The sequence below is a fragment of the Cannabis sativa genome, chromosome 1 (genome assembly GCF_029168945.1).
Source record: "Cannabis sativa cultivar Pink pepper isolate KNU-18-1 chromosome 1, ASM2916894v1, whole genome shotgun sequence".
In the NCBI taxonomy this organism is placed as follows: domain Eukaryota; kingdom Viridiplantae; phylum Streptophyta; class Magnoliopsida; order Rosales; family Cannabaceae; genus Cannabis; species Cannabis sativa.
The window spans coordinates 2,719,247-2,781,515 of NC_083601.1; the positions used below are offsets into that span (position 1 = coordinate 2,719,247).

At 35.4% G+C, this 62,269-nt stretch overlaps 4 protein-coding genes across 4 annotated transcripts; 2 read left to right on the top strand and 2 right to left on the bottom strand.

Annotated features, from left to right (window-relative positions):
* The first annotated feature begins 5,454 nt into the window (after positions 1-5,454).
* Positions 5,455-7,627, top strand: LOC115704034 (F-box protein At5g07670). Its single transcript, XM_030631257.2, has 2 exons — positions 5,455-6,971; positions 7,062-7,627. Exons 1-2 carry the CDS (start codon positions 5,695-5,697, stop codon positions 7,372-7,374), a joined length of 1,590 nt encoding a protein of 529 aa, XP_030487117.2. The 5' UTR covers positions 5,455-5,694; the 3' UTR covers positions 7,375-7,627.
* A 5,705-nt stretch (positions 7,628-13,332) lies between these two features.
* On the top strand, positions 13,333-19,745 carry LOC115707225 (uncharacterized). The gene is made up of 16 exons (XM_061102505.1): positions 13,333-13,768; positions 13,874-13,957; positions 14,308-14,381; positions 14,477-14,510; positions 14,601-14,659; positions 14,901-15,015; positions 15,102-15,139; positions 15,295-15,392; positions 15,529-15,584; positions 16,167-16,443; positions 16,659-16,774; positions 18,034-18,090; positions 18,304-18,369; positions 18,506-18,580; positions 18,793-18,885; positions 19,336-19,745. The coding sequence occupies exons 1-15, from the start codon at positions 13,619-13,621 to the stop codon at positions 18,853-18,855; spliced, it is 1,362 nt and encodes a 453-aa protein (XP_060958488.1). The 5' UTR covers positions 13,333-13,618; the 3' UTR covers positions 18,856-18,885; positions 19,336-19,745.
* A 2,381-nt stretch (positions 19,746-22,126) lies between these two features.
* On the bottom strand, positions 22,127-23,005 carry LOC115708353 (small ribosomal subunit protein eS27y). Its single transcript, XM_030636605.2, has 4 exons — positions 22,848-23,005; positions 22,659-22,760; positions 22,539-22,567; positions 22,127-22,430 (listed from the first exon to the last, which is right to left on the bottom strand). Exons 1-4 carry the CDS (start codon positions 22,848-22,850, stop codon positions 22,304-22,306), a joined length of 261 nt encoding a protein of 86 aa, XP_030492465.1. The 5' UTR covers positions 22,851-23,005; the 3' UTR covers positions 22,127-22,303.
* An 18,463-nt stretch (positions 23,006-41,468) lies between these two features.
* On the bottom strand, positions 41,469-44,899 carry LOC115705099 (NADPH-dependent aldo-keto reductase, chloroplastic). Its single transcript, XM_030632337.2, has 5 exons — positions 44,613-44,899; positions 44,232-44,407; positions 43,453-43,696; positions 42,077-42,256; positions 41,469-41,990 (listed from the first exon to the last, which is right to left on the bottom strand). Exons 1-5 carry the CDS (start codon positions 44,730-44,732, stop codon positions 41,763-41,765), a joined length of 948 nt encoding a protein of 315 aa, XP_030488197.2. The 5' UTR covers positions 44,733-44,899; the 3' UTR covers positions 41,469-41,762.
* Positions 44,900-62,269: the final 17,370 nt, after the last annotated feature.

The window sequence follows — 62,269 nt, forward strand, 5'->3', positions numbered from 1 at the left end:
GCCGTCACCTGAAGTGCCTGGGGACAATGCATCCAAAGCTGTGAAAGAAAAGTATGAGCGTTGGCAGAAAGCAAATGACGAAGCTCTATACTTTATGCTTTCTAGCATGGTTGACACCCTCAAAACTCGGTTTTCTAAAACTGAGAAGGCTGCTGAAGTTATGACGAAGTTAAATGAGCTATTCGGTAAGACATCGCTTCAGTCACGCTTTGACGCGACTAAGAAGTATATTAACGCACGGATGGAACCTCATCAAAACGTGCGTGACCATGTTCTCCTCATGTCCAGTTATTTTCAAGAAGCCCAGGATCATGGTGCTGAAATGGACAGTGCTACTCAAGTAAGTCTTATCTTGAATAGCCTGACTCCAGCATTTCTACCATACACATCAAATTATGTCATGAATAAGAAGGAAATTGACTTTCATAAATTAGTCAATGACCTTCAAACTTATGAAAATTTGATTGGAGGACCCAAGAAGAAAGGGAGTAAACCTCATAATCCTGGTAATGGTAATGGGACGATAAAACCTGAAGCAAATGTTGCCTCTGCTTCAAAGCCCAAATCGAAGAAGAAGTGGAAGAACACCAAGAAACGAACAAAAGCCATGAAAAAGGCTGCTCCTTCTGGTGATGCTACACTTAAAGGAAAGTGTTTCCACTGCAATGAAAAAGGTCATTGGAAACCCCAATGTCCTAAACTTCTTGCAAAGAAACAAGGTATTTCCATTAATAAACTTTAAGAGTTTTATTGAATTATTATCCAATTGGATTTATGATTCTGGACTAGCTTTGTTTATTTGTTTTCTTCTTCTAGGCCAAGCTACTTGAACTCAAATGAGTTGGATCAGAAAGCTGGACCAAGGGTGAAATCGTCCAGATGAAGATGAAGCTCTTCAATTTTTGAATTAATTGTTTTAGTTTAAGACAATTTGGATTTCAAATTTTAGTCAGGGATATTTATCCCTGTTTATTCTCATATTGTTGCAATTTTTTTTAAATAAAGTTTTATTTTTTTTTTCGAAATTCCCTATTGCAAATTATGAGATTGAGCTTCATTTAATTTATCTTCATCAATTATTACCACATTATATTTGTATGTTTGTATGTGTAAGTGTTTTTATTATTGATGCAAATTCTATAATATTTACAACTCTTCATAGAGTTATATTATATAAACACTAGAAATTATTTCTATGTTTATCAATAATTGTTAATTCTCATACAATTATTAAGAATTTGTTTAATAAAAGGATCTTATGATCTGATAGGGGTGGAGAAAAGTTAAGAAAACTATGCAGTTCAACGATCTTTTATATCTAATGAACTCTGGATAGTATTCAACTCCACATAAACTCTATCACACTAAGAGAATCATGATCTTTACAACCTTTAGGGGTGGATCATAATCTCTATATACTTAGGGGTGGAGGTTATCCATAGTACCCTATATGTATATTCTTAGGGGTGGAATCTATTCCACAATTCCCTATGAAACACATATCTTGTTTAAACATAGAAGTAATATAATGAGTCAGCTATTGTCAATATAAATTCTTGATCTTGATTGTATGTTCCATTTCGATTTTACTGTTGTAAGTAAAAGTCTGATACCTTTGAAAGTTCTTTGTTAAAGTTTCACACTACCTTAATTGAGTGGGAGAATTTTAAAATTCTATACCCATCTTCATTAGGTTGATACTTGTGATAGATACTTAAGAACACTACTGAAAAGCAAATCTAACCATTCACATGGATAGGTATAGCTTATCAGAATTATGAGAATAAGATAAAGAACTCTAGTTCAGTCCATTCGAATGACTTGAACCAAGAATTCTTAATCCTCATAAAATTTTGATGGTATCTTAATTTTGATTACTTTATCTCTGGCATGTATTTTTCACTTCAAATACTAGTCTGCTATGTTGATGACTTAGTCTAAACTTAAAGTTTCAGACTAACACAAAAGTCACAACTAGGTAACTCTCTAAACAATCAGAGGTTAAAAGTATTATTTAACCAGACATCTGCTATTGAGTAGGAGCTATCTGAGATGTAATCAAATAGGGAACATTAGAAGATATTCAAGAAGGATTTATGAAAGTGATCTATATGTCAGATATTAAGGAACTGTGTATCAGTTGTCTTTGTATCTCACCATCTAATTTCGAAATTCTATAAGATGGTGCTTACTTTGGGGGTGGAGGAATTATTGTATAATAATTCAAGCTCTACCAGAGAAGAATTGTAACTTGGTCTATTCGAAAATACCAGAAAGTTATCACTGAAGAAAAGTCTACACTGTATTATCTCAATTACATATTTTAAAATATGAGAGATATGTCTTCTGTTTATCCAGATGTACTTTTAAAACAGTAAAGATTTCAGTATCCCTTGATGAGTAAAACATATAGTAAAGGATGTTTCATAAGAGTTTTTATGAACTAGTTTCCAGATGTTTGGGTGGATTCAAATATACTACACTTGATCTGAAGATTAAGACATCAGATTGACCTATTTGCACAGTTTGTTTTATATTAGTGCAAGTGGGAGTTTGTTGGGTTTTATGCCTTAAATAAAACTCTTTACAATCTGATTAGTTATCAATATAAGAAATTTGAAGTGATTGATGTTTGCATGAATTCTACATGCTAATGGTTTAATATGTTAAATATGTTTATTACATTCATACACACAGAATCAGTTAAATCCAGATCATATGTTTATTCACAATTACAGTATCGTCAACACAATGGAATGTGATTGTGATCATATGAATCAAAAGTTTTGGTCCCTGTTTCATCAGTTTTATTGGATTTACACTAATGTGATAATCAGCGATGATGTGTACTTACACTTGGAGTAAGTGTTATGTTCTTTCCAGGACATTAGTAAAGTATACTAGTTTCGAATGTATGGAGTATACATTGGACTGGACCGATATTGCAACTAAGTTAAGATATTACAAACTTACCGTTATACATATCTTTCCAAGTCAATATCAGTAGTTGATCTTAAGATTAAAAGAATCTAAATCCTGATATGCTTAGGCTCAACTCAGGAGTGCTATTCATGTTCTTAGATTTATTAGTTAAGCCTACTTTCGGGTCAGGGTGATACGTATATTTCGAGAACATGATAGTATGATTGAGTGGGAGTGCTAAACATAAATATGGAATCTATAGCTTCTACTGGTGTATAGAAGTTAAGTGATGATTCCCTTCGAGCTTAGCAAATAGAAGTAAATGGATGAGCTCTTGTTTAACTGACTAATTATTAGATCACTAAACACCATTTACAGGTAGCTAAGTGTTTTAAGGGGAAAAATACATTGAGGGGTGAGAACGGTAAAGAAATCCCATCTCGATGTAAATCATCTATATAGAGGATCTTTAAATCACAATAAGATTATAACAATGGTTAAATGAGATAGTATATTGGTATCGTGAAACATACAATATGCTCTATATAAGTTTGAGAGTGCAATTCTAAGTTCTAAGAGTGGATTCAACGAAGAATTAATAAGTAGGAATTTACTTGGTAAATTTGGTTCACTTATTGGAAGCTCAGCATATAGATCCATGGTCCCCATTCTAGTTGAGAACATTCTGCTTGTAAGACTCATTAATTGATTCGTGATTGGTCAATTATAATTCTAAAGTTAGACTATGTCTAATTTTATGAATTTTCACTAAGTAGGGGTGCAATTGTAAGGAAAAGAGTTTTCTAGGTTTATTTATTTATTAATAGACTTTTTATGTCTAATTAATAATTAAATTAAATGACAATATTATTTAATAATCTATTTTAGTTATTAAATAATTAGTTTTGGCATTTAAAAGGTTAGAATTGGAAAATTGGCATTTTTGAGAAAATAGAGATAAAATTTGATAAAATTGCAAAATTAAGTGAGGCCCAATAACACCATATGGCCGGCCACTTAAATAGATTTTTCAAATTAATATTTTCATTATTTTAATGCCAAATAAATCCTAACCTAAACCTAGTAGTTGCCTATAAATAGAAAGTGATGGCTCAGTCAAAACACAAGTTTTTAACAAGCCTTTCTGACAGAAATTTCTCTCTTCAGAAAACTGAGCCTTCCCACTTATCCTTGGCCGAAATACCTTTCTCTCTTTTCCCTTCATCTTTTTCGTGACCCTAGTGAAAGAGTAAGTGCCCACACACAGCAAGCAGTAACTCAATCATAGATTGGAAGACTGTGAAGGATCAAAGCTTGAAGAAGAAGGACATTCGGGCTTAGATCTTGATTATACTCTGCTACAGAAAGGAATCAAGGGTTAGAGATCTGAGTGGAAGGAGACATTAATTCCGCTGCATCAATGTAAGGTTTTCTTAACTTTATATGTGTTTATTTTATCGTTTTAGAAAGTTCATATTTAGGATGTTAATAAACATACTTGTGAGTAGATCTAAGATCCTGGTAAAATAATTCCCAACAATAATATTATATTGAATTGTAATTTATGCAATATGTGATATTGACTTTTATGGCATTTAGATATAAATTTAATATAATTTTATATAAAAATATGATATAAATATATATCAAATCAATATAATACAATACGACAAATAAATCCTTAATGAGTTATGGTGTAATTTTTTTTTTTTTGTATTTTTAATATTTAAATAGTTATAAAATTTAAAGTAATAGTTGTTTTTTTTTTTTTTTTTATAATAATAACATATTATAATTATTTAAGATATTTTGTAAAATTTAGAATTTTTTTTTTGTATAATTTCATAAGCATAAATAAAAAAGAAAGTAATAAATTGTTTGAACTTTATTTTGAGATATATTATTTTAAATTTTTTAAAAAATTTATGAAATGTTATTGAAAAATATATATATAAGAAATTAAAATATAGTTTTATATAAAACTATGATATATAATTAAATTTAATATAATAGAATACAATAAGATTTAATACAGAAAATGAGCTTTTACTAAGTTATTGTGTACTTTTTTGTATTTTTAATATTTAAATAGCTATAAAATTTAAAATAATAATTATTTTTGATGATATATATTGTAAAAATTTAAAACATTTTGTGAAGTTGAAATTTTTTTGTTTAATTTACAATAAAAATAATAATATATTGTTTGAAGTATATATTATTTTAAATTTTTTAAAAATTTATGAAATGTTATTAAAAAAATGTGTACATCATATAAAATATTAAATTAAAATTATTTAGATATCAAACGTAGAAAAAGGTGCATCAGCACTCAGTAGTATTTCCAAAAATTATTTTCAACTTTAATGAACCTAAACTGGAATGGCCAAAATGATATTTTTTTTAAGAGTAAATTCAAATTAAAGGGGTAATGTGAGAAAATAGTATAATTTAGAGGCAAAACTATAATTAAAACTAAATTAAAGAAACAAAAGTAAATTATCGTTTTTAACCTCTCTAACGGCTGAAAAAAGGTCCGAATTCAAAAAAAAAAAAAAAAAAAAAAAAAAAAAGCTTAGAAAGAAAACAAAAAGCGACTCAACGGCTTCTTTTACTGATTAGAAAATGTTCAAATTCTCAGAGCTAATATCCAAATGCCGTTAAGCCACAAACTCACTGTATATTCTTAGAGAATTAATCTTCAGATACCATAGAGAGAGAGAGAAGAAGAAGAAAAAACCATGTGTTAACCTTAACCATCGCCATGTGAAAATGCAGAGAAGAAGAAACTCTTGGAAAATGGGTTGCAGAGTAGTAGCTCCTGCAGAAGAAGATGATGAAGAAACAGCATCATTGCCTGAAACGATGTCGTATACGGCGGAGAAAGAGAAACCAAACACTCCATCCTCACCTTTTAGAAAGAGACCACCAAGATGGTCAGACCTCTGGCTCAGAAACTCCAATCCACTCAAACATGTAGTCTCCGCCATGAAACTCCACTCCCTCTCTTCCCCCAAAAACCCCAAAACCAAAACTTTAATCCCTAATTTCTCTGAACTCGACCGTACCCTCCTTTTCTCCGACGAAATCCTACTCACTATTCTCGCCAAGCTTCCCCTGTCTCATCGCAACACCAACTCACTCGTCTGCAAAAGATGGCTCAGTCTTCAAGATCGTCTGGTACGGTCTCTCAAGCTTCTCGATTGGGGCTTTCTTCAGTCGGGTAGGCTGACTCTTAGGTTCCCAAATCTGACCCATGTTGATTTGCTTTCTGGGTCTTTGATTTCGACCCTGAATTCTGATATTTTGTTGAACCACAAAATGTTTTCTGTTCAAATTGGTTCTCATTTTTCGCCGGATGCTCAAGCTTTCCAGGCCCATTTGCTTCCTCCCGAGGTTATTGATAGAGGGCTTCAAGAACTAGCCAATGGTTGCCCAAATCTTCGCAAAGTGGCATTGGTTGGTGCTACTGAACTGGGCCTGTTAAGTTTAGCCGAAGAATGCTCGACTTTGCAAGATTTAGAATTGCACAAGTGCAACGACAATGTCTTGCGTGGTATAGCAGCATGTGAGAATTTGCAGGTACTGAAGTTGGTAGGCAATGTGAACGGGTTTTATAGCTCAACGGTCTCTGATCTTGGGTTGACTATTTTGGCACAAGGGTGTAAAAGATTAGTTAAGCTTGAGCTCAGTGGCTGCAAAGGAAGCTTCGATGGGATCAAAGCTATTGGGCAATGTTGTCAGATGTTGGAGGAATTGAGTATTTGTGATCATAGGATGGAAAATGGGTGGTTAGGTGCTCTTTCTTATTGTGAGAATTTGAAGACTCTGAAGTTTGTGTCTTGTAAAAAGATTGACTCTAGTCCTGAACCAGATGAGTATTTGGGAATATGTCCAGCTCTGGAGCGTTTACACTTGCATAAGTGTCAGCTAAGGGATAAGAAGACAGTAAAAGCTTTGTTCATCTTATGTGAGGCTGTTAGGGAGATTGTTTTTCAGGATTGTTGGGGATTGGAGAATGATGTGTTCAGCTTGGCAAGTATTTGCAGGTAAAGGTTTCTAAACTCCTCTGTCTAAACAAATTACTTATTACTTTGGTTGTATAAAACTGATAGAGTAGTTATGTATTGTTATTACAGGAGGGTGAATTTTCTGTCCTTAGAAGGGTGCTCATTGCTAACAACAAATTGTTTAGAGTCAGTGATCCTTTCATGGAAGGAGATTGAGAGTCTGAGGGTAGTAGGGTGCAAAAGCCTTAAGGATGGGGAAATCTCTCCTGCATTGTCTAGCTTATTCTCCATGCTTAAAGAGTTGAAATGGAGACCTGACACCAAATCTCTTCTTGCATCAAGTGTTGCTGGAACTAACATTGGGAAGAGAGGTGGTAGATTTATCAAGAGGATATTAGACCATAAATTGTTACATTTCGATCAAAGCCTGCTACACATTTGATCTTGTCATGAATACCTGATAAAAGCAAGAGTTTAGGATAATGTTGTTTGTTGTCCATTTAGGATGGTTTTGACAGAGGAAGATCATTCTTCATTATCTTCTTCATGTAATGTAATTTAATGACATTCTTCGTACTACTTAACTCTTGTTAATTTTTCATATTAAGTAGCATTAATTTCTACAATGTATAAATGTGGCTGTAGAATTGCAGATGTTGCAGAGCAATATATATGTCAGTCAATTTTGTAGTTAAGTATATGATGAATTCCAATGTGTTGAGCTGTCAAATTATATGTATATGGTGAATTCAATTATTTGGATAAAAATAATAAAAAGTTTAGTAATTTATAAAGAATTTGATGTATATTGTATAATAAAATTTTGATGTAAAATGACATATAAAAACAAAAATACAGTTTAGTGATATATTTTGAAAATTAAAAGAAAAATACTCTAAAATCAAATAATGATTTTTATTTAAAGTTCTGTTTATTCTACTTTTAAACAAAACACATATACAATAGGTATTATTGATGTGGAAAAGTATGAGTTGTGTATAGTAAATAGGTTGAGTCCACAATTCTTTAATTATTTGAAATATATATATTAAAAAAAAGTTATTATACTTTCTCTATTTTAATGATTTCATTTCTGATGTATAATAACAATCTTAATCACCTCCTGCTTAATGGATTTTAATGGCGGTTTTATTGTATTTAGTCCACTACACATTCATTTTCATTCTTCCTATATTTATTTTTCTCCTTCACTTACACACTATTTTCTACAAACCGACACATATATTTTTGACTGAGCTTGTTGTTGGTGATAAATCTATTTAAGATTGGCATCACTCAAGCTTTTCTTTTTCATTGTCAACCTTTGATCGCCCATAAAAATTCATGAAATTAGATAATCAATATCTACTTTGAAAGAGTCTTATTCAAGAAAATGATGTTTAGTTATTACATAAAGTTAGAAGTTTGAGCATTTCTAAGGGATGACCTAGTGTGAGCTAAGTTGGCTTCACTTTTGCTGATGTCCAACCATTAGTAAAGCCTCCATTTCAGCAACAGAGTAAGAGTCTTTTCTTGTAGTAACAGATGTAACAAAGGCATCATATTCAGATGATAAGCCACTAAAGATGGCTTCAATGTGATCTTCAGGAGATTGCTTATAGCCAATCGTAGCGAAAAGATCAATGATCCCCTTGATTTTCAACAGATAATCATTTAAAGAATCTGTCATTTTTGTGTTTCTGAGTTGAGTCTTGTACAAGCCTATGTTGGCAGAGTTGAGAGCAGTGTAGTACTCATTCAAAGCTTTCCGTATCTGAGCTGTCGTCTCACATCTGATCATACGATTTGTGGTTTTCTCAAACATTGACGATAGGAGCCAAGAAGCCAGTAAGTTGTCCTATTGTTCTCAGTCTTCGAAGGCAGGATTGATGACATTGTTAGCTTCATCAGTTGCATTAAGAAATTTAGGAAGAATTCGAGTAGCATCCAAGAAAGACGACTTTCTTTGATTGATGCAAGAACCTGGTGTTTTCAGAGTAAGAAATTGTGCTCATCGAGCTTAATGTGTTAGACTTTTTATTTGGGCTTACATTAAATTTTATTGGTTTTATTAAAACTTGGGTTGATTGAATAGTTTTTTGCTGTGTTAGCCCATATTGTTGGTGATCAATAGTTAATGGACTTAGCATCTGTGTGTAAAGTCTAGGTGGAGTAGAAGTGTGAGCTTTTCTAGTTAACTGAAGCCTTTAATGAGCAGGCCCAGTCCAACTGCTTCTGATTTAGAGATCTAGGGAGAAAGATTTAGTTGATAGTATTGTACTATCAAATATGTGGTAATTGCTATGGATCAATCGAGTACCCATACCTAATTATTATACATATTATTATTGTGTTTCATGTTATATACAAATTGATCTTACGTTTATTATTAATTCTTCTAACATAATGGAGAAAGAATGAGTAAACAAAACAGGGTAGGAACGAGGGAGAAGAGCAGGGTTCGATCTTGATGCTCCACCATTGCCACTTGCAGCAAACTCTATTGAAACCAACGATCAAAGCTTTGATACCATGTTAGGTTGAGAGAGAAGAGAAGAAGAGAGAGAGAAGATGAACAAATGAGTGTCTTATTAATTGAGATGAAAGAGTGATACAATTTATACAGTTTAAGTCTAACTGACTTGAAATGAACTAGGACAGTTAGCAACTATAACAACCTATAACTAACCAGCCAATGAACAACTAACTACCATCTTCCTTAACACTTCAAAACTATGATCACAATTATTCAATCTATTTCAATATAAATAATATTTATAATCTAAATATGCAATTTGTATCTATATAAATAACAAATGTAACTGGCTATTTATTCGAGATGCTTCTTTCGACAATTTTTTCATTCTGTTAGCAAGTCGGGATTACTTGACATTGCACAACAAATTTATGTAGGTGTGTTGAGGTTGCAAACTTATCTTATTTTCGTTGAATCATGCATCCTATTATGTCTTACAAGATTTTATTTACAGGTGCATTTGGCTCCTGGAAGTAAATTTTACTTTCAAAAGTATGTTAAGAGTGTTCCTTGGATAATTGTTGGAGTAAGGTAATGTTCTATTTATGGGTGTGGTTAGTGCTTTTTGACACGACACCAAATCAACATGAGTACGACTCAAAAAAATATCTTCTTAGACACGAAAAAATATAGACTTAAACGCGATATGATATAAAAAATATAGACTTACACAATACGATACGATAAGCCTGAAAGCACTACATGTAAAACTAAATAAATTAACTCGAAAGCTTAACACATTAAAAACCTTTATCCATTCAAATAATAGTAATATTTAAATTATTATAATTATAATTATTTTCTATATATTATTATGTGTAACTATTATTAAAAAAAATATAAAAATAATTAAAATTATAAAATACTTATATATTTTAGTATTTAGCTTATTGATTGTAATAAAAATACAAAAATATAGAGCACAAATTTGATCACGTATAAAAGAAATAAGTTGTCAAAAAACGGTCTGAAACAAATAAAGCAAGATACGAATTCGAACACGACACAAAATTACTGAATTTGCGGGTCGTATCATGTCTACCTTATAAAATTGTTGCATGACACAACATGACATGATCCATAAACTTTTATGGACTAGCACGACACGACTCGTATTTTAAAAAACTCAAAAAATAAGAGTCGAACTAGCACGACATGCACATATTTAGATTGTGGTTGTTAAGTTGTGGCTTCAAAGTTTGATTGTGATTATTTTCTTCTTCAATATTGTTAGCAGTACTAACTTATGCCCATCGTTTGTAATTTTCTTGGTGCTCACATTGCAAGTAAGCCTTCGATTATTCTTTTGAATTATATAATATTATGTACCTCTATTTTTAAATTATGAAAGCTCTGACTGAATGATTTTTCTTTTTAATTTTTTTCAGAACGACAAACATTTTTTTGGGCTTCTCCTCTGAATCTTCTTATTGGATTTAGTTCTAACCCATTTTTATTATACAGTTTATATTACATTATTACATTATAAAGGTGCGTGCTCACAAATAATTCAAAGAAGGGGAACTTATATTAAATGGCATATGTTTGCAGGTGCTCAACATTCGTTAAATATGGTTTTCAACCTTTTGAAATATCATTTTTCTGTTTTGAGTTCCAACTTTTTTATTTTCCTCAACATAAATTATGTTTCATGTTTGTAATGTGTAGAATGACTGATCATTGATTGGTTTGTAGCTTTTACTTTGGTTGTATTGGCTCAATTGAACTTTAAATTGGGTTATTGGAAGAGAACTCTCTAGCTTAGGCTTACTGGGGTTGATGTCGTTGCTTGATAAGAAATTGGTTTCTAAATATTGTTATAGTCTACTTTGTTCCTCTTCTTGTTGTGTGCATTGTCATGTTATGCCAAAGCATCAAATGTAAATGTTAATATTTAAATTTTACTTCACTATAAATGTTGCACTTTCATAATGCAAGTTATTCTTTGAAATTAAATTTAATCTAAAATAATTAGCACCCTTTAACTAGTATCTAAATATATATGTACTAATATTTAATGTTTGATCAAATTACCATATAAAAATGTTTAAACATAAAAAAAAAAAAAATTGCATCAGGAAAATATTTGTGTTTGCTATCTTAGCTGTGAGGAGTCGACTATCCATCTGTTCAAAGATTGTACTATTGCTCGTGCAACTTGGTTTCAATCAAAATGGGGTATTAAAATTGATCTTTCAAACTTGCAGCACCATTTTCAGTTTGTTGACTGGTATGTTAGAAATCAGATGGTTTTTGAAGCAAAGACGGTGGATATTGATAGAGTCACCTCGACTGCTTTTGAGCGTTCAAGGGAGTAGTAATGTCTTATGTGGAAATCATGTTGTGGTGCTTGGTACTAATCATGTTATAAGAATGGGGGTTTGTTGAAAGTGGCTACTGATGCTTTCTTGGCCCTCAGTGCTTTGGAAACAGAGGCAGTGGCAAGTTTAAATGCTTGCCTATTTGGTTGAGTTTCTTCAAGGTCTCAATACTTTCCGCATTGGTCAATCTCCAGATTTATTACTGACATTTCTCAAGGTTTTTCGGCGTGTAATTTGTAGGGCTGTACATCGGTCGGTTTGGGCGGTTTATCCTATATATTTTCTAACCCAATCTAAAGTTCGGGTTGCTAAAATTTAAGTGCAACCCGCCCAATTTAAAAAAAAAAATTCTATAAACCGACCAACGGTTTGGGCGGTTTGGTCGGGTTAACCCGCCCAAACCGGCCAATTTTTTTTTTTTTTTAGTTTTAAAGTCAAAATTAACAAAAATTTTAAAAATAAATTAAAAATATCACATTCCACCAAAGTACAATACCATATATATGACTTTAAAACTAATAATTAAGTATATAACTTTATATTATTATATATTTAATCATTTATATTATATATAATAAAAACTAAAAAGTTTAAAAAAAAAATAAAAGTGCAAAATCGGGTTGGTCGGGTTGGTCGGTTTAATTGGGCGGGTTGGACCTATTTTCAACCCGCCCAATTAACAGATTGGGCGGTTTGTAATTTTTTCGGGTTATTTCGGTTTGTAATTTTTATCGGTTTTTTCGGTTCGGTTTGGGCGGGTTATTCGGTTTAGGCGGTTTACAAATTTTTTTGTACAGCCCTAGTAATTTGTAATGGTTTAGCAAACTCAATTGCCAGCTGCACTCTTTGTGGTAGCTTAGGACCTTAGGTGATGTTTTGTTCACCGTAATACTAATTGTAATGGTAATGAATAGGTTCATTACACTTTTTTCTTCATTACAATATAATAATTATTACATTGAGTATTGTAATAATAATTATACACTAAAACTAATGTAATCCCATTACAATTACACTCCATTACAAAGAAAAAAAATAATATTTAATAAAAATATAGTAAAAAATATCAAAAGTCTATATTATCCTTTTTTTTTTTTTTGAATATTTTATAATTTTAAAATAAAACTAATAAAGTTATTTTGGTCAATACAAATTTTATTCCATTACATTCTCATACAAAACTAAACACAATAATTCTAATTACAATGTTCATTCTAACTATAAACCAAACATTATAATCAATATCTATTACTATTCTTATTCCACACCAAACCAAATACCATCTTTCCTTAATGAGTTATGACTTTGCCGAAGAAAAAAATGTATTTAAGGGTACCATTATTTACCATTAGTACTACTCATATTTTAGAAAAAGATATGATTTTTTATATATACAAAGTTGTGGTTGGAGATGACATTGACAGCCTCAAAACAATTCAGGTGCATGTCATTACTCAATCAATAATTTTGTGAAATTATTAAAAAAAATATGACAGAAATTTATAAAACAAATAATAGTTTATTTTTTTTCCTGAATTAGAACAAAGACATGTCACATGTACAAGGTATCTAATATCTATCTCCACAAAATTGTTTAATTTATGAAGAAAAAGAAATTGGGGAGAGAAATGAGCGCCACTAGTACGGCCCAAGTGATGACGTGGCGAGAGTAGAACGAGTTGGGACTTGGGAATGAAAACAGAGACAGAGAGAAAAGAGAATCAAGTACTTTCTTTTCTTCGGTCTCATCATGGGTCGCGCCTTATGCTTCTCTGCTTGGTCCAAACACAGAATCGGAGTTTGAAGAGAGACAAACTAAATATATATAAATGAAGAAAGACAAGGGCATCGCACTGTTTCCCCACCAAGACGATGAACACCACAACCAAAACTACCATGCCGCCAACAAAGACAATACCTCCTTTCCTTCCGTTAGATTCTCTTCTCGTAATGCTTCTTCCAAATACGACTTCGTCAAGGTCCTTGCTTTCTTTTCTATCACTTTTTATATGCCAATGTCAATGTGATTGCGTTTGTTTTGTTTCGTTACCCAGAAAATTACACTTTTTTTTTTAATCTTACAGGTGAAGGTGTGGTTGGGTGATAATGCGGATCACTACTACGTGCTTTCCAGGTTTTTGCTCAGTAGAATGCTGACTGTTACTAAGGTTTTAAATTTCGTATCCGCCTTCTTTTACAAATTTTTTAAATTCATAACTTAATCTACGTTTTTATGCTTGATTGAAATTTCAAATTAATGGATCAAAGTTTGCATTAACCGATTACTTTGATTGAATCGATGTTTAGTGCATTTGATTGCATAGAATATATTTAGACGCAAGAATTATTGTTCTATTGAGTTTCGTCAGCTTTGTAGTTTTGGGTATTGTATATGGGTTTGTGCTGTTTCCCCTCTTTATTAGTTCTCTTCATTGTTTTTATTCACCTAAACTTAGTTAGAATAGATTACAACTTAATGGTATGTGTCGTTTGATGGGATGACTTGTGCTGATTTCAGATCCCAAATCACGTAGCAATAAAAATCGCACTTGAGCTCAAGAAGCTGCTTATAGACAACAGCCTTCTAGATGTGTATGTCCTACGTCACATCTTCTTTTTCTCATTTGTCGAATGATCATTTTTCATTTTGTTTTTGACTTAAAAAATTCTTTCTGTTTCTTTTTCAGCTCTCAGTCTGATTTGGAAGCTAATCTGTTTAAGGTATGTGCTGCTTAAGTATAAGAGTCCTGATTTCTTTTGCTTTTCCAATATGTTAAATTTGACAAGAGTTTAACTGGGAGATATTTGCAGCTTATGGAGCGGAGGGGTTATGGAGAGGAGTACATAAATCGTTACAAGATGATGACCAGGTCAGTGTTCCATTCTTATCTAGGATATCATCAAATTCTCATTGGTTTCCAATGTAGATGATGTTCATGTGAAGTTTATATTTATGGTCATTCTGAAATAATCTTACGTATGTCTAAAGACAGGTAATCCCAAGATTGACATCGTTAATTTTAAACTGGATATTAGGGAATAAGGGTACTAAAAGTAAATGAAATGGTAATTTCTTCATGAGATGTGGTATTGCTGTATTTTATGTCACAGGTTTCATCATCAAAGAGTGCCACTAGTCATTCTTGTTTGTGGAACTGCATGTGTTGGGAAGTCCACTATTGCTACCCAACTTGCACAGAGGCTAAATTTGCCAAATGTCTTGCAGGTACTTATGCATACTTATAGATGCTCTCCTACTCTTTGACTTGAGTTTGATGTCTTTGACATTTGTTTCCTATTTTTCATTTTCAGACAGATATGGTTTATGAATTGCTGCGCACATCAACAGAGTATGTCTTAAATTTATCCAATTTCTTAAGCTTAGTCTATACTTATCTACGAACAATTTCTGATTCTATCAGTGTTTTCGGCCTTGTAATGCGAGTTTGTTTGTCTTATGGGCTGATGGGATATCATATTTATAATTTTCTGGTTGCATTGCCAGTGCCCCATTGGCATCAACTCCAGTATGGGCGCGAGACTTCAGCTCCTCTGAGGAGTTAATTACTGAATTTTGCCGCGAATGCAGAATTGTTCGTAAAGGTAGCATCTTTTTCTTTTGCGCTATTAAGTCAATGATTCTTCACCATTACCATTGCTTATTCACAGAAAATTTAAGCATGTGATGCTTTCAAAGTTACTGGTCAGTAACATGTCTTCTGTGTTTCATGCCTCACAGGTTTGGCTGGTGATCTGAAGAAAGCAATGAAAGATGGAAAACCAATAATAATAGAGGTATGGTTATCCTTTCTATTTTATGGTAATGGGAAGATAAAACTTTTTGCTGGATTGATGATGAATTCTTCCAATGTTTTCTATAATCTCCTTTACGATTTGGTGGGGAAGACAAGAAACTATAAGCACTTGATGAAGTGAGGTGCTGTTATTATTATTAATATATGTTTGTACATATATAAAAGGGTTGACTACTTACAAAAAATGTACCTTTATGAGTTCTTTGCACCCAGTTCTGTGTATTGCATTTGTGTTGAGTTAGTTCTCGTACTCATAATTTTATTTACTTCTCTTCACATTTGTTAGAATACCATAACAATGAGCATTTCTTATGTTCTTGTCCATCTCACTTGAAAGGGTTGACTACTTATGAAAAATGTACCTTTATACGACTTAATTGTGAGTTATTTGCACCCTGCTCTGTGTATTGCATTTGTGTTGGAGTTAGTTCTCGTACTCATAATTTTAGTTACTTCTCTTCACATTTGTTAGAAAACCATAACGATGAGCATTTCTTATGTTCTTGTGCATCTCACTTAAAAATAGCATGATTCCATTTTCTTTTCAATTTTTTGATTGCAGGGTATACATTTGGATCCAAGCATATATCTAATGGATGATGAAAGCAAACTAACATCTAACTTGCAAGAAAAAGATAAGCAGACAAGTTCAGTATCTGTTGCATCAAATGATAGTAAAACACAAGCGGAAAATAATATTTCAAATGCTTCTAGAAGCCATGATGAAGTTAGTGAGCAGCATATTCATTCACAAGAAGAATTTTCAGCTAATGAGGTGAATAAAGTCTCTGATCATCTGGAAGCTATTGATATAACAGGAAATACTCAAGAGAATACAGGTTAATACTGCTCTCAATTCTGCTCAAAAGTACAGTTTTACTTCAGGCACTTCTTTTCTTTCCTCAAAACATAATAATATATGCATGCATGTGTTTGTATAGATTTATATACCAATCTAGGCGTGTGCATGTTGTTAATTTGTGTGTACCATTATATTTGTGAAGAGCGTAACCTGGAGGATGCCACTTCTGTAACTATCATTGTCATTGTGCAGATGGTGCTACTAAAGATCCAGTAACGAATAAAAATTCCCCTGCAAAGAAAGAAAAGTCTGGTCCTGAAGCTATAATTGTACCATTAGTATTGAAGATGGCTGAATTTGACCATAAGGTGGTTCCTCTATCACTTCATTATTTTTTTCAACGACTTGTTCTTTGCATATACTTTTGTTACATGTGCATTCTATATCTTTGTAACACCAATTAGGTAATCATGTGAGTTCTTACCCTGGTTCCTTCAGATTCTTTTTTCAAGTGTCATGTTCATGCTTGAGTTTACATAGTGCAAATAATTTTCTAAAGGTAGGAAGGAGAGTATTTAGTACTAATCCACATTAATTTTGCTTTTGGATGTTTTTTATGTTTTCCAACTCGTAAAATGGTCTTAGAAGCTTGTTTATCACTTGATTCTCTTTATCAACCAATGTAGAGCCAGACTGCTTTGAAACTTCTCAAATATTGTGAAAAAACTAGAGACACGGACACCTAGTCAGCTGAGGAATCTTAGGTCACTATAGAGGAATTCAGTCAACTACTGATGGATCTTATGACACTGTTGAAGGATCCAGTCAGCTACAGAGTACAGATGAAATTGATTTAGGCTATGCTTGGAAGTTGGATTTTGGTGAGGAAAGAAAAAAGTAGGAAAAAAAAGTGGAAAATAAAAAATAATAAATTCTCATATTTGATATGGAAAGAAAATTTATATAGAAAAACACTCGATGTTTGGTTTACCGTAATATTAATCATAATGGTAATGAATAGGTCCATTACATTGTTTGCTTTTCCATTTTAACTTTTGTAATCCATTACAATATAACGGTTATTACATTGAGTAATGTAATGATGATTACATACCAAAACCAATGTAATTCTCATTACGATTACACAATTACAAAGGAAAAATAATATTTAGTAGAAAAAGTCAAAAGTCTAAATTGCCCTTTTTTTAGTATTTTATAATTATAAAGTAAAAATAATAGGGTTATTTTGGTCAATACAAATTTTATTCAATTACATTCTCATACCAAACCAAACACAATAATTTTGTAATCAATATTCTTATTCCTTTTCATTACCATTACTATTACCATTCCATTACACCAAACCAAAACACCACTCAATTCAACAAAATTTTCCATATCAAACTTGAAAAATTGATTTATTTTTTTGTTCTACACTTTTTTTTCCTACATTTTCCCTACCCTTTTCTTTCCTTGCCAAAATCCAACTTCCAAACATAGCCTTAATGTTTTGGAGACAGAAACTGCATGGCATGCTGATTGCTTTGTTTTTACTGATTTTTGTATAGCTAGTCCACCATTATTTTATCCTCCCCCCACAGTTATAACTAAGTTGTTCTTGTGACAGGCATTACTTGAGGAGTGGATATCAACTCGTACATTTAGGGATACCAGTCTAGTCCAGGTATATCTATCATTGGTATTATTGTGCATGAAGAATTTTGAAGTTAAGGAGTATATTAAATTGTTTTTATCATTATATATTATCAAAGTAAACAGGAAACTGCGTGTTATTACTTGAAAATTTGTATGAAGATAAGTTGATGTGTTTGCTTTACTATAACAAGTTTGAAATTTTATTTAACTTTCTCAGTTATTCCACCTTTATATTGTCCAGGATAAAGATAAACTAGTAGCCAATTTGAAAACCATTCAGGACTATCTGTGCTCATTTAAATCACAGGTATGTGGTTTCATTTTCTTACAGTATCACATTTCAGCAATTTCGGAATATTTTTCTTTCATTTTGAGAAGCACAGATTTTCATGTGTAATTTTGTCTGAGGAAAAAAGGTATTTTTGTCGTTTACCCCCAAGCAGGGTTTATCAGTGGTCAATGTATCAGCTACTACATTTCCACAAACTTTGGATTGGTTGCATGGTTATCTATTGCAGGTATGCTTTCCATCATCAATAGTTTAAAATGTGAATATACTTCTTCCATCTTTATAGTTTTGTGTTATGTTTCCCATTAATAACCACCGTGGCTGGAAACTTGCCTGCTTTTTTGTGATCACAATATTCTCATATTCTTAGCGAGTCTATCTATACACTAGCTTAAAAGTATCTACTATTGTTATATTAATAATTAGTGCTCTCCATTCCAGAGCATTGAACAAGGTATTTCATCATCGTCCAATGGAAATGAGAAGAAGGTTGGAGCTACTTAAGCTGAATACAGATGCTAGCTCAAGGCAGAGGTACGAGACTAAAGCTCTATGTACTTTCGTAACAATAAATAGAAAGAAAGAAAATGAAAATCTACATGTCCTGCAGTATAGTATTACAGAAAATAAACTTTCTCGATCAACATATTGCTTGTTATGCTAAACCTTTGGGTCATCAAACTTTCCCCGTAAGAAGAGAAACTGACATATCCATGGGGTCTTTATTGTTTGCGAATATTATTTTATAAAGTAATCACGTTGCATAGATTAAACTTAATGTTGATAGTTGTTGGAAATAGAAAATTAGTATCCTAATATTAGTGTTGTTCCTTTGGTTATAAGATTTAACAATGAGAAAAGTGGAGTGTAAAATAAAGTGAGATAAAGAGTGTTACTAGCACCCTCAGTTGAAGATAATAGGCAGCTTAAAACTAGAAAATTACATCACCATGATGTTGTTGATCATTTTCCTCTCTTATATAGGTACCCATGTATGAATAGAACAACGGTCCACACAAAGGTGGATATAAATAAGTCTATCAGGGTACTGAAAGCAGCCTACACAAGTCAGCTGGATGCATAAAACCTAATATATTTGAAGAGAAGAAAAACAAAAAGAAATAAGGGGAACCATATCTTTGACGGCATTGCAGTGACCTATTGTAAGATTTAAAATAATATAGCATTTGTATAATTTCTGAATAATGTCAAATTATTGAGTGTATGACCAGTTTCAAGCATCTGGATATTACTTTATTAGTGGTTTATAGACGCTAATGAGTTGGGACACAAAAGTAGATTTAGGTAAATTGTTGTTGTTGCTGTTTTTTTATTTTGTAATAGATACGACGAATACATTTGTTAAATTATATTACATAACAAGCTCCATATCATCCTCTTGTCATGTTTATATGTTCTCATAGTTATCCTTGGTGATATTAATACTACTATTCTGCACGTTATTACCATTTTCAAATTTTATTTACAGAATACTAAATATCTCCATTTCTAGACTACTTTAACAATAACTACAAAATAAATAAATAAAAATAATTTCTAGCAATTTTATATTTTTTTAAAAAAATAAATAATCCACCTAAGCTTTTGCACTTGTTCATGAAGCAAAGACAAGCAGTGTTCAGATCTTGATGGCTGATTGAGAGTATTAAAGCTGGGTTCTTTGGTTTTAAGTACGAGTTTATAACAGTCAATAGTCTAGCTCATTGTTAAGCAAATGCTTCTTTGAACACCAAAGTTGGTGGTGACTGGTATGGGGTTATTCCTTTTGTTGACAGCCAATAGTCTAGCTCATCTCTCATCTTTGAATGCTTTTTCAAACGATCTTATTTTTCAAACAATCTTTTCTTGATCGGTGTAGTATAATCTTTAAACACTTGGATGGGGAGGGACAATGTTTAGTTGCTATTGTATGTTGAGCGATTTGGGGAGCTCGTAATGAGCTGGTTTGGAATAAGGAGAGTGACTGTTTAGACATTATTGCATCTGTTGAGGAGTATCTTAATCAATGGAAAAATGCTCAAAACTCATAAAGAGTTGTCTTGGCTTTGTTTCCAAGCGGGAATTGTGCAGAGCATTGAAAGTTACCAACTGTTAATGAAGTTAAGATCAATGTTGATGCAGCTTTATTTAATGAGGGGCATATATGGGTTTGGAATAGTAGCGAGGGATGAGCATGGACTATTGTTAGAAGGTCACACAGTTCACGATCTCAATTGCGTCAAACCGGTCCTTGTCATGGAAACATGTTACTTTGAGACTGATTATCTCTCGAGATCCAAGCTTTATGGAGTACAACGGTTATGATTTCTTTGTTTGGTAATATTATTCAAGATTTCTTTGTTTGGTATTATTATTCAAGATTGTAAAGCTTCACTTAATGATTTGAAGGATATTTTAATTTGTTTTGTTAAACAATCAGGGAATGTGTGATTGTTCATGAGTTTGTGCAAGCTTCCCATTCATGTTACCTAATTTGGTTGCAGAAGTTAAAATTAATAAAGTTGATTTTCTATTCAAACAATCTTATTAATTTGACCAAAGGGTATAGCGTTTCTAGTGTAAAATGACATATCATTAAATATTAAACCACTTGTTCTTTGGAGTTATTCATACAACAAATCAATTTTGGCTAATTATAACCCTTTATTGTACAGATTAGCTATTATAACTTAGAACACCTTCTCGATATGTCACGTTACAATTGGTTAGCGATACTCCCTAAAAAGTATTATATTAAACTATATGGGACCCGATACTTAGTTAGACCTATAGCGATACTGACATAGGAGAGTGCTAAACACCACTAGTACCCTTTAGGATTTTTCTATAACTTAATAGTAGTAACCAAAAGCCATTGTAAAATTGTGTGCATTAAACACGAATAACCCATATATGAGAAGATGCTATGGTCAGTTGTGCTCAACACCGGCAAGAAAATTTAAATAGGTTTAACCCAAGATAACACAATGTATGTCACAAATGATAGCGTTTGATTATGCTAACAATGACCACGAAGAAATAAAATTAATAGAAGAACATTTACTTTTGTTTAAAGGACTAATATTCATCTTTATCCAAGTAACTAAAACATCAAATGATTTAAATCTTGTTTAGTCTTAAATCTCTTAGATATAAAATGTTTAAACTATAAATAGCAAAGATCATGCCTAAACTAAGTCTTGGTAGTAATGATGAAAAGCCACAACCACTTTCTTGAAACTAATATTCACTAGTAGAATAAAACCGAACCACCTAGCAGGCTAGCAGTCTGTTTCTTGCTTTTACTTCAGTTATGTAAATGTTAACATTATATTATTCACCATTGTGAGCTTAAGTAACTGGACCATATACAATAAGAGGAAACGTGGTCACATTATTTCTCTTCTTCCATGTAATTTGGTCAAACTGTATATTACATGTAACAGTGTTAACTTATCTAATCCCTAAACTGAGCAGAGAACTGATCTTAATAAAAACGAGGGACCAAGACATACTTTCACTCTTCAACATCAATCTATGTTTAAAACAGAAACCAATAATCTACTACTAAGAAGCAAAAATTGTAATTGATCTACTTCACATTAAAAATTACTGCAAGTAACTAATTTGGTAAATCAATTACATTGGTATTGACATGTTAAAGTTTCAAATTCAAGCACATTGCTCAAATAGTTTCAGTTCAACATTAAACATGCAATGTAAATATCTTATATCTTAATAGCATCAACAATCCACCAAGTGAAGAAGAAAAAAGTTCCCAAAAAAAAAAGTAGCAATTCTTCATAATTTAAAAAGTAGAATCAAAATCAACATATCTTAGGGGAAAACAAAACCATTCTTCATTTGAATCCCTTCAAAAAGTCATGACTAACTACTAAACATTTCTCTCACCCTAATCAAGCAAGCAAAAAACATGAGCTAACCATAATATCTAATCTCCCTTTCTCCTAAAGGAGCAGCCTTCAGTGAGTCTAGCACGCCCACCTGTAGGCTGGCACAACACAGTCTGGCAATTCCCACACACCACCACAGTTTGTGAATGGCTAAAAACAGTAGTTCTGCATATTTCAATAACACAAAAATCACAAATCAAAAATCTATCACTGACCCACTAAAGGAATCATATTGAAATATACAGAAATAGCATAAATTTTTTTAGAACTTACATATTGAAGCAGCCTTGACATTTCACATCCTTAAAGGGAAAAACAAGAAAAAACAAATTAGCGAAATTTCAAAGACCCAGATAGTAATGTCGATTCACATGTATTGCTGGAAATAATTACCATGAAAAAGGAATTGGGAGACTGAACAAGACGCTTGAGCTTGTGCTTCTTCTTCTCAAGCTCAGCTGGTGGGTTTAGCAGATCAATGTCGTTTTGAAGAACCTAAAACATTAACCATGAATATAAGATAAAATAAACATAACCCACAATAACAAACTTCTGAAGGAGAAGAAGGAAAACGTGTTTTACCATGTTGCCGTTGAAAGAAGACGCTTTTGGGTTTTGCAGAACACGAAAGAGAAAAACCTAAAACGGCAGGGAAGTGGAGGAATACGGAGAAAAGTGATGCTATATAGCAACTCTTAGCTAGCTATTGTGAGCCTTTGGATCTTAGATTTTGAATCTACACCCTTCGTAAATATGTGAGGGTTTTATGATCACAATTTCCATTTTTAGTCCTTTGACTATTATTTTGTGACGATTTCATCCCTAATTTTTTTTGTTTTGACAATCTAATCCATGAATTATGTGAACTTTTAGTTATTTTTCTTTTAATGGTAAATTTCATTCAACTAGACCAACTTACCCTCAACCATATTAGTAATATCTAAGTGTTTGCAGTGTAGGTGGTGCGTTTTTGATTATTTCTTCAAACAAATTCGTACATGTAGTTTTTCTAATTTCCCAAATCGGACTCGCACCGCGAAACTAAAAAATCGCAGAAACCGCCCCGCAAAAAATAGTGTTGTGCGATGCGATTTTTACAGTTTGAACTATCACCAATAAATAAATTATCACAAATACAACAAAAACTTGAATTATGTTGATCCTTTGACTATTATTTTGTGACAATTTCATCCCTAATTTTTTAGTTTTGACAATTTAATCCATGAATTATGTAAATTTTTAGTTGTTTTTTTTAATTGTAAATTCATTTAATTAGACTAATTCAATCTATGTCAGAAACCTATAAAAGAAAATTAGACTTCAAAAAAATATGATCAACATATAATTGAGATACTCTAACAATAAGATGAGCAACTCAATTATTTGCAAATGTTAAGAAACATCAAACTAAAAAAGATAAAAATAAATTGTTAGTTGTTTAAGTTTTATATCATATTAAAACAATTAATTTTTTTCACAAAGGAATATAGAGGATAGTTGTAACATTTTTAAATATTTTTATTTTATAATTTTGGTTAAAATTAGTAGTGATTATAGGGAGTTTCTGTGGTGCACAAAAAAAATTATTTTGATATTTAGGAAAAAAAACTAGTTTAGTTTTTTTATGATTGTGTACATTATAGTTATTTGAGGCATCCTGCAAAATTTTGAGAAATTTAAAATAATTTACTATCAAAAGCAGTGTTCAAACTGTTTTTGTCACACACGTATAAAATAAAAGAGGAACGCGTGCAACAAACTGTTTGAACATTATTTCAGCGTGTTAAATTTTTTTAAATTTTTTAAAATTTTACAGGATGTCTATAATAATTGCAACGTACACAACTATAACAAAAATTTGGACTAAACAATTCTTTTGAATACCAAAATAGATAAGGATGTATCAGTACACCATAGAATTCCACAAGTATATTTTAGAAAAATTCTAAAGGTAAATCGAGACATTTCTTTCGCATCTAGAATAATTTTCTAGTCAATTTTTTTAATAATCGTGTACATTCAAATAGTCTATTTCAAACTGTTTATTACACGTATGCTTTTTTTTTTTCTACAAGTGTGAAATATACTATTTAATAATATTTTCTATACTGTAAATAATTCTAAATTTTTCAAAATTTACATAATATCTTAAAATCCTACATGATATGACAAAAAAAATAAACTAAAAAATTTTCGTAGATATTAAAACCAATAAAGATACCTTATAATTTCCAATATTTTATTAGATCTAATACATAAAATATATTTACCAAGTATTTATATGTTTACATGGTTCTTATAGACTTATAGTATATGTAATTTTATATATTGTGTGACATGTGTTAAATGCTACTTGAGATAAAAACTGTTTCATATATAGGTAATTTGTGGTCAAACTCTCTATATTTTTATATTTGTTACGGTTTAATCCTCTTACTCAAAAAATACAATCATTTTGCTCTGTAGTCCTTCCGTCCATTTTGGTCTGTTAAGTGCCAAAGTGGACTACCACGGTATACACATGACAAATTTTTATTAGTCCACATAATATTAATAATTTATATATTAAAAAAATAATTTAAAATATTTAAAAATCAGAAAAAAAAAAAATTAAAATAATTAATATTTTTTTTCTTTCTTCTTCATCTTCCTTCTTCTTCTTCTTCATTCCCAGAAATCAAACCCCCCCCCCCCCCTCTCACGAACCCCAACCCAAAAATCTAATCCCAACCCCAACCCCAACCCAAATTTTGAACCCCAACACCACTACCATTGCGACCACGAACACCACCACCCCCACCCCCACCACCCCTCCTCACCTATCTTTTGAAGCCTCTGTCGATGCCCCCTTCCATCAAATCCAAGTCCCTAAGCTTTGACCCAATACTTTTCTTAGTTTTTCTCATCTTCTCTGAGATATTTTCATAACAAGTCTTGATGTTGTCTCTACCATCCAATTAGGATTTATAAAACACTTAAGAAATATATATATCACAGATATAATCATATTCCTAAAAGTGCTTTAATATAGAAAACCCTAAATCATAGATCTATATAGCCTTTGCTAAATTAAAGAAGATGATGATGATAAAAGATGAGCGGAAGCACTAACCTAAAGCCATTGCTGGTGTGACAGTCAGTATTCTCGTGATCCGTAAGGGGAAATACCGGGTAAGCTGTGCAATCCCACACTACCTGGGGAAGGTCAAGTGGGATGATTCTGAGACTGTGTAGGTATGGGACAACACAGTTTAAATGGATTTATTGGTACTACCTATATCAACAAGGTGCATCTTGTTTTTTGGTAGCCCATCTCGAAAGAACTCCACAGTTAAGCGTGCTTGACCTGAGGAAATTTCAAGATGGGTGACATCCTGGGAAGTTTTCTCAAGAAGCGTGTGAGTGAGGATAAAGCACGCTGGAAATACTTGTGTTGGTCTGTAGGGTCAGTTGTCAGTCCATAAAGCAGCCAGAATGACGTACTCGTGTATAAGAGTCAGTCATTCCATGGGTGTAAGGGCCCAATGGAGGCTTGAAGCGGGGACGTTACAAATGGTATCAGAGCCTTGACCCAGCCGAAAGTGTGGTCGACGAGGACGTTGGACCTCGTAAGGGGAGGTGATTGTGACAGTCAGTATTCCCGTGATTCGTAAGGGAAAATACCGAGTAAGCTGTGTAATCCCACACCGCTTGGGGAAGGTCAAGTGGGATGATTCTGAGGCTGTGTAGGTATGGGACTACACAGTTGAAGAGGGCCTAAATGGATTTATTGGTACTACCTATATCAACAAGGTGCATCTTGTTTTTCGGTAGCCCATATTGAAAGAACTCCACAGTTAAGCGTGCTTGACCTGGGACAATTTCAGGATGGGTGACCTCTTGGGAAGTTTTCTCAGGAAGCGTGTGAGTGAGGACAAAGCACGCTGGAAACACTTGTGTTGGTCTGTAGGGTCAGTTGTCAGTCCATAAAGTAGCCAGAGTGGCGTACTCGTGTATAAGAGCCATTCATTCCGTGGGTGTAAGAGCACAATGGAGGGTTGAAGCGGGGACGTTACAGCTGGAGATTGCAGAGAAGGTTTAATCTTCCAAGAATACACTATTTCTTAGTGTTGCCCCTGAATTCGCCCAAAATACGTGGACCAGTCGAAAAGGGACACGTGGATCAGATAACTTGTAAATATTTGATAAGTCTTTGTGCGCCACAAGGAAGCACCCTGGGTATGGGTCCCGGAGGAGGCACCCGGAGTACAAGGTACTCCCGGAAGCTCGCATAGCATGAAGCCTCTCCGGGATGTGTCAGGCCTCTCCTGAGTAATCAAGTCGCATTTAATGCCGCATGGGAGGAAGCGTGTGGGGACTGTAACACGCAATAAAGTCTGACGACACAACCCCCAAACAGCAGTGCTACAGTAATGATCATTTAAGTCTAGCGACAGCTACTCTGCGAAGAGTCACGTCAATCACAAGGCAAAAAGGACATTCCTCATAAAAACCCTACAACGCCTAGGGATTTGACCATGCACCACCCATGGTATATTCATTGGGAATACCCAACTTTATGGATACTTACAGATACATTTGTAAGAACAATCCTAGGGATCACCCCACCAAAACACTATAAATACCCCCTCAAAGCTCATTTAATGGGGTCGAGAATCTTGGGTTGCATAAGAGCAAGAAGAGAAAATACTCACCAAGAACATTCTCTGTATTTATGAGAAGAACATTCTCTCAAGTGTGGAATCTGTATTAAATACATCCATTAATAACAAAGACTCGTGGACTAAGGCTCATTAACGCCCCAACCACGTAAAAATCCTCATCTCGCTTTCTTACAGCTCACTACTATAATCATATTTTAATAGTTGCCGAAAATCTCGGTCAACATTTTGGTGCTTTCATTGAGAGCTGAGGAAAGCTGCTACATAACACGCATTTGACTTCACAAGAATGGTGGAGACAAGAAGTACACGTCATCCTCGCCCTCTGGAAGATGCTCAAGATCCAAATGAGGAAGATGTGGCCTCAAGAGCGGCAGAGGAGTCCGAGGAAGAAGAAGAAGAAATAGTCCCCGACGAGAACTACGAGGAAAACCTCGACGAGTATGCCTACGACGGAGGAAGTTACTCAGAGCTGGTGCTCCTCAGACAAAAAGCTATCGATCATGAAGCCGAAATCGAAGCTCAGAAAGCGCAAAACCAAAAAATGCAGGAAGTGATGCTAGCCATGCAGAAAGCCATGGAGGCAGCTGGTATTCACGTGCACCCCAAGGCAATGGCCGCTGGGCTCGACGGAGAGCCAGCGACGTCTTCGCCTAATTCCCAGCAGCGAAAACCTAGGGAGCCTAGCCCTATAAGGCACCCTGTTGAGGAAAATCAAACAAAAAACCCTACTTCTACCCCTGGGCGAAAGAAAAAGGTACAGGATCCGCGAAGGGTCCGCTCAGATTTCCCTAAAGGGAAAGGTCCGCAGAGGGGCAAGCCCCAAAGAGGGAGTCTTGGCCCTCAGGATCGAGGGGACCGGAAAAGCATTTCTGTGCACCAGGAACCAGGGGGTAGAGGAAGAAGAGGACAGAGATGTCCTCCCATTGATCTGAGAAATCAAATCAATGGGAATCAAGGTGACCTCCGGGATCACCTTGACCAAAAAAGATACAGGCCCATGGTTTCTTCGGGTACGTTAAACGAATGGATTATGGCGGAACTTGCCATACTTCGAAAAGACATTGCTCGAGTCTCCCGGAGGCAGAAGGGAGACGACTCCGACTCGGACAGCGAGGATCGGGAGCCGTGTGCCAAGCATGTCCTGGAGGCAAAGCTCCCTAAGAACTTCAAGATGCCCGAAATGGCGGCATATACTGGGAACTCCGATCCCAGTGACCACCTGTCACGGTTCAACCGTGTCATGACAGTCATGCGGGTCAGCAATGACGCCAAATGCTTGTGCTTCCCCCTCACTCTGAGCGGATCAGCGGAGGAATGGTTCAAAAAGCTGGAACCAGGATCCGTGGGTTGTTGGAACAAACTCCAAACCAACTTCCGAGACGGTTTGTCGCCGCCAGAAAGGTTAACTTGGAGGTTAGTGCCTTGACCAACATCAAGCAACTGCCCACCGAGACCTTGAAGAATTACATCAAGAGGTTCCGAGAGGAAGCCTCGAAGACCAAGAAGGTTGATGACGGACAACAGCTTGCACTTCTCCAAGCAGGAATCCGCACTGGGACTCGCTTTCGGAATGAAGAGCAGCAAGAAGGTGCTGCTAGCCTCCAGGACTTCCAGAAAAGGGTCCAGAAGTATATTAACCTCGAAGAAGCCCAGATCGTGGCTTATGGAGGCTATTATCCCACCGGGATAGCAGGATACATGCCAGGAGTGTCGCCCTCGGGTACTGCCCCGACCGCGACTCCACAAGTGAGTGGCATACAGTTCTCTGCTACTCCCGGGTACAGCTAGGGCCAAGCTTTGGCACCAGCATCTTCCCATTACGGCAACCCGTCCGGGGTGAATGGACGAGCTCCTTCACAGGCTGCCCCGACTGCTAGCTTAACAGGCCCTACCCAGGGGTCAAGGAGCAAAAGGTCCTCCAAGGGCAGCACCCGAACGGGAGAGAAGCGCCAGAAGAAGGGGTACACACCCTAATATACTCAGTACACAGAGCTCACGGACTCCCAGGAACGTGTGTACTTTGCCACTAGGCAAAATACGCACTACCGGAGACCACATCCATTGTACAAAGACAGCTCCCGGAGAGATCCGAGTAAAAGATGCGAGTACCACAACGACATTGGTCATAGCACCAATGAATGTAAGAATCTCAAAGACGAGATTGAAAATCTAATCCGCTTGGGCCACCTCTATGAGTGGATCAAAAATAGGTTGCCCCACCTTAATCCAGGGCAGGTGGCCGGGGGTATGCCTCCGGGAACACCAGGGGGTATAGCAGGAGTATTGCCTCCAGCTGCTCCCGCAGGTGACACCCAGCATATTCCCGGGCTACCGCCCCGGCCTAATGGGCGGGTAGCCATGATCTCCGGAGGTCCCCATATTGGAGGAAACACTCGCAAGGAGCGAAAACGATATGCCGAGGCCGCGAAACACAATGAGGTGTGGGAGGTTACTCAACTCCCAGCTCAAAGGCCTCGGCTAATGGACCAACCCATAACGTTCACGGAAGTGGTGGCTAGGGTCTTGATTGACAATGGGAGTTCCGTGAACCTGCTCTTCAAAGAAGCCTTCACTGCGATAGGATTGACCGACCGGGACCTCTCGCCTAGTGGGTCGCAGCTCACGGGGTTTAACGGGACGACGCTAATCCCAATGGGAAAAGTAAGGCTCCCGGTTACCCTGTGTCCGGATACCCCCCAGAGCACATTTAAATATTGCACCTTCGTGGTGGTAGACTGTCCAACAGCCTACAACGCGATCCTTGGCCGGCCGGCCCTAGTGGACTTTGGTGCAATTACTTCAATCCGACACTTGTGCCTAAAATTCCCTACCCAGGAGGCCGGAGTCGGAACTGTGAGGGGAAATCAAGGAGAAGCCAGGCAGTGTTACAATGTTGCCACCCACCTACCTGTACTCATGGTCCGGGGGCCTCCTGAGATAGAAAAGGCTGAAGAGGATGAGTTGGATCCTCGCATAGGATCCGAAAGGGTCGTGGAACCAATGGAGGACGTCGAAGAAATACCAGTGTGCGACGACGACTCCACTAAAGTACTCCGGATAGGGAAAAGCCTGGATCCGGAGGAAAAAGACAAAATAACAAAAACACTGAAGGGCGCCATCGACATCTTTGCATGGCGCCAAGAAGACATGACCGGCATAAGCCCTCATGTCATCACCCATGTACTCAATGTCAACCCGGACATGCCCCCTGTACAGCAAAAGGGACGCCCGCTCGACTCGGTGAAAGCCGAGGCCTTAGAGAAAGAGGTGGACAAACTTTTGTCCAGTGGCATGATCTGCGACGTGTACTATCCGGAATGGCTGGCCAATCCGGTCCTGGTGCCCAAGCCGAACGGGACTTGGCGAGTTTGCATAGATTTCACAGATCTAAACAAAGCTTGCCCAAAGGACTGCTTCCCGCTACCCAGGATCGACCAGATGGTAGACGCCACGTCCGGATTTAAACTGCTGTCTTTCATGGATGCCTATGCTGGGTACAACCCAATAAAAATGCATACGGCAGACCAGGAGTGCACTAGCTTCAGGACCGATAAGGGGGTATACTGTTACCTAGTCATGCCTTTCGGACTGAAAAACGCCGGAGCAACCTATCAAAGAATGGTTAACCGGATGTTTAAAAGCCTCATGGGACGAAACATGGAGGTATATGTAGACGACATGCTCGTCAAATCCAAAGCATGCAACAGTCATGCAAGCGACTTAGAAGAATGTTTCGAAGTCGTCCGGAGATACGGTATGAAGCTCAACCCAAAAAAGTGCACATTTGGGGTCAAGTCAGGAAAATTCCTGGGCTTCATAGTCAGCCAAAGGGGGATCGAAGCAAACCCGGAGAAAATCCAAGCTCTCCTGGACATGCCATCCCCCAAGAAGCATAAAGACGTGCAGAGCTTGACCGGAAAGGTAGCCGCACTGAGCCGCTTTATCTCACGATCCACGGACAAATGCATACCCTTCTTCAACGTACTGAAGAAATGCCAAAAGTTAGAATGGTCGGATGAATGCGAGGAGGCATTCAAGAGGTTAAAAGACCACATGGCCAAACCGCCTATCCTATCGAAACCCGTCCTTGGAGAGGACTTGTTCCTTTACTTGGCCGTCTCCGAGCACGCGGTCAGCGCTGCCCTGGTCCGGGAGGAAGAAAAAATTCAGCACCCCGTGTACTATGTCAGTAAGCGCATGATAGGAGCCGAGACAAGGTACCCGGTCATTGAAAAATTAGTATTCTGCCTCCTGATGGCATCAAGGAAGCTGAGGCCATACTTCCAAGCCCATCCGATCAAAATCTTAACCAATCATCCGCTCCGGCAAGTTCTCCAGAAGCCTGAAGCATCCGGAAGACTCCTCAAGTGGGCAATGGAGCTAAGTCAATTCGACTTACACTACGTACCCCAGATCTCCATAAAAGGCCAAGCCTTGGCAGACTTCATTACCGAATGCAATGAAGCCGAGGCAACAGCTAATACGTCGGTACCACCAATCCCCACCTTGAGGGTGTTTGTAGACGGAGCTTCTAATGAGAACGGTTCGGGAGCCGGAGTGGCTATGATATCACCAACTGGATTACGGCTCTAGGCAGCACTCCGATTTAACTTCACAGCTTCAAACAATGAAGCCGAATACGAAGCTTTGATAGCAGGACTGAAATTGGCAAAAGCTGTAGGAGCCAAAAGAGTGGAAGTCTACAGTGACTCTCAACTGGTCGTAAACCAGGTATCCGGAGAATACCAAACTCGCGGCGAGAGGATGGCCGCGTATGTAACAATAGTCCGAGAACTGCTCCACGAGTTCACAGACTATAAAATAGAAAGAATCCCCCGAGAAAAGAACGCTCACGCGGACTGTCTGGCTAAGTTAGCCTCGGACAGCGAAATCGAAGAGCTGGGGTTAGTACCAGTGGAACGCTTGGCAGAGCCAAGCATCAAAATAAAAGAGACCACACTAACGGTTGGGCAAGAACTCAGCTGGATGGTCCCCATCATAAAATACATAACCACAGGTGAGTTGCCCCAAGAGAGGGCACTGTCTCGAAAGATTCAGTATCAGGCTCATCGTTATGTAATGATGGACCAAATTCTCTACCGGAGAGGACTCAGCATGCCTTATTTAAGGTATGTATCGGACCCTGAAGCTAGACAAATCATGCTAGAGGTCCATGAAGGGTTCTGTGGAGATCATACGGGAGGACCCAGCCTCTCAAAGAAAATATTGAGGCAAGGGTACTTCTGGCCAACAATGAAAAAAGATTGTATAGACTATGTCCAAAAGTATGACTCGTGCCAAAGGTACGCGAACATACCGAGAGCCCCTCCAAACGAGATCACCCTGATGACCAGCCCCTGGCCCTTCGCGGTCTGGGGAATAGATCTCATCGGGTCTCTACCTACGAGGAAAGGAGGGGTAAAGTATGCAATAGTAGCAGTAGACTACTTCACCAAATGGACAGAGGCTGAGCCTATGAAGACAATAACTGCTAAGAAGGCATTGGACTTTGTTATCAAAAACATAGTGTGTCGATACGGCTTGCCTCACAAAATAGTCTCAGACAATGGAAAGCAATTTGATTGCGAGGAATTTACCGACTTCTGCAACCAACACGGAGTAGTGAAAAGCTTCTCCGCGGTAGCCAGGCCTCAAACAAACGGCCAGGCGGAAGCGGTCAATAAAATCCTAAAGGTCACCTTGAAAAAGAAGCTGCTGGCCTGTAAAAATAACTGGCCTGAAGAATTGCCAAGGGTATTATGGGCCTACCGGACGACCCCCAGAACCACAACCAGCCACTCACCCTTCTCAATGGCGTACGGTTGTGAAGCAATGATCCTGGTAGAAACATTATTCCCATCCCATAGGAGGACGACTTACGATCCTGCCACTAATCAGGCACTGCTCCAAGAAGCTTTGGATCAAGTCGAGGAACTCCGGGATGAGTCTCAAATGGAAGAAGCTACCTATTCTGCTGCCATAGTGGAAGAAGCTATAAGTGTCTATTTGACACTTTTTCAGGATATAGCTCCTCTAGCTAATAGAAAAATGTAGCCTGATGCAGACCTTCCGCTATCTTGGTATCCAGTGAAATAAGAATCAGAATACCCTACGACCTCCAAATGATCCGACTTCCTGTATGTGAGCGTGTAATCTTTTGTTCTCTAAAGATACCTCATAACCCTCTTGGCTACTATTCAATGGTCCATACCAGGGTTGCTTAAATATCTGCCTAACATCCCAACAATGTATGTAATATTTGGACGCGTACATACCTGAAGGTACATTAGACTCCCAATAGCTGATACATAGGGAATCTTTTTCATTTTCTGAATTTCAAGGTTGTTTTTAGGGCATTGTCTAAGACTAAATTTGTCTCCTTTAGCAACAGGGGTGTCACCTGGTCTACAATCTTGCATGCCAAACCTTTTGAGTACTTTATAGATATAACTCTTTTGTGATAATCTAAGTATACCCCGAGAACGATCTCGACGTATTTGAATTCCTAAAACAAAAGAGGTGTCACAAAGATCTTTCATCTCAAATTGCTTAGATAAAAATCTCTTGGGTTCGTGTAATAAGCCTATATCATTAGTGACAAGCAATATGTAATCGACATATAGAACCAGAAATATGTATTTACTCCCACTGAACTTGTGATATACATAATCATCAATAATATTCATCTCAAAACTAAATGAGATAATTACTTGATGAAACTTGTGATACCATTGACGAGAAGCTTTCTTGAGTCCATAGATGGATTTTTTTAATTTGCAAACCATATTCTTTGGGCCACCAACCACAAAGTTTTTTGGTTGCTTCATATAAATTGTCTCATCAATGTCGCCATTGAGAAATTCTGTTTTAACATCCATCTGATGTAACTTAAGGTCAAAATGAGCAACAAGTGCCAATATTATCCTAAAAGAGTCTTTCGATGAAACTAGAGAAAAAGTCTCTGTATAATCAATGCATTGTTTTTGAGTATAGCCTTTTGCTACAAGACGTGCCTTAAATCTCACCACATTACCATATTCATCCTTCTTGGTTTTAAGTATCCATTTACAACCAATTGGTTTTACACCTTCTCGTAATGGTACAACTTCCCAAACCTTATTGTCTTGCATAGACTTATTCTCTTCATTCATGGCATCATTCCACTTTTGAGAGTTAGAACTTTTCATGGCCTAATGCAAGTTGATTGGATCATCTTCCATCATTTCAATTTCATCCTCATGTTCTTGAAGAAATACAAAATAGTCATCTGAAATAACATTTCTTCTCTCTCTCTCTCTCTCTCTCTCTCTCTCTCTCTCTCTCTCTCTCTCTCTCTCTCTCTCTCTCTCTCTCTCTCTTGTGGACCTCCTTAATGGCTCTTGTTTTTGAGGGTGTTGAATTTGTTCTTCTTGAACAATAGCCTCATCTTGATTTAGGAGTTGTTCAACATTGTCTTGTTGAGGTTCCAAATTCATTTTTTGATCAATGACAGGTGTGGAAGCCTGAACATTGTCTAGAATGATAGGAGGAACTGAGTTTGAATTCAATTCCTCCTCATAAGCAATGTCTCTAACCTTATTTCTTCCCCCAAATTCAATATCCTCAAAAAATGTTACAGATGTTGTCTCAAAAATATTTCTAACAATGGGATCATAAAACTTATAGTCCCTAGATCGCTCAAAATAATCAATAAAGTAGCTGCTAACTGTTTTAGAGTCCAATGTATTTTCATGTGGCCTATAAGGCCTTGCCCCAGCTGGACATCCTCAAATGTAGAAATGCTTTAGACTAGGCTTTCAACCTGTCCAAATCTCATCAGGTGTTTTTGCAACTGCTTTACTTGGTACTCTATTGAGAATGTAAGCTGCTCTCTTTAATGCTTATCCCCAAAGGGACTCAGGTAAGGTAGAATGAGCGATCGTGCTCCTTACCATATCCTTAAGAGTCCTATTTCACTTCTCAGCAACACCATTCATGCTAGGTGATCCTGGCATGGTGTACTATGGGACAATACCACATTCCTCTAGGAATTTAGCAAATGGTCCTAGACGTTGTTCACCTGAGCCATCATATCTACCGTAGTACTCACCACCACGATCACATTTGACGTTCTTAATCTTTTTGTTGAGATGATTCTCAACTTCAGCTTTGTAAGCTTTGAACACGTCCACAGACTGAGATTTTTCATGAATGAGATATAAGTACCCATAACGTGAGTAATCATCTATGAATGATATAAAATATTGTTGACCATTTCAAGATGTCGTATGAAATGGCCCACAAACATCTGTGTGAATCAATTCTAAGACTTCTGAAGCTCTATTAGCAACACGGGACAGTTTGACTCTGTGTGGGTCATAGTGGACAGGTTTACAAAGTCAGCGCACTTCCTACCTGTTCGGACGAATTTCTCCATTGACCAGTATGCTGAGTTATATGTCAGAGAAATTGTTCGTCTTCATGGTGTCCCAAAGTCCATTGTTTCATATAGAGATCCGAAGTTTACATCGAGATTCTGGGAGAGTCTACATCGAGCTATGGGTACTCAGTTAAAGTTCAGCACAGCATTTCATCCTCAAACGGATGGGCAATCCGAGAGAACTATTCAAATTCTAGAAGACATGCTACGAGCTTGTCGGCATTCATGGATCTTATGAATCGGGTATTCAAGGATTACCGGCACCTGGTCAGGAGCACCAGAGGATTTGGAATCTCTGCCTTTGCGGGACAACAAGTAAGACAGTAGTTAGCATGAAGAGTATGCAGTGTGGCGCTTATATTGAAATTGATATATGTGAGTAATTGTAACCGGGATTAGGGTTATTACCCTAATATGAGCGGTTAATAGCCTATGGTTATTACCCTAGTGATATAAGCTGAATAGATGCTATGCCATGCTAAGTGTATGATTATATTGAGATTTAAGGATTATGCGATCAAGGCATAATCAGGTTGGACTCGGTAATCAAAACCGAGAAGAACCATTCTAAGGCCTTATTGTAAATAGACGTGTGAGAGAAACACGTAGGTTTACGGCACGTAAACATAAATAGGCATGTGAGCGCAACATGCAGGTCTGTGTCACACAGACAGATTTGAATGGCATTGTTGTTTGTGATTGTGACAGTCAGTAGTCCCGTGATCTGTAAGGGAAAATACCGGGTAAACTGTACAATCCCACATTGCCTGGGGAAGGTCAAGTGAGATAATTTTGAGGTTGTGTAGGTATGGGACTGCACAGTTGAAGAGGGCTTAAACGAATTGATTGGTACTACCTATATCAACAAGGTGCATCTTGTTTTTCGGTAGCCCATCTTGAAAGAACTCCACAGTTAAGCGTGCTTGGCCTGAAGCAATTTTAGGATGGGTGACCTCCTGGGAAGTTTTCCCAGGAAGCGTGCGAGTGAGGACAAAGCACGCTGGAAACACTCGTGTTGGTCTGTAGGGTCAGTCATCAGTCCATGAGGCAGCCAGAGTGACATACTCGTGTATAAGAGCCATTCATTCCGTGGGTGTAAGGACCCAATGGAGGCTTAAAGCGGGGACGTTACAGGTATTCCCTATAAAAATAAAGGAAGAAACTTCCCCTTTTGTTTTCTCCCTAATTTATGTGAGCCTCACTACTTTCTCCTTTCCAATGTCTACAGAAATATACACATGACAAAATTCTATTGATCCACCTAAAATCAACTATTTACTTATTGTAAAAAATTTATTTAAAAATAAAAAAATTATTAAAATCTGGAATAATAATTTAAAAAATAATTAATTTCTTTTTACTCTTTTTCTATTTTCCTTTTCCTTTTTTTTCTTTTCTATTAGAGTTAGTCACACATTGCTAATGTGTGGAAATAAATTGTCATATATAAGATGAATGGGCTACTCCTCCCATTGCCAATTGGTTTTGAGATGGAACCCCATTCATCTTATCTCAAATTCTAAGATGGTATCAGAGTCACTTGTGATCCGTTGTGAGCCTAAATTGCCACCGGTCTAGAAAACTAATTGTGATCAGTTGTGAGCCAAAGTGTTGTCGGTCCAGAAAAGATACTTCTGCTGTCTCCCCTTTAACCTCCATTTTGGACCTTTCGGCCAATGTGTTCCAGTTTCTAGTGTTGGGTCTTTGGCCTGTTTCAAAAATCCACAAATTTCTCGACGTGTACACCCACAAATTTCTCAATATTTGGCCTTGTGGGATTCTTTCAAATGTCACGTTTGGCCCTGTGGTCTCTTAAATGTTGTTCGTTATACCCACACTTTTAGGCCCAAACGTGAGAAGAGTGTATTAGAGTTAGTCTCACATTGCTAATGTGTAGAAATAAATTGTCATACATAAGATGAATAAGCTACTCTTGCTATTGCCAATTGGTTTTGAGATGAAATCTCAATCATCTTATTCTAAATTTTAAGATTTTTGTAACGTCCCCGCTTCAAGCCTCCATTGGGTCCTTACACCCACGGAATAATGGCTCTTATACACGAGTACGCCACTCTAACTGCTTCATGGAATGACGACTGACCCTACAGACCAACACAAGTGTTTCCAGCATGCTTTGTCCTCACTCGCACGCTTCCTGGGAAAACTTCCCAGGAGGTCACCCATCCTAAAATTGCCCAGGTCAAGCACGCTTAACTGTGGAATTCTTTCGAGATGGGCTACCGAAAAACAAGATGCACCTTGTTGATATAGGTAGTACCAATCAATCCATTTAAGCTCTCTTCAACTGTGTAGTCCCATACCTACACAGCCTCAGAATCATCACACTTGACCTTCCCTAAGCGGTGTGGGATTACACAGCTTACCCGGTGTTTCCCCTTACAGATCACGGGACTACTGACTGTCATAATTTTCTTCTTCTTCTTCTTTTTCTTTTCTTTTTTTAGGGATATTTGCGGCATAAATACCAAATGTTTTCAATTTTATACACTTAAATACCACATCTTTTATTTCAACGGATTAAATACTCAAAGTTTAATTTTATTCACTCCCGTTACTACTTTTCCGCTAAATATAACTGAAAATATTTCTATGCCACGTGTTACTTAGTTATTGATCCACTACATAATTTTTTTTAAAAATAAAAAACTAAATTATATTAAAAGTTCTATCTCCTCCTTTTTGTCTTCTTTTGATAACTGTTATATGTCTTTTTTTTCCATACTGTAACAATAATGACAAAAATATATATATCCAGGACATAAATAAAAACCTAAATTATTCCTCACCCATAAATTTTCATTTTTCTTTATGCAAAGCCATAAATCAAACTCATTAAACAATCAAAACCCAAAAATCCAAGGGCAACCACCACCTCAAAAATCGATTACGTCTCTCTCTTTTTCTTCAAGCCGGCATCAATGGTGAATCGATGAACATTGACAATGAATGCGAGCCACCACCCTCCGCCTTCCTGTGCAGCTCAAACAGACCTCCTTCACCCTCTCCCTTGTTCGCATTGCTCTCGGACCGAGGCACCACAGATCCTCTCATTTTTTCCTGGCAGCCCAAAAACAAACCATGTCAGATCTCTATGTTTCACCGGCGTCCATGGCAGATCACTTTTTCTTGCTCGTTTCTGCATGTTCTGCCTGTGTCCATGACTGATCCTTCATTGTTGTTTCTTTTTTCTTTTGCTCTTCTTAGCTAGAAAAGGCAGGAATCGAGAGATTAAAAAATAAAAAAAAAAACTGATTATTTGTTTTTATAATTTATTTATAATTATTTATAAAAAATGATAATATATTAATAATTATTTTTCTTATTTTTAAAATTAGTTAATAAATTTTTTTAAAAAAATTATGAAGTGGACCAATACATGAGTAACATGTGGCATAGAAATATTCTCAGTTATATTTAACAGAAAAGTAGTAAGAGAAGTGAGTAAAACTAAACTTTGGGTATTTAATCCGTTGAAATAAAAGATGTGGTATTTAAGTGTATAAAATTAAAAACATTTAGTATTTATGCCGCAAATATCTTATTTTTTTTATAAAAAAACTACAATAACATAACCACTATTCCAAACCCAAATATGATAAAACTACACCCAAATATCACAATCTGAACAAATATTATACACAACACTAATAAATATAAATAAAATATATTAGAAAATAGATCTGAATAAATACACCAAACAAATTAAATAAAAAAGAAAAATAAAATATATAAAGCAAATATTAGATCGGAGAAGAGATCCACTAGAGTCAGGAGAGACGACATGCGCGTCGAAGCCAAAACCTATTGGAGGAGGGAGCTTGTGGTGGTGGATAAAGCTGAGCATTGGTTGATTTGGTCGATTTTTTTCTATATAAAAATCCAAAATTTCGTTTTTGGTCTGGATTTGTGCAATCTGAAAATCGACCGACCAATCCAGAACCTGTCTTAAAACCAACCGTTTTAAACCTCGGTTTGGGCGGTTTAACTCGCCCAAACCGAACTTTTTTTTTTTAAAAAAAAAAGATCTATTTTTTTTCTATAAATACATTATTCTACATTTTACAACTACAAACATACAAATTAATTGTTCAAAAATTAATTATCTTATTCTTTTAACTTTAATATTAATAAAAAATAATATATTATTTTTATATATTATTAGTAACTATAATACATGAAAAAAAATAATAAATTAATATATATGTGTATAATGGTCGGTTTCAATTTCTTCGGTCGGTTTATCACCAAAAAAAAAACTGACCGTTCAATGGCGATTTTAACCGTTAGCGGTTTTTTCGTTTTTCAGTTTCGTCAGCTTCAGTTCCGGTGTTCGATAGGTCGATTTGAACGGTTTTTTCGATTTTCTGAATTTTATGTTCACCCCTAGTGGTGGATGTTCAAGTGTTGTCGTCGAGAGAGGAAGAAGGTCCGTGCGTTGCCATCGAAGGTGGACACTCGTGTTCCAGTCGTCCTCGATGATGGAAATTTGTGCTGTCGTCAATGGTGGAGAGGTCCATGCAAGGGAGAGAGCTTGTGCAAAATCAAACAAAACCCACAAATAAAAACTCCAATCCAAAAACCCACAAATGAAAGCTCTAATCCAAAAATCAATCAAAATCCACAAATAAAAAATTGCAATCCGAAAACCATGAGATACCCCAAAAACCAACCTATAAAGTAGAAGACCCTAATACCTAAATAAATAAGATCTCTTTGGACAACCATGAATGATGTTTTTGGCTGGTGTACCAAAAATCATGGGGGCTTTGTAGATCTCTTTCAGATTTAAAAAAAGAAATAAAAAATGCCCAGAAATGAAGAGGGAAAAGAATGAAGAAGAAAATAAAATAAAAAAAATAATTATTTTAAATATTAGCTAGATTAATGAAATTTTACAACTGTACACTTGTGTGTACAGAGCAATATGATTTTTTTTATCAAAGTATAAATATAAATTTTAGAGAAAAATTATATATGGTGTAAATATTCCAAATATTTATTGAACCAAGAATTGAAGATCACTATCAAAAGCACGGTGAAACTTCAATATAGTTTTCTTTCCCGCGGGAACTAAGAGCACTCACTATGAACTAAAATAAAGAATAAAGTATAAATATAGATGTCGTTTGGTAATACTTTTGTTTTTTAATTTTTTAATCACAAAATGAAAGTAAAATTTTTGTTTTTAAAATTTTTGTTTTTGAAAAACAAAAATGCGTTCTGTAACCACTTTTGTTTTTTAATTTTAAAAACAGAAAACAAAAGTGTGTTTTGTAAAGTTTATTTTTATTTTCATTTTTTGATTTTATTTACATCAGGTCTAGGTCCGAGGTTGGATTCAAGTTCAGTTCAGAAGCTGGGTTCAGCCACAGGGCCGTGGGGAGATTTGGGTCCGGATCTGATCGAAGTCCAAAATATTGATAAGAAAAAAAAACTTTTTTAAAAAATATTGAAAGTGATTTTTTTTGTTTTTAAAATTTTGATTCTCAATTAAAAAATTGAAAAGTAAAAGGGATTATTTCACAAAAACATAAAAACAACAAAAAATTACAAAAATACGATTTTAAACATTTTTACGATTTTTTTTATTTTATTTACAGAAAATACGGTCTTTTATGTTGTAATCTTGTTAATTTGTTGTTGATTTTTTGTTATATGTATGCTATTTTTTGTTGTTATTTTGATGTTATTATTTTCATGTTACTTTTATGTAGTTTTCTTGTTGATTTTATGTTGTTTTCGTGTTATGTTTTGAAAAACCATAAAAATGTAAAAAAATATTCTTTGAACGTAAAAATGTAAATATTTTATAGAACATGTTTTTGAAAAATATTTTCACTTTTTCAATTTTAAAAACAGAAAACTGATTAGAAAAGTGTTACTAAACGCCACCAAGCTAATTAAGAATTTGAAAAATGTATAAAATAGCATGTATATCAGCTGAGCCAAAATAGCTCTAAACTATTGCTTATGAACCCTACTTCAACTGATGTATAATATAATTTAAAAATGTACAGGTAAAACAAAAAAATTAAAGTTTTAATAAAATTTTGACATATTCTTTATTGTAGTTGATTACTTGGCATAAGAACTCATCGATTGAGAAGGACACACTTTCAATGTATATACTTTTTGGAGAAACACAACTTTTTTTTTTTTTTTTCGATGTCATAAGTTATACGGAACATATACAAATAGCTTTGGGTTTTCCTAAATGTAAATACTTAATTAAAACACATTTTGTTTTCTCTTTCCTTAATGTTTTGCTTGAGAAAACCCCAACATTCAAGTAAAAAGAAGACAAGAATAACATGGAACATAAGACTGTAGATGTTGCAAATTAGTTTAGATATATATAATACTATAAAACAGTAGTGTCGTACGTAGTTATTACTAAATTTCATCATCCCAAAGATCTTGAATTGACTTGTATGGGCTTGTGGTGTCATTGCAAAGAAAATCTCCCCTCATGATCTTCCATTGCTCCAATTTGTCAATTTGGAGGAAATCATGATCGTCCAATTTCAAATCAAGGGCTACAAAGTTCTCTCTTAATCTAATCTCATTGAAGCTTTTTACAATCACACTTGATCCTTTCGATAGCCCCCATCTTAAAGCAACCTTCAAATGAACCATATAAACTCAAGTTTTAGTGTTTGACTTTATTTGGTCAACATCAAATGTGTAATTAATGTTATAGATGTTACCTGAGGTGGAGTGGCTTTGCGTTCTTTGGCAATGGATTGAATAGTGGGATGGTCAATCACAGCCGTTGACCCCCATGAATTCCCAGGGCCACCAAGTGGTGAGTAAGCACTTACATGGATTTTGTGGTCCCCACAAACCTCTCTCAGTTTTGCTTGCCTCCACATCGGATGCATTTCCACCTTAACATAAATAAATAAATTGATCATTGTGAAAAACATAAATGTTATTTCAGAAAAAAAAAAAAAGAAAGAAAAATATAAATGTTACTCTCATTACAATCAACTACATGATGTTTTCAATGCTTGGTGGGCTTTTTTCTTTTTTTCTTTACTTTTTTTTTTTAAAAAAAAGAAATACTATAAAAAGGTAATGTCACATATCATAGATTAGTTGTATGTATATCCTACCTAAATAGAAAATGGAAAATCAAATAGTGTGAATATATAAAATCCGAATAAATTAAACACTTAAAACAAAAGAAAATAATAAAGTTTAATAGCCGGAACAAGGCTATACAATATTTGTATTTTAGGAAAAACTTTATGAAAATCTTGAATAAATATCCTATATATATATAATCATATATGATTTGTCTTTTAGTAGAGTAACCAAACATGTCACACTCACGCGTGAGAAAATACTACTTTAAAAATTGATGTATTATTATGAAGAACATCTCATATGCATTACGGATGAGGAAAGTATCGAACCTAACCTCGTGAATTTGACACATTTATATATTTTTATGTTTTTCAGTTCAAAAAACAACAAATAAATCTTTCTCTATATATGTCACATGCTTTTGTCTTTTTTTTTTTTTTAAAGAACCACATCCATTCTCTTTCTGATTCAAAATTATATAATAATTGGATAATGTATAAGATGAGAAGGATTTACAATAAAAATGAATTAAAAAAATTTGATGATGTCAACGAGTAGTTGACTTGATGATGCCGACTGTATCATTTAAAAATCTCACAAAAGATAATAATAATATATCCATCAAGCAAATTGCAAATACTCATTTAATATTATCTTAATTATAATTTAGTTCAATAAGTTGAAGTTAGTTAATATATAGAGCTAGAGAGAAGAGATTTTCTGCCGAAAAACATTGTATCAAACTTTAGCTGTTACGTCCCAGATTATATATAATATACATAAATATATTAGATATATTATATATATAGCTTTTCCCTTATAATATTATTCTTAAATATATTATTCAAAACCCTATCATATCAACGTGAAAAATTGATCTTATTGATTCTGTCTAGTTAATATTTGTAAAACTTTTCACTTGATGATGATTTGTATAAATTAACATATACATTTATAATCCAACTTGTTATAGGTTCTTATTAATAATAATTACCTGATTGACAGCTGGGGTAACAGAGGCAAAATCCAAGAGTGTGTGAATCTTTTTGGATGAAAAATTGCTGACACCAATAGATCTACACAAACCCAATTCAAGGCATTTTTGCATGCCAGCCCAAGTGGATTCCAAGTCTAATTTTTCAAACTCATCTTCGTTGGGAACGGCAAAACGAGCCCAAGGTTTTAGAGTCACTGGCCAGTGCACCAAGTACAAGTCCAAATATTCCATGCTCAAGTTCCTATGACATTCCATTAATTCCAAATAAATAAATAAATAAGAGGAGATAGACAGTTTGTTATGTAGTAACACAGCAACAAACAAGTATGTCTGGCTATTTATTATATATATATATATATACCTTTTTCTTTTTGTGTGAGATTCTCAAAATCTTAGAAAAACAAGGTTATGACAATAATATTATTTATATATATGGATGTTACAATATTAATTAATTCTTTCCCGTGCGTTTCCAGAGTACTGTACTTTTGTTCTCACCATTATTCTCTTAAAAAGAACCTAAAAACAACTTCATCAACAATGTGAATCTCAAGAGAGATCCTGTTCAAGATTTTCCCATGCATAAAACTCGAGACGATTCACCCACATGCTCTTTTCCTATATACGATTTATATGGTACGATCTATTTTTGTAGATTTTCCCAATATAACAATAATATTTATATATATATATATATAAACTTGAATAAGATGATGGTTCAAACTCATGATGTATATGTGGATGATGATGAGTATATGCATGGTTTGATATTATACCTTAGAGTTTGTTTGAGTCCAGAAACTGGGTCATGGTGATCACTTCCCCAAAGTTTGGAAGTGACAAAAAGGTCCTCCCTTTCTACTCTTCTATCCGAAATTGCTTCCATTAAAGCATTTCCCACAGCTGGTTCAGACCCATATATCTTTGCAGTGTCAAAATGCCTGTAACCCATCTGCAATTAAATTATATGCAATATATGCAATTAGCATCAACAACAAAAAAACAAAGCTAGCTAATTAATATAATGCTCTTATTAGTACTTAAGTACTACTGGTTTGATTGATTGAAATTAGTAGTAGTACTCATATAAATATATATTATATTAGATATACTTCTGCTATACCAGTGCTAGTATATATATATGTATATATACGTACCTTGAGGGCCATATGAATGGCTGATTCTGTTGTTTTCCTATCGTTTTGGTAGGAATAAGTACCTAAGCCAATGAGAGGCATTGTTACTCCACAATTTAATCGCACCTGATCGTTTTTCATGATAATTTATCTTATTTTTCTCACTTTATTGATCTCTATAGACTTGATCATATATATCAAATGCGATATGTGACACCATGCTTATTTTCACCTCTTTATATAGACAACTCAAAGTCAACATATATAATTAAACTGTTTAATAATTCATATATAAGACACTTCAACTACATATATATATATATATATTATATATAGGTGTATATTTAAGGCTACCCATAATATTATAATAATCGTTTTTGTGGGAGTACGTAAATGAGAGGTGTGGGGAGCTAGGTGTCAAATATAATTATTGAAACCCCTACATATCAAAGCGTGTGGATCTTCCATGTCTCTTGGGATTTTTTTCTTTTTCTTTTTTCTCAAAATGACCCATTTCAAATTATCAAAAGCCAAACAATCTTAACGTAGTACCCATTAATAAATTTTCCTTTTTCTAGTAATAATAATAAGGGTAAATACTATTTTGGACCCTGTGTTTTGCAAAAGTTACAGATTGGACCCTGTGTTTTGTTAAATGACAAAATGGACCCTGTATTTTCTAAAATAGTAAAAATAAGACCCTGAGCTTAATTTTTGACAACTTTTTTTTTAATACAACTAACTTGAAGACAATGCTTAATGCGAAAAGATACAAAAAATGTAAACAGTTTTGTCATAGCACTTTTAGATCGGATTATAATTAAACTTTATTTTGACAAAAAATTCAGGGTACTATTTGTACTATTTTAGAAAATACAGGGTCCATTTTGTCATTTAATAAAACACATGGTCTAATTGGTAACTTTTGTAAAACAGAAGGTCCAAAATGGTATTTACCCTAATAATAATAAAAAAAATAATTAATATGTGCATTTTCAAACAATTAATTAATTCATTTAAAAGTCAATAAGGTGAAACAATTTTCAAATATTATTGGTATAAAAAAGTCAAATTGGTCGGTCGTGTAATCTTTCTGATCTCTATCAAGTATTTTTGCATAGAACAGCAATGAAGGTGGGCAGTTGTATTCTTGCAATGGCACCTATCTCTCTTAATAAAACCTACATAAAGAAAATATGCTCATCAAAAAAAAAAAAAACTATTTTCTTTAAGTCATGGAAAGAGAAATATTAAAAATCACTACCACAAAGTGTTATGTAGTTCAGGAAACGGGTGGAATTTGAAAAAGGGACGGATTTTAGAGGGGCCAAATTTATGATTTTTAAATAATAGGTGAATTATTTAAAAAAATAAAGTAAGGTTTGGTTTACTAGAATGTAATTATAATGGTAATAGAAATAGTAATGAGATTACTATTACATGTTTGGTTTATTTTGTAGTCAATTTTTTTTATTTGGTTTAGTATAAAAATAAAACTAAATAATTAATATATTGACCAAAATGTTTTTATTTTATTTATTGTCAACTTGGTAAAGAGGTAGGAGAGAGAAGGATAGAAAAGTCTTTTTGTAATGTATTAGTAATTGTACCTATGTAATGAGAATTTATACAAGTGGAATAGGCATTACAATGTAAAAGGATTACAAAAGTTAAAAGTACCAACCAAACATTTTAATTGTAATCTCTATTCCATTCTAATATTGATTACACTAAAACAAACATGCTTTAACTTGTAAAAAAGAAAAAATCACAAATTTTGGGAGAGGCCAAGGCCTCATGCACTAAAAGCACTCAATAGGTGATTTTTTTTTTTTTTTGGATCAAGAGTGAATTAATAAAATAGTTGAGATGTAAAAATATAGCTAAAAATTATGTCAATGTTCACTCTCCATTAATTGAGGTATATAATTAGCTATTTTAGTTCAATAAAGCACTAGCTACATTTAGCTACAACCAATAACCATTCATGCTCTGAAGCATTCTAATTTTATAAATTTTTCTCTTCTTTTTTATATTCTATCTAGAAATTAGAAAAGAAATAAAATATCATTTTAAAAGTATAATAAAAGTTTAATGATGCAGAAAAAAAAGCTAATGTATACATATAATGCAAAAATTGAGATAAAACTAAAAAGTATGAATATTAATAAAATATTTTAAAGGATGAAGTTGAAAAGCTATTGAAAAATATCGGATTTTACATATTTTATTTTGAATAATTATTAAAAGAAGTTAATGTCAATATTATTTCTAAAATGCCACCGGTTGAATACCTAAGATCATCTTCAATGGTAGTAGTATCCTTTAAGGATGTTAAAAATTTACACATCATCTTAAAATATAATATTTATTTTATCTCTCTTCCACATCATTTTTGACATTCTTATTTGTATAAACACTCTAATATATAACACTCTTTAAAAATACTATAATTATAATCTCACACATTATTTTTTAATATATATCTTAATTTTTAGTTACAATAACTTTTTAGCTTTAATTTTTTATTAAAAAATAAATAAATAGTATCAATGCTATAACATAGCATCTATATAAATTTGACATTCTTTTCTCTCTAATAGTATAGCATCTTAATATTTTGTCACATAATATATTTACCTCACTAAGCATCATCTAAAAGTTTTATTATTAGAGATGTTCTAGTAGGAATAATTATGAAAAAATGGAACTGCATGTAGCGTTATGTTTATATACAACATTTGTTGACTCAAACAAGAAACAAAATTAAAATATTGGTTGACAGACAAATTTTGTCAAAGTAACATATTTAATTTCCCTTTTTCTCTCTATTTAAAAAAAAAAAAAAAAAAATAGAACTCATTATTGAATTTTTTATATGAAAGCTTTCTGTTAAACCTTAGCATTAGTCATCCCTTAATCTTGCTACAAAATATTTATTAATAACAACATTGCACTTAGCTTAATCTTTGGCAACCGGCCAAAGATAAAAGTCAATAATATATAAGATATATAATAAAATAATAACGTGGATTCAAAGTAGAGAATAAGATCATAGCAGAGAGAATAGAAAAATGTCTTCTCAATATTCTGCACGTTCAAAACCATTACTAATTAAAAAAAGAATTATTTTATCTCTTGGAATTTAATTAAGATTTGTTTTTCTTTCTCCAAGTCCAATAAAACACAGGAAATTACATCGATGCAAACAAAAGTATATAATCCAAGTTATTCTATATTTTGTTTGAAATATTTAGGATCATATACAAATGATAGAAATATTTAGGATCATATACAAATGATAAATATATATACATAATATTCTTTCTTTCTTGGAAAGATCAAAGAAGGTGAACATATTAGGATACAATTTTGTTTTGTGATATACTTTTACGGAATATATTCTGTGATATATTAGATGGATTTCAGGATATATAATAATGAGTCTCAGGGTACATTACTATTTTTTAACCCTAATTACCCCTAAATCAACCTCAGTCCTCAGATCAAATAACTTCTCTATTTAACGACTGTCGTACATCACGGAATACATTCCGTAAAAGCAGGGCCGGCCCAAGCATTTTGGGGGCCTTGTGCGAAATTTTAAAATTGGGCCCTTTAGAAAAAAAAAAAAAACATGTACATTAAAACTACAATTCTATTAGTAGCTTTTTTAAAAAAAAAAAAAAAATTGCTTTATAAATTTTCAATTAATTTTTTTTTTTATTTATGTATAAATAATAGGAAAAAAAGAGAAAAAAAAATAGGCCTTTTTTTTCAAAAAAAATAAAAATAAAAAATTGGGCCTTAAAAAAATAGGAGCCTTGTGTAATGGCCCAAGCTGCCCAATACTTGGGCCGGCCCTGCGTAAAAGTACATCATGGTACAAAATCGTGTCCATGGTTCTTATTTAACTTTTTTCTTTTTTCCTTTAGTCTCAAGATATCTATTCTATTTTTGATCTTAACCCTTTGATAGTCTTTGAGAGATATCAATACTGAATATTGTTATATATGCATATAATTATACTATTACATTGACATGGATTTGGGTGACATTAATCAGAATAATATATTTATATCTTGTAAGTCTTACATACATTTTTGGTGCACCGCTACAATACGTGTTGGGGTTGGGATCTTTAAAATCAGGCCATGTGAAGTAGGTATTTTCTCATGTTACTATTATATCTAAGCTGGTATATACATATATATACTAAGGCCAATACTAAGATAGCCAAAGACAAAATTAAATTTTGACACCTTATATATGGTTAGTTTAATTATTATCAAAATAATAATTTTAAGATTTTGGTGTAATGGTAAATTTTTTTAAAATTCTTTAGTTCAATCTTCATAACTACACATTAAGATTAAATACGAGTTGTGAATTGATTCCTTGACCTAAGATTCTTTACCCTTATACCAAATAGTATTTGGTATTTGTTATATTTTATTATTATTATTTAATATATTATTTATGTATATACTAGTAATTTTCTTTCACAATTTCAGGACTCATAGTATTTGGGGAATCCGAAGCGCACTGGACTCGACTCGTCTATTCTCAGGATTGGCCTTGTCATACCACTTAAGTACAATACTTCTACCTATCTATGTATCCATCAATCTTCTGCTAAAGAAAAAAAAAAAAAGAAAAAATTATTATGTAAAATGAAACATATATATTAATTGAATTAGAATGTGAAGGAAATTATAGTCCTAATTTTCCACTTGAAAAACCATAGAAATTTTCCACTGTAGAAAGAATATTCATTTTGATATATAGCTATGTCACAAGCTTGGTTGGAACGCGGTGCTCATGTGTAAAACCCTTGGAAAAAGATTAGTGCTAAGTTTAATTTGTTTTTTATAACCTTTTGGATTTATTTTTTTTTTTTTTTTTTTTTTTGTCGATGGTCTCTCAGACTGTTTGAATCAGGACCTAATAACGTATGTAATTTGGGAGAGGCTAATTGTGAAAAAAAAAATAATTGGAGGCAAATCAATATAATTATAAAAAAATGAGAGGTCAAGTCTAAGCCCTCCATTTAGTGATATGTGGCTCCATGTTGTCATTATGTGTGCATTCATGTTGTAATAACTTTGTATTTTGTCTAGCGCATGGGATTGTATGTGAAATGTGAATGGTGATTTGACTAATGTGTGTTGCTAGGCTCAAGTATTGAGCATCGAACTACAAACCCACCCATCACCTAGTGTTTATACAAGAGTCTAAAGTGGGTGGTGAGTAATGTTTCAAAGGAGAGAACCAGTGTGCGATGGGTTGTGTTTGTGTAGCTCGAAATTATTGTGGTAGCATTGTTCAGATGCGAATTTAGTGTCTTGAAGGAATTGTAACACTTGAAGTTGCTGAAGCTCTTGGTATTAAAGAAACTCTTAGGTGACGTTTGGTTGGAGGTAATAAAATAAAATAGAATGGAAAGAAAACAATGTTCACTCCATTCCTTTGTTTGGTTGCATTTAAAATCATTGGAATACTATTCCGATGGAATGGCCTTTCCATCAATTTGGTAAAATGACTATTCCATTTTAAAATAGAAGGAAAGACCACTCCAATACAATATTTGAAAAAATGTAATCACTTTTTTATCAATTTTTTTATGCATTTTAAATTTTATTCCATTCCATTCCTATTTCAATTCCTATTCCTACATTTTCATTCCTCCCAACCAAATCCCACCTTTTTAGAATGTATACAACATGCTGAAATGCAAGCCACCAGTAAGATAGAGACAACCCAGCTTGTGCCAATAAAGTAAGGCCATTTTCTATAATGTGGCGATATTTTCTTTCAATAAGACCATTTTGTTCATGGTCATGGGGGTAAGGATGTTGGAAATGGACTCCATGCTGGACTAGAAAGGATGCTAGGGACCTATACTCACCTCCCCAGTCTGATTGAACAGACTTAATAGGGAGATCAACTTATTTTTCAACAAGTATTTTAAACTGCAGAAATGTGCTATAGGCTTGAGATTTTGAAGATAAAGGAAAAATTCATGTATATCTACTAAAGTCATCTATGAAATGAATATAGTACCTATGTCCTTCTTTAGATGTTGTATGAGATGGTCCCCACAAGTCAGTATGGACCAATTCTAAAGGTTGGGAGGCCCTAGACTCAGAAAGAGAATATGAGAGTTTGTGGCTTTTTCCTTTTTTGTATGCCTCACAGAATTTTAAGTTTCTTAGATTGCTTGGAATATGTAAAGTAGCTAAGATCTTGGCTAAAACCTCAGGGGCAGGATGACTAAGTTTTAAGTGCCATAAATTTATATCAGATTTTTGAGCAAGAAAGAGTGTAGAGTCATTAACAAGTGGCAATGTGCAAACATCATTTTTATTAATGGGAATATCAATACAAGATTGAGATACTGTATTACCAATACTCTTATTACATTGAGATGAAATTGAAATAGGAGTTATTACAGACTCTTAATTATTTGCATGTGAAGAGTTTAACTCAGACTTGGATTGCTTGGTAACCAGATGACACTCAAGCTAAACCTTAGAAGAAGGGAAAGAATTGTGAGACGGCGTGTAGAGACCATTTTTAAGCCTCCCCTTAAGTAGCACTCTCCCTGTGATTTTGTCCTTAACAAAACAACATTTGGAATGAAATTCCAAGTAAACATTGTTATCAGCTGTTAAATTAGACACACTAATAAGATTTTAAGGACATTATTTAGATGTAAAGAAGAATTAGAAGATGGGAGAGAGTAGTTACCAACATGACTGATAGCAAGTCTTTTGCCATTTCCAACTGCAAGAGTAACAGAACTTGAGTATGGAATTTCAGTATCAATATGTTCCATGCCTTGTGCTATATGATTGGTTGCTCCTCTGTCAGCATACTAATCATAATCTTCCACAAATTCTGGTAATGTTGAGCTGGAGTAAACTTGTGGATCTTCTTGTTCATTAATTTCAGCAAGATAGGCCTTAGATTCATTGATCTTAGGTGTGACAAACCCTTTATCGAATTTGTAATGGCAGACAGCAGCTGTGTGCCCTACTTTATGGCAAACCTGACAAAGCAATCGAGGAATGGATGGATTTCCGCGACCATGGGAGTGCCCCTAAGCACGATTGGTAGAGGGATGGCCACAACCTTGATTGGCATATGTTTGATATGGTTGAATATGTTTTACCAAGATTAAGATTTACTAACAAGTATATTTTTAACATCCTAAACATGAACTTCTAAAACGATATAAAATAAACACACAAAAGGTATGAGAAACCTTACATTGGTTGTAGCGGAATTAAATGACTCCTTCCGCTCAGATCTTTAACCCTTGTATCCTTTCTGTAGTAGAGTATCACCAAGATCTGAGCCCGAAACTCCTTGTTATTTGGATTCTTCACAGTCTTACACACTATGATTGAGGACTCACTTGTTATGTGTGGGCATGCACTCAATCACTAAGGCTTTAATTTGGTTTGTGAAGATGGCTATAGTATTTCAAAATTAGAAGAAGGAAGAAGATGAAGTCTCATAAACCTAGAGAGAAAACTAGGTTTTTAGCTTTAGAAGCATTAGTTGGATAATGAGACCGTAGCTTTCCTTTTATACTAATTTTCACTAGAGTTTGATTTATTTGGAATAAAAAATTGATAAAAATAGAGTAAAATAACAACCTAGTGGCCGGCCACTTAGTGGGCCCTAGACTAGTTTGGTTTTTGCCATTTTTCTCAACAATTTTATTTACTTTTTACAAATACCACTTTTTGCACTTTCAACCCTATAAATGCCAAAACTATTTATTTAATAATTAAAATAATTATCAAATAAAATCATCATTTATAATATTTATTAATTAGACTCCATAAAGTCTCTCAATTAACAAATTAACCCTAAAATCCTATTTCTTCACAATCAAACCATATCTTAGTGAAAAATTCATAAACTAGACATAGTCTAATTTTAGAATTATAATTGATTAACTAAAATCAATTAACTGAGTCTTACAAGCAGTTTGTCTCAACTAGTATGGGGACCATGGGCCTATATAACCGAGCTCCCAATAAGCAGATCTAGAATTTACCAAGTAAATTTTCTAACTTATTAATTCCTCGTTGAACTACTATAGAACTTGAAATTGCACTCTCAGTTATATAGAACGCTCTATATGTTCCACGATATAAATACGCTATTAATTATCCATTGTTATAATCTCAATAATCAATGATCCTCTATAGGAGATCTACATTGCATAGGGATTAATTTATCGTTACACCCTTCAATGTATTTTATCCTTAAAACACTTAGCTACCTATAAATGATATTTCAGTGAACTAATATAATCACTGAAATGAGTACTCAACCATTTATCTCAGTTTAGCCAAGCTCGAAGGAAATCATCGTTTCACTTCTCTGTCCGGATAGAAGCTATAGATTCCGTATCTATGATTAGCGCTCCCACTCAATTGAACTATCATGTTCCCAAAATGTACGTATTACCCGGACCAAAAGGTAGGCTTAACTAACAAATCAAAGAACACAAATAACACTCTTGAGATCGAACCTAACCATGTCAGGATTAAGATCATTTGATCTAGGATCAACTAGGTGATATTAAATTGAATAGATATTATGGTAAATTTATACTATCTAATCCAAATTCAATATTGGTCCCTTCCAATGCATACTCCATGCATCCAACCCAAGCTTTACTTTAACCAATACCCTGAAAAGAACATAGCACTTATCCAAGGTGCAAGTAAACTACGTTGTAGATTATCATATCAGTTAAACCTTGTGTACTGATAAATCTAGGAATACATTTAATCATATAATCTTGATTACTTTTCACTGTGCTGACGACACAATAAATAAGAATATCAATGTGATAAGAATTTGGATGAATTTATAAATCAAATAAACATATAAATGATCACATGAACCAAATGACATACTTAATAAGTAATGAAAATAAATCTGTTTCTTTATTGATAATTGAATAGAAAAGATTACATTGAAATAGAGTTTTATTTAGGGCACAAAACCCAACACGATAGCCATTACCAGAGTTGGAGCAGGTATTATGGATGCTGAGATTTGTTGAAATGTTGGAAGAAGAGTCTCCAATAGAGCAATGTCTTTCAAGCCTGCTCTCATGGGTTAGTAGTAAAGATTGAATAGACTCTAAAGAAAGATTATCCACAAGACTCGTGACATGAACAACCACAAGATCATACTCAAGTCCAAAGCCATTGAGCATGTGCATGATTAGATCACTGTCATCAAGAGGATGATCAGCTATGGACAAAGAATCAATAAAAAGTTTCACTTTGTCACAGTATTCAGTGATTGAAAGATTACCTTTCCTAATGGCCGAGATCTAAGATTTGATCTAAAGTAGTCTTGCCTTCGATTGATTGGCAAATTTTGTTCCAGGGCACGCCAAGCATTAAAGGAGGAGCTGTATTGAGCCAAAGATCCAACAATTGTCTTTGTCATTGAATGTGACAGTCAATAGTTCCGTGATTTGTTACGAAAAATATCGGGTAAGTTGTGCAATCCCACACCATCTAGGCAAGGTCAAGTGGGATGAGTCTAAGACTGTGTAGGTATGGGACTACACAGTTGAAGAGGGCATAAATGGATTGATTGGTACTACCTATATCAACAAGGTGTATCTTGTTTTTTGGTAGCCCATCATGAAAGAACTCCACAGTTAAGCGTGCTTAACCTGGGGTGAATTCAGGATGGGTGACCTCCAGGGAAGTTTTCTCAGGAAGCGTGCGAGTGAGGACAAAGCATGCTGGAAACACTCGTGTTGGTTTGTAGGGTTAGTCGTCATTCCATAAAGCAGCCAAAGTGAGGTACTCGTGTATAAGAGCTATCATTCTGTGGGTGTAAGGGCCTAATAGAGGCTTAAAGCGGGGATGTTAGAAATGGTATCAAAGCCTTGACCTAGCCGGAAGTGTGGTCAACGAGGACGTCGAACCCCGTAAGGGGGGTGATTGTGATAGTCAGTAGTCCCGTGATTCATAAGATGAAATACCGGGTAAGCTGTGCAATTCCACACTGTTTGGGGAAGGTCAAGTGGGATGATTCTAAGACTGTGTAGGCATGGGACTACACAGTTCAAGATGGCATAAATAGATTGATTGGTACTACCTATATCAACAAGGTGCATCTTGTTTTTCGGTAGCCCATCATGAAAGAACTCCACGGTTAAGCGTGCTTGACCTGGGGTAATTTCAAGATGGGTGACCTCCTGGGAAGTTTTCCCAAGAAGTGTGCGAGTGAGGACAAAGCACGTTGGAAATAATCGTGTTAGTTCGTAGGGTTAGTCGTCATTCCAGGAAGCAGCAAGAGTGACATACTCGTGTATAAGAGCCATCATTCTGTGGGTGTAAGGGCCTAATGGAGGCTTGAAGAGGGGATGTTAAAAATGGTATCAGAGCCTTGACCCAACCGAAAGTGTGGTCAATGAGAACATCAGACCACGTAAGGGGGGTGATTGTGACAGTTAATAGTCTCGTGATTCGTAAGGGGAAATACTAGGTAAGCTGTGCAATCCCACACCATCTGGGAAAGGTCAAGTGGGATGATTCTAAGACTATATAAGTATGGAACTACACAGTTGAAGAGAGCATAAATGGATTGATTGGTACTACCTATATCAACAAGGTGCATCTTGTTTTTTGGTAGCCCATCACAAAAGAACTCAACGATTAAGTGTGCTTAACCTGGGGTAAACTTAAGATGGGTGACCTCCTAGAAAGTATTCTCAGGAAGCGTGCGAGTGAGGACAAAGCATGCTGGAAATACTCATGTTAGTTTGTATGGTTAGTCGTCATTCCATGAAGAATCCAAAGTGATGTACTCGTGTATAAGAGCCATCATTTAGTAGGTGTAAGGGCCTAATAGAGACTTAAAGCGGGGACGTTAAATTGAAGATCGAAGCCAGCTCAGTAAGAGTTGATCTTTTCATTTTCAGAAGGTGAATTCTGGATTAACAGTTCCATTGACAAGAGTTCAAATTGGGGCCACACAAGTGAGAAAAATGTTGGAAAATTATTTTACCAGGATCTTAGATCTACTCACAAGTATGTTGTTTAAACACCCTAAATATGAACTTTCTAAAACGATAAATTAAACACATATAAAGTTAAGAAAACCTTACATTGATGCAGCAGAATTAATGTCTCCTTCCACTCAGATCTCTAACCCTTGAATCCTTTCTGTAGCAGAGTATAATCAAGATCTGAGCCAGAATGTCCTTCTTCTTCAAGTTTGATCCTTCACAGTCTTCCAATCTATGATTGAGTTACTGCTTGTTGTGTGTGGGCACTTACTCTCTCACTAAGGTTCGAAATTGATGAAGAAGAAAAGAGAAAGGGATTTCGGCCAGGTATAGAAAGTGGGGAGGGCTCAGTTTTTCTGAAGAGAGAAATTTCTGTCAGATTACTAATGAAAGCATGTGTTGTGACTGAGCCATCACTTTCTATTTATATGCAACTACTAGGTTTAGGTTAGGAATTATTTGGCATTAAAATAATGAAAATATTAATTTGAAATCCCACATTAAGTGGCCGGCCATGGTGTTGTATTGGGCCCCACTTGATTTTGCAGTTTTATCAAATTTTATCTCTATTTTCTCAAAAACGCCAATTTTCTAATTCTAACCTTTTAAATGCCAAAACTAATTATTTAATAACTAAAATACATTATTAAATAATATTGTCATTTAATTTAATTATTAATTAGACATATAAAGTCCATTAATAAATAAATAAACCTAGAAACTCTTTTCTTTACAATTTCACCCCAGCTTAGTGAAAATTCATAAAATTAGACATAGTCTAACTTTAGAATTATAATTGATCAATCACGAATCAATTAATGAGTCTTACAAGCAGAATGTTCTCAACTAGAATGGGGACCATGGATGTAACACCCTAACTATCTTAGGCGTATTACGTGATTTTTAAACGTACTGTGCAGCTCGTTGCTAATCAACGAGGTTTATGGAAAAACGTGATTAATTAAAATTTTGCTTTTTAATTAAACTTATAAACCATATTACAAAAGTCTCGGGATCCCGATTTATAAAATCATTTACAAAAGTTTAACTGTATAACTGTTACATCAAAATAAAAGTCGTCTAACGACCAGTTACAAAAAACTCAGCCTTGCTGTCCCGAGGATCGTACGCTCTAGGCCTAACCGCCCCGACATGTACAATCTCATAAGCTCGCTCACGGTCCATCGCCTGACCTTGCCTTTACCTACACATGAACATAAACTGTGAGTCGACAGACTCAGTAAGAAAAGCATAAAAATAACATACATAGTTCTAACTGCCGTGTCCAACACGATACTGAGTCCCGCTACTGCCATGTCCAACATGGTACCGAGCCACTACTGCCATGTCCAACATGGTACTGAGTTTTGAACGTTCACAGGGACGGTACTATTGACAAGTATCCTCCTGATCGGTCGAACCGGTCATACTCGCCGCCTTGGTCATACTCCGGCACATGTACCGACGGGATAGGTCAATAGCACTGAACCACCAACCAAATGTCAGCCTGATCGGTCGAACCGGTCATACTCATTCGTTGGTCATACTCCGGCTGTCTGCCGACGTGACGGGGTTGGATGGTTCGAAGCCTAAATACATAACTAATGTAATCTAGCAGGCTTCCTACATGCACGCTAAACATGTAATCTACATATGCATCTTGTTATACTAATCTTACCCGGATTCCGATTTCGTGTGTGCCGTCAACCCGACCGGAACCGAAGCCGAGCGGATTACTGGCTCCTAAACCATAAAAATCACAACGCTATAAGTGACACGCTAAATCACTTCCCGGGGACTAAAACTAAGAACTAAAAGTTTCCCTATCGATAAAAAGCATGGCAATACCCCCTAAAACATAAAAACGAGGAAAACTAGGGTCCCTGAATTTTCCCCAACCGTAGGCAAGGTTGCCCAACCAGAATTCCGGTTTTGGAAAATTCAGAACCCTCATCCGGAATTCCGGATGTACAACCGGAATTCCGGTTCCTCGCAGGCAGCCAACTAAAATTTTCATAACTCGACCAATTCAACCCCAATTGGTACCAAACTTTCCAGACCTGCTCTAAACACCCCAAGGAACAAATCTAAGGCCTCAAAACCACCCAGAAAACACATATACAAAAATCACCATTGGAGCTCAAGCTTTGAGTTCCAAACTCAAGCTTGAGCAAATCCACCTAAACATGCATTCCACTAGCTTAAATCTACTTAAACTAGCATATAATCACCTCTGAAAACTATAAAGAACATCCAGCAACTTCACAGCAACAAATAGAACCATTTCATTCAAAAATCACATATTTTAACATAGAAACTAAAAGCTTTGAACAACCTAACTAACATGCTTCAAACAACTCAATTAACATCAATTAAACATGCTTTGAACCACAGAAAACATCAACAAAACACAGCAGCAACAACCTCAATTAATCATGCATGCATCATCATTTTTCATCATTTTTTTCAAGAATTACAACAAGAAAGGTTAGAGACTTTACCAAGGATTAGAAGAACACTTAGATTGGATGAAACTAGTTTGAAAATTGAAAGAAAACTAGCCCTTGAACCCCAAGCCTTCAGCCGAAAAGAGAGAGAGAAAAGAGAGGTTTTTCAATTTTCTAATTTTTCTAAACTTTGAAATTTTTGGATAAATGAATTAAACCCCCATTACATAACCCTTATTTCAGCCAAATAATACTAAAAATTAAACATTTAATTTTCAAATAAAAAGTCACTAAAAGACAAAACACTAATGGGCAAAAAGACCATTTTGCCCCTTCACCATAAAATCATGAAAATCATACTAAAGGGGTATTTTTGGGAAATTCTAAATTCCCGGCCATTCCCGACATTCCCAATGTCTAAAACCCGTCCCCAAACTACTAACATACTAAGTTGTGATTTCTACTGAGCCAAACGCCGAGTTCCAAAATACCGGGCACCGGAAATGCAAAATATGAAAACTACTGACTAATCATAACCATGCATTTCTGAATCCCATAAATAACAGCATAATAAATTATTTAAATAGCTATAAATAATTTCATAATTAATCATAACCAACTGATAATTTCCAAATTAACTAAGCGGGCTTTACAATGGATCTATATGCTGAGCTTCCAATAAGTGAACCAAATTTACCAAGTAAATTCCTACTTATTAATTCTTCGTTGAATCCACTCTTAGAACTTAGAATTGCACTCTCAGACTTATATAGAGCATATTGTATGTTCCACGATATCAATATGCTATCTCATTTAACCATTGTTATAATCTTATTGTGATTTAAAGATCCTCTATATAGATGATCTACATCGAGATGGGATTTCTTTACCGTTCTCACCCCTCAATGTATTTTGTCCCTTAAAACACTTAGCTACTTGTAAATGGTGTTTAGTGATCTAATAATTAGTCAGTTAAACAAGAGCTCATCCATTTACTTCTATTTTCTAAGCTCGAAGGGAATCATCACTTGACTATTATACACCAGTAGAAGCTATAGATTCCATATTCCGTATTTTCTCAACATCGAGACATGGAATACGTTGTGCACTGCTGACAAGGCTGGAGGCAATGCTAACCGATATGCCACTTGACCTATCTTCTCGAGAATCTCGAAAGGTCCTGTAAATCTAGGGCATAACTTGCCTCTTTTCCCGAAACGTTTAATCCCCTTCATCGGAGATACTCGTAAAAACACATGTTCCCCTACTTGGAACTCAACATCTCTGCGTTTCGGATCCGCGTAACTCTTCTGTCTGCTCTGTGAGGCAAGCATTCTAGCTTTTATCTTTTCTATTGCCTCATTGGTCCGCTGAACTGACTCTGGACCTAGGTATTTCCTCTCCCCTGTCTCATCCTAGTGGATAGGGGATCTACACTTCCTACCGTACAATAGTTCATAGGGAGCCATCCCTATCGTACTCTGATAACTGTTGTTGTACGAAAATTCTATCAACGGTAGATATTTACTCCATGAACTCTCAAAGTCCATAACACAGGCTCTCAACATATCCTCCAATATCTGAATTGTCCTTTCGGACTGACCATCTGTCTGAGGATGGAATGTTGTACTGAATTTTAGCTTTGTACCCATTGCCCGTTGCAAACTTTGCCAAAATTTGGAGGTGAACTTCGGATCCCTGTCCGAAACTATAGACTTCGGTACCCCGTGAAGTCTCACTATCTCTCTGACGTACAGTTCTGCCAACTGATCCACTGAAAATGTTGTTCTAACCGGCAGAAAATGAGCAGATTTCGTAAATCGATCCACCACTACCCAGATGGAATCAAATAAACCCGTGGTCCTAGGTAACCCGACCACAAAATCCATCGTAATATCCTCCCATTTCCATTCTGGTAGGGTTAGAGGCTGCAACAACCCTGCTGGTCTCTGATGTTCAGCCTTGATCTGCTGACAAGTGAGGCATCTCGATACGAATTCTACCAAATTCTTCTTCATACCATTCCACCAGAAGTACGGTTTCAAATCTTGGTACATCTTGGTGGTGCCGGGATGCAGAGAATACGGAGTAGAATGAGCCTCCTCAAAGATCTCATTTCTAAGTTCCACACTGTTCGGAACACAAACCCTGGCTTTATACAAAAGCATCCCACTGTCTGACACTGAAAAGTCTTTGGCTTGACCAGCCAATACCTCACCTCGGATCTTCACTAACTCCGGATCTGTCATCTGAGCGACCTTTATTCTTTCCAACAGATCAGATTGCAGCGTTAAGTTGTGAAGCTGACCTACCACAAACTCAATGCTGGATCTAACCATATCCTCTGCTAGCTGAGGTGAGATCTGAACCATGCTAGCTACTTGCCCGGGACCCTTTCTGCTCAGGGCATCGGCCACAACATTGGCTTTTCCCGGATGATAGAGGATCTCGCAATCGTAATCCTTCACTAATTCCAACCAACGCCTTTGTCTCATGTTCAAATCTTTCTGAGTAAAGAAATACTTGAGACTTTTATGGTCGGTATAGATCTCACACTTCTCCCCATAAAGGTAATGCCGCCAAATCTTCAGTGCAAAAACCACTGCGGCTAATTCTAAATCATGAGTCGGGTATCGCTGTTCATAATCCTTTAACTGACGGGAGGCATAAGCGATGACCCGATCGGCTTGCATCAATACACACCCCAAACCCTGTTTGGATGCGTCACAGTAGACTACGAATTTCTCCTTGTCCGAAGGCAAAGCTAGTACCGGAGCAGTAATCAACCTCTGTTTCAGCTCCTGAAAACTAGCTTCGCATTTATCTGACCAGATAAACCGCTGATTCTTCTTTGTAAGCTCGGTTAGGGGCATTGAGATTTTGGAGAACCCCTCCACGAACCTACGGTAGTACCCAGCTAATCCCAAGAAGCTTCTGATCTCTGTCACTGTCTTCGGTCTCGGCCAATCCCTGACGGATTCAATCTTCCCGGGATCCACCTTGATCCCATCTTTACTCACAATGTGCCCTAGGAAGGACACCTGAGACAACCAGAACTCACATTTCTTGAACTTGGCGTAAAGTTTATGTTCTCGAAGTCGTTGCAATACCATCTGAAGATGTAACTCATGCTCCTCTTCTGATTGAGAGTACACAAGGATGTCGTCGATAAACACAATCACACAGATATCGAGGAAATCCTTGAATACTCTATTCATCAGGCCCATGAATGCTGCAGGAGCATTGGTTAGTCCGAATGACATAACCAGAAACTCGTAATGTCCATACCTAGTGCGGATAGCCGTCTTCGGAATGTCCTCCTCTCGGATTCTCAACTGATGATAACCCGAACGGAGATCAATCTTAGAAAAGACCGTCTTCCCCTGAAGCTGATCGAACAAGTCATCGATCCTAGGTAATGGATATTTATTCTTCACCGTCAGCTTGTTCAATTCCCTGCAGTCGATGCACATCCTCATAGATCCATCCTTCTTCTTGACGAACAAAACCGGGGCTCCCCAGGGTGACACACTGGGCCGAATGAACCCTATGTCAAGCAACCCTTGGAGCTGAATCTTTAACTCCTTAAGTTCGACTCGGAGCCATCCTATACGGGGCTTTGGAAACCGGATCCACCCACAGTGCCAAGTCAATCACGAAATCAATCTCCCGCCGAGGTGGTAACCACGGAAGTTCTTCGGGAAAAACGTCCAAAAATTCCCGAACCACTCGATGTCCTCTCGGCCGAATGGTGTACGGCCGAGTGGTGTCCACCACCACGGCCGTAAACCCTAAGCACCCGCCGTGCAACAATTCTCTCGCTGACATAGCCGAGATCACCGGGATCCGAGATCCCTGAACTGAACCCACAAATACAAACGGTTCTTCACTTTCCGGTTGGAAGACCACCATCTTCCTTTTACAGTCAATGCTCGCCGAATATTTAGATAGGAAATCCATTCCTAAAATAATATCAAATTCGACTAAGCTCATCTCTATCAGATCAGCGCTTAACTCTCTACCATCTATCCTGATCGGCATAGACCTAATCCACCTATTGGAGATAACCAATTCTCCGCCAGGTAACAGGGTTCCAAACCCTGATTCATATCTATCAAAAGGTCTACCCAACTTACTAAAGACCCTGGCCGCCACATAAGAATGTGTAG

Coding starts and splice junctions, on each gene's coding strand:
- LOC115707225 (XM_061102505.1), top strand. CDS start 13,619: ATGAAGAAAGACAAGGGCATCGCACTGTTTCCCCACCAAGACGATGAA. Junction 15,016..15,101: donor ATTTGCCAAATGTCTTGCAG/GTACTTATGCAT, acceptor TTTCATTTTCAG/ACAGATATGGTTTATGAATT. Junction 16,444..16,658: donor AAATACTCAAGAGAATACAG/GTTAATACTGCT, acceptor GTCATTGTGCAG/ATGGTGCTACTAAAGATCCA.
- LOC115705099 (XM_030632337.2), bottom strand. CDS start 44,732: ATGAAAAACGATCAGGTGCGATTAAATTGTGGAGTAACAATGCCTCTC. Junction 44,408..44,612: donor CCATTCATATGGCCCTCAAG/GTACGTATATAT, acceptor ATTTAATTGCAG/ATGGGTTACAGGCATTTTGA. Junction 42,257..43,452: donor TTACCCCAGCTGTCAATCAG/GTAATTATTATT, acceptor ATTTATGTTAAG/GTGGAAATGCATCCGATGTG.
- LOC115704034 (XM_030631257.2), top strand. CDS start 5,695: ATGCAGAGAAGAAGAAACTCTTGGAAAATGGGTTGCAGAGTAGTAGCT. Junction 6,972..7,061: donor AGCTTGGCAAGTATTTGCAG/GTAAAGGTTTCT, acceptor TTGTTATTACAG/GAGGGTGAATTTTCTGTCCT.
- LOC115708353 (XM_030636605.2), bottom strand. Junction 22,568..22,658: donor CTCCCAATTCCTTTTTCATG/GTAATTATTTCC, acceptor TTTCCCTTTAAG/GATGTGAAATGTCAAGGCTG. Junction 22,431..22,538: donor TGTCAAGGCTGCTTCAATAT/GTAAGTTCTAAA, acceptor TGAAATATGCAG/AACTACTGTTTTTAGCCATT.